The sequence below is a fragment of the Camellia sinensis genome, chromosome 4 (genome assembly GCF_055761805.1).
Source record: "Camellia sinensis isolate YWXY chromosome 4, ASM5576180v1, whole genome shotgun sequence".
In the NCBI taxonomy this organism is placed as follows: domain Eukaryota; kingdom Viridiplantae; phylum Streptophyta; class Magnoliopsida; order Ericales; family Theaceae; genus Camellia; species Camellia sinensis.
Window position 1 is genome coordinate 153114016 of NC_138964.1, and position 72089 is coordinate 153186104.

A 72089-nucleotide genomic window follows, 5' to 3' on the forward strand; every position below is an offset into this window, starting at 1 on the left:
CTGGCGGTGGATTTGAAGTGAAAAGACGAGTGTGCCCCTTAGTAATTGCTAGAGGGAGCATGTGAGAGGCACGTGATGGCTTTCTATCCATAATTTCAAACGGGCGTCAATTATTGGGCGAATTTGACACAACTCGTTAAATTCAAGAGCAAAATTGAGTAAATTGAAATGACACGGACCAAAATGACACGGAGTAAACTACAGAGACTATTTATGTAATTTGCCCATAAAATAAATAAAATAAAATAAAAACATAATATTTTTTTTATTTTTAGCAATGGCGAATCCCTTTACCTTTCAATTGCTTGAGTAACTAATCGAACTAGTCTAGTCGGTTGCTTTACTATCAATATCAAGTCTTAATAAACTATCATATATGGATATGATATTACCGTCATATTAAATTTTTATAAATTATTACTCGTAAGACCTTGATTGCATTAACATTTTCATAATTCAACCCTTTAATTTGATTAATTAATGAACATAAAGTGATTTTATAGTTAAACAAGTACTTAGAAAGTACTTTACTTTACGAGGCAAAGATCAGTGTGAGTAGATCAAAAATAATTATTAGGTGTCAACGGACTTGATCCCGAGATTACTTGATAATTTTGATTATTGAATTTGGTGTTGAAACACAAGTTTACAAGGGGATTATCTTTGTTTTAGTGTTTAACTGGGGCTTGTTTGGTGGATAATAATATACTTACTGAATACCATTACATGATCCCCAATTAGGGTTTTGAATTGAGTGGATTGATATCTTATATAAGGAATGTTAAGAATACAAAAATAAAACACATAATCAATCAATGAAAGTGTAATAATTGGCTAAGATTAGTAGGTGTTTGGAGTTGGTCTTTTTAGTAGCTTTTTCGTTGCTATTTTTTTTGTCATTTGAAAAAAAAAAAAAAAGATTACATTTTTGGATTCTACTTGACTAGGTGGGTCGAAAAATTTATAAAAAATTTTAAAAAATCAGAAATTAAGGACAAAAAAAAGTCCAAAAAGAGAAGGAAAAAAAAGAAGTCAAAAACAGATTTTTGGGGGGATTTAGTGAACTTTTTTAAAAAAGAATTGACATAATTTTTAAAAAAATCAATAAAGACAAAAAAATTGAAAAGAAATATAACCTTTTTAGCTATATGCCAAACTCACCTTTATTTTGGCACCAAGGATCCTCTAGAGTGAAATTTCCCTAAAGTTTCCTAAAGTGTTATATTGTGTGGTTGAGATTTACTGGCAAGTCACATCAGAAAAATTGATGTGACTTGCCAGTAAATCTCAACCATACACTGTAGCACTTTAGGAAACTTTAGAGAAAAATCACTCTAGAGGATCCTTGCTCTTATTTTGAATGTGGACCTCTCTATAATTGATTTAACAACACCACTACATTCACCGAATTTGTTTAGTCCGAATTCACCCAAATGAGTCTCTTTTCGAGAAAAGACTCGCACGAGGGAGTCTCTTTCCGAAAATAGACTCATTCGGACAAATTTGAGCTAAATAAATTCAGTGAATGAATCATTAATCTTGATTTAATCATAGTCTTTATTGCTTTACATGTTCTCTTCCTAATATCTCTGTATCTTACAATGACCACATGCCACTTGGGTGCAACATTTTTTCAATATGGTTGTTTTGAGAATTACTTATTTTAATTGATTTTTTTGACTTTTAAAAAAAAAAAAGAAAAAAGGGAGAAAAGTAAGAAGAGTTAACTTTTTGGTAATAATTTTTGAACTTTTGAACTATTCCTAAACTTGCCTTTTAATGAGCTTTTTTTTTAATAATAACACAGTTTCAAAATTTAAAAAAATATATATATGATAAACAATCCAACAACAAACAAAACCTATGGGCAAAACTTATGGGGATTCACCATAACTTCTCATTTGAAAAAAAGAAAAGCTATGAACAAACAAACAAAGAAAAAACTTATAATAAAATGTTTTTGATTAATTTCATGTTAAAGCATACACACTGTGTCATGAGAAAATTTTAAAATATAATAATAATAACACATGAGTGTACAAGCCACGTGACCTTTTCTGACTCCAATACATGGTTATCTGATTATAATTTGCCAAACTGAATGCATGGCCATGCACAATCTGCCTCCATACCATGAACATAACAATGAAAGGTTTTACATTAGGCTACTTACACAGGAATAAAATTATAAATAATAAATAAATAAATAAATAAATAAAAATTATATATGATAGATAAAAGAATGGATTCCACAAAGTGATCTGTGGGTAGGAATGGCAGCTGGGCGGGGCGGGGCGGGGCGGGGCCAGGGATCACACTCTCTATCCCCAATCCCCGATGGTAAAAATTTCTCCGTCTCCAGTCTTAATCCTCGATGAAAAAAATTTCCTCGTCCCCAGCCCCGATCCTCGACGGGGAACTTATCACCATCTCCGTCCCCGTCCCTGCCCCCTAACGGGGATCAGGTTTCCCCGACCCCGAAAAATTTCCGGCCCAAATCTGTTTCAACATCATCAACAAAATCATCAACAACAACAGATCAACTATCAAAAAAAAAATGGACAAATAGAGACACACACGCGTACATATATACACACACATCAACACAGATCTGAAGGCGGCAGTGCGAGGCAACAGAGGCGGTGATGCGACACGATAGAGGTGAAGCAGAGGGTAGAGACGACGGAGGTGAACGACAGTGCGAAGCGACATAGACGGTGGCACTGAGAAGGAATGGAGGTGTGAGAGAGAGAGACTCTGAGTGAGTGAGTGAGTGAGTGAGTGAGAGAAAGAGAGATCATAGACAGTGAGGAAGAGAGAGAGATGTGAGGAAGAGGCGGTGGCGCTCTGGAGAAAGAGAGGTGAGAGAGTGAGAGAGAGAGAGACTCTGAGTGAGTGAGAAGGAAAGAGAGATGAGAGATGATGAGGAAAAGAGAGAGATCAGAGATGGTGAGGAAAAGAGAGAGAGAGGGAGAGAGAGAGAGAGAGAGAGAGAGAGAGTACATAGAAAGTATATATATATATATATCACTTTGAGGACAAACAGGGTCGGGAGAGGCCGGGGCTTGGACACTTATCACCGTCCCCTGCTCGAAATTGATCGGGAATTGATTTTTGAATACCATCTCTGTCCCGTCAAAGGTATTTTTCAGAAAAAAACCCGTTCAAATCAAGATTGGGGGGATCGAATCCCTATTGAGTCGGTTTTAAATTGCCATCCCTATCTGTGGGATTCATCCCATTACCCTATTTGTGAAATTGTATGTATTTTGTTTTTGTGCAAGTGAACTTTTTAGTTTTACATCTTCTACAAGTGAGAATGCAAATATTAATGAGTAGGATAAATTTGACTAGATTCATTTTAAATACGTCCAATATTCCAATTAGATTGAATTTATATCACAAGCTTCATTTTTTGATAAATTTTTTCAAGTTATTTTTTTTTTAGGAATACCTAAGTTTTTCCAATTAAGTTATGAAGTCTACAAGGTGTCGACTAGGGGTGTACTTTTGACTCGTGGCTCGTGGGCGGCCCGAAGCTCACCTGCCGCCCAAGGTGGGCCCGGCCTGTTAAGACCCGCGTCCAAAGCCCAGCCTAATATCTTGGGCCAGGGCCTAGGCCATCGTTTTGAAGCCCAGCCCGGCCCATGGGCCAGCCAGCTTGGCCCGACCCATTGGCCTGCTCAAGGCCCGCCCAAAAGCCCGGCCCACCCGATGCCCAGTGTTTTTTTTAATGGAAAATAATAAAATTTTGGTGAAAAAAAATTAAAAAATTTGTTTAGGCTTGCCCAAGCCTGAGCCAGAGCCAAGGCCCAAGCCCATGGGCTCTGCCTGAGGCCCGATCCCTTGGCCCGCCTAAAGCCCGAATACCCCAGGACCTAGGCTATGACTTGGGCCTGGGCCTAGTTTTCTGGTGACCGACCCGATTTTTTGGTGGTAGCCCACAAGGCGCGACATGACCCCTGCCCGGCCCGGCCCAAGCCCAAATGGGCCCGACCGGGCCAAAATTACACCCCCCGTGTCGACATGGTGGCTCCCACAGTCTCACTTATTAGAATCAGTACTCAGCCAAACAGGACACTAAATAAGTCAATATCATGAAAAAAAAAGGTTGAAAACTCCAACTTTGACCTCGATGGTATGATGAAACCCTACACCTATAGTGACTGTCCAAATTTTGATCACCGGTAATCTGATTAACTCGATGGTCGGACAAGTTTGACCGGCTGGAGCCCATTTGACTTTTGAATTTTGAAGAAACTTTAATGATAGTTGTTGTGAAATAATTATTCAGTGCCCCATTAACTTGTTTAATTGCGGAATTAATTGGGAATAAGAGGTGACCGAATAATCAGGTTTGTCTCAAAAATAATTTTTCGTTTAGTATTATTATGGAATCAATCGGGAATAAGAGGTCACCGGATAATCAAGTTTGTCTCAAAAATAATTTTTCATTCGGTATTATGCGGAACTAATTGAGCATAAGAGGTGACCAGATAATCAAGTTTGTCTCAAAAGTAATTTTTCATTTGGTATTATTGCGGAACTAATTGAGAATAAGAGGTAACCGAATAATCAGACTTGCCTCAAAAATAATTTTTCGTTTCATATGGAGAACTAATTAAGAAGGGGATAAAGGATGGGAGACAGTCAATTCCCACATATATTTTTAATCTCGTGTATGATGTTTTAGATTATTTTTTATTCGAATAACTTTAATACTAGTATAGAAACTCAAAAAAAAAAAAAAAAATTAGAATAATTGTTTTAGGGAATTGTGAGTTTAGGAATTAGGCGTCTCCATCTCCCAATTATTTTCTTCTTTCATCCAATAGTTATAAAATATATATATATGTATATATCTATTTATCACATGGTATAATTTTTTTTTAATCGGCAAAGAAAATCTTTATTGATGAAAGCATACAAGTAAGATACAGAACATCAATAATTATTATATGGTATAATAATATCTCTTATAATATTAGTCATAATCCTATCAAATATTTTATTATTTATCCATTCTAATATTATGTGGTACTGGCTCTATTTGGTGTAACTTTTTACAAACTAAAACTTAATAATAAAAAATAGAAATTAAAAGCGCATCTCTATCTACTCCATAATAATCAAAATTTCAATTTATTTAAATTATTTATACATCATAAACTGTAAGAAAAAGATACACCAAGTACTTTGACTAGTTTTTAAAAATAAAATAAAATAAAATAAAGAAAGAAAAAAAAGAAAAAGAAAAAGAAAGGCTATAAGCAGTTCTATAAATTACACCAAACAACCCCATCATCCATGTAATACTCTTAAGAGTATCTGTATTAGTCTTAACAAATTTTGAGTCAAATTATAATCCATTTTTGTTATTTTAGTTAGTCACCTTTTTAGTACTCACTGCATCAAATTCTCTATTCTAACTCAATCTTATTAAAATATTAATTTCTTATTGTATTTGTTATTCTTTATTTTTTTTTATGAAATTGATGAGGTGCCATCCTAACAATTCTTAAAAAATATAAAAAAAAAAAAAAAAAAAAAATTGTCGTTGATCGGTTAGACTAATTTTTGGCATTTTTTCTTCTTCTGGTACAGGCACGTACAGGACATCCAGTGGGGTATCTGAGGGGGACATCCGGGTAGATAACCAGTTTAAAGATTTTGGCTTAGTTTTGCTCCAAAAAATATAATAAAAAATCATGTAACTAATGAACAGTGATGTGTTGTAGCAAATTTAACAAAAAATTAATTTTTAAAAAAAATATTGAGTTTGATGGAGGAACAATTTTGTGATTTACTAGTTATATTTTACCTTTTGTTATTTTGGCTATACTGATGGGATGCTCTAACCAATGGCATAGAGGAAAATTTTATAAGTGAAACAATACCACTCCTCAGTAGTTGAGCATACATTATCTAATCTTTCAAAACAGCACGTGGTTTTGTGTAGGGGTGCAACTCAGGCGGGTTCGGTCGGGTTTGGGGTCTGCCCAAGCCCGACTCGAATTGTATTTGGCAGTGCCCAAGCCCGACCATGAACCCGAGCATTGCTGCCCAAGCCCGGCCCAAGCTTTGTATTTTGAACTCGGGTTAGCCCGAATTGCCCGAGTCCAGAAACCTGTAGGTAGATCTAAGGGTAGACATAAAAGATGCTAATCTAATGGTAGAAGACTAACCAAAAAAAAATAAAAAATAAAAATTAAGACTAACTCTTTTACTTAATAGAAGACTAACCAAAAAAAAAATAAAAAATAAAAATTAAGACTAACTCTTTTACTTAATTTATATATTATATAATTTATATAATATATTAAATTCAATTCGGGTTCAGGTTGCTCGGGTTGGCCATTGGTTCTGCCCAAGCCCGGCCCGAATTGCAATTCGGACATCCAAAATCTGCCCAAGACCGTCTAGATTACAAGATATAGTTGCCCAAGCCCTAAAAAAACTCGGGTTGGGCTCGGGTTGCTCGGGTTGAGCCCGCCGAGTTGCACCCCTAGTTTTGTGCCCTATTAATGGTGTTTTATTTTTTTTTTTTTTTTTTTTTTGTATTGTTATGTTTTTGGACCATATAAATACATAAATCCTTATTATTACTAGATTTTTTACAAAATAAAATAGAAATGTGATTCAAAATGTGGACATTTTAAATTATAAATATTTTAAATGTTAGATATTTTTGATAATTTTACAATAGGTGGATAAGGCAAACCCGGTGGGGACCTAATAATTGCGGCCTAAGCGCTCGCTCTCACATGTTATTATCTATCAAAGACTAAAACGTTGAAGTTGAATTCTTCAAGTTGTTCATTTTTTAATATATAAACAGAGAGTACGAAAAATATATATAGGTATATATATTTATATATATTAATAATATATAAAATTAATTTCTTTGAGTGCAACTGGATCATTGACATTATGAACCCATTTGAGTTTGAAAATTTAATTTAAAGAGAGTCAAATACAGCAGCCCTCTTCTCTCCTTATAAGAACAACTATAGTAGAACAATTTATAGATTGTTAAGATAACAAGTTTTAGAGAGAGAGAGAGAGAGAGAGAGAGCTATGGAGGTTTCTTTGAGAACATCTGATGATGGAGTAGTTGTTGTGAAGGAAGATAAGAGAGTTGAATCTAATGGTTGTTGCGACAAAGAAATTATCCACACGGTGAAGCTTCATCTCCTTCCTTCCTTTTTTTTTTTTTTTTTTTTTTTGTGAATATATTTTATTAATATGGTTTTTGAAATTCCATGAAATTTTAAAAGTACATAGAAAACAATAACAAGATCCCATGGTTAAAAAAGCTTTGTCCTGGTTTTTTTAAATTAAATATCGATGTGTAGAACTTTTCTATCTTGATATTGATCTACATAAGTATATCTCGTGATTTCGTTGATTTTTTCTCTTTTGTCTCAATTTAATTGCATCATACGGTTTGTTTATTAGTTGATGGGTGATTTATCAAAAATTAATTTCAGCCTTTTTAACGATCCACAAAGTGAGCTAATTTATCTTCAAAATGGACCATAGGTTAATTATCCGCCAAACATAAAATATATATAGATCGATATTATTCTCTCCATCTGATTTTGTGACTGATTTATATATTAGTAATAGAATTATTAATAGAAAACAAACTAGAGTCTTGAAATGGAAAATCTCTGCAATATATTGAGAATGAACAACATCCATCGCACCTCAATATTAACTATATGCCAGTATTCCGACGGTTCAAAACTATGGTTTTAAAACTATACGTATTTGTGTGGGCAAAACGGTTATACATCAGCTAACATCAATAAATATTGTATCAACTGATATTTAAAAATCAAATAAATCTCCAAGTAATAAACTTAACTGTGTAAGAGTTTGAATTTTAATTTTTTACAAAAAAAAAAAAAAAATAGGCCTAAACACCTAGGGTGGCCCCTAGAGCTAAACCCTAAGAATCCGAGGTCCAAGAGGTTACCCTTAGGTGTTTTACATAGTAGGCCCACTCAATCATATAGCGGTAAGTTATGGATTTGCACACAGACAAGATGTAAACTCATACTCCTGACATTAGGTATGATTTGTTCAGGCTTGAAAGGTTCATTCTACTAATTATATATGTTATCACCAGAATGATTAACCCTATGAAGAGTATAACCGAAAATGTCAAAGTTTAGTTGCCGCACCCTTTTGATTTTTAATTTTTTACATCTTTATTTGATCAAGAAGAATTTGACCATAATCCAATATGGTTGACTATTATTAGAGAATGATTTTTCTGCACAAAACTGCCAATCCAACACATGATATTGACGACAGACTAAAAATTTGAATTTGAATTTGAATTTTATTTATTTCTTGTGTCCTTAAACCAAAAATGAAATCAATATTAGAAGGGAAAAAAAGAAAAGGAAAAAAACACTAGCTAGCAAGTTTTAGTAGATTTATGCTTATGTGTTTATATGTTGGAAAACAAGATGTATATGGTTTGAAAAATACATTTACCTCTATGATAGTTTTATGGAAAATTTATCCATAAATTTTATGTCGAGGACTATTGATCTATTTAGTTTTAAGAGTTTTCTTATAAATCAATTAGTCCTTTTTATTTTGAAAATTTATATTTATTTATTTTGGTGCCATTTAAATTTAAGTGAATATCCTTTTGTAATTCATTTTTTCAATTTTCTAATTTGTTTTTGGAATGGAAATAGAAATGCGAGGTGTGAAAGATTCTTTTTGGCAAGATTGGTGACTGAAGTGTTGGTTGTCAAACATGAAAAATATTTCTGTTAGTGTGGTTTTATAGTGTTACATTAAAGTATTACGTTTGAAAAAAAGTATATTAAAGAATTTTTATATGTTATATTGATTAGAGTGTTACATTTGAGAAAAATACACTAAGGAATTTTTTTTTAATGTTACGTTATGTTCGAAAAAAGTATACTAAGGAGTTTTTAGTGTGTTACATAAGAGTGTTATTTTTGAAAAAAATACAGTAAAGAGTTTTTTTAGAATGTTACGTTATTATGTTTAAGAAAAATATACTAACAAGTTTTTTAGTGTGTTACAATGAAGTGTTAACGTTTTTGGAGTATTAAGTTTGGAAAAAATATACTAAGGAATTTTTTTGAAATGTCACATTTAGTAATTTTAATATTATGAGAAAACTCACATTTGTCCCTCAACACATAACACACGAGCGTTTATACTTGATTCTTTATATAATTCACACTAAAATAAGACATTTGAGTCCATAAGAAAAAAGAAAGGAATAAACAATTTATAAAATCACTATTTAAAATTTATTGGTAGATCACCCTAGTTTTATTTCACCATTATATGTGTTTTTACATGAAGCAAGTCCTTTATATATATAAGTTCTATCATATTTTTTTTAAAAAAAAATTAATAAACTTGCAAAAAAATTACTTTAGAACCGAAAATTTTGATGAAAATTTTAGTAATATATATATATATATATTATTTCCCTTTGTTCTATCTTTTTTTTTTTTTTTTTTTGGGGTTTCTTTCTGGTCATTCTTAGAAATCAACAAAATTATTAAAAAAAAGTTGCAATAATTTCATGGTTACAGATTCTGCTTCTACACTTTTCAGCCTACATTACCCTCTCAAAAGTATTGAACAAGTAAGAATTAAAAATGTCAAACAGTAAACAACTCAATTGGGTCAATAAAATTTTCTTTGTCGATCAAAAACTAAAAAAAAATACAACCCAATTGGGATGCCGTATGCAATGCTATAGTTCCTTTCCTTAATTCTTATTATTTTGAGGTAATTCAGTTTTTCAAACTAATAACAAAAATTTGCTTATAAAAAAATATATGTTCTTTATATAGAACACTTATATTTCATCATTTCATGCTAATTTATTTTCTTGTATGTGTACGTAGGATAATCAACTTGAATCAGCCAAAGCCGAAATGGGTGAGGCGAGAGAAGAAAACCGAAGATTAAGGATGCATTTAAACCAAATCATGAAGGACTACCAGACCCTTCAAATGCAATTCCATGACATTGTTGGACGAGGAGCAACTAAGGAGTCCACAAACACGACTCGCACTAGTCACCAAGAAACCGAGGAACCAGAGTTTGTATCCCTCAGTCTTGGAAGAACTTCAAGTGATTCGAGAAAAGACATTGAAAAACCTAGCAAAGGTAAAGAGGATTTAGAAGACAAACAAGGTTTGGCTCTTGGGCTAGATTGCAAGTTTGAAGTGCCTAAGACAACACCAATTGAGACTTCATTGAAGTTAAGCCCCGAGAATAGTTCGAATGAAGTGAAGGATGAAGCCGGAGAGACTTGGCCACCGCCTAAAGGTGTGAAGACAATGAGAAGTGGAGATGATGAGGAAGTTTTGCTAGGGAACTCTGTGAAGAAAGCTAGGGTTTCTGTGAGAATTAGATGTGATACGCCAACGGTTAGTATAATTTCTTACAGTAATGCTTCGTTAATAAAGAAAATTTTCAATAATAAATGCACAGAATACAGTGTGACATTCATTTTAGGGTCCCATATCCAGTAAAATGCCTAGCAAAAATAGAAAATGCACTTTTTGGTTATTTAGTTGACATTGTTATAGATGTACATTCTGTGAACTTTCTTATAAAAAATGTATATACACTTACCGAATTACTTAGACTTATGAATATTGAAATATTACTTGAAGTATTCATAAAGATTTGTTTTTGAAATAGGATATCGATAAACATAATAAATTGAAATAACATGAATTCATCAATATATATAGATTGATTTTAATTTTCAATTAATGTACAGATGAATGATGGATGCCAATGGAGAAAATATGGACAGAAGATTGCGAAAGGAAATCCATGCCCTCGAGCTTACTATCGTTGCACTGTTGCTCCATCCTGTCCTGTAAGAAAGCAGGTATCTATAAATCTAAATTAATGTTATGCATAAATGAATCTCTCTTCAAATCTTTTTGTTAGTAAACAGAAATAAAAGTAGTGGGTTCAAATGAATAAACACAAGTGGAACCACACATTTATGTTTAGTGATAAAAAAATCTGAAAATAAATATAATAAAAAAGGTTAAAAAATGACAAAATTGATTTTTTTTTTTTTTTGGGTCTTCAATTTGTGAGCTTTTTCAAATTTCATCTGATTTTCTAGTTTAAAAAACATTGCCATTTTCTTTTAAATTCACTAAATACGAAAAGAAAAAAACCAAAAGCAATTTGCAAAAAAAAAAAAAATTTAGTGGCATATTTGCTAAAACAAGCCACTAATTAGGTATTTCTTCTTGAACTACAGGTGCAAAGATGTGCTGAGGACATGTCCATCTTGATCACAACCTATGAAGGGACCCACAACCACCCACTTGCCATTTCCGCCACCGCCATGGCTTCCACCACCTCAGCCGCAGCCTCCATGTTAAGCTCCGGCAGCTCCTCCACCACCGGATCACCATCCACTGCCATTACCGCCTCCACAACCTCTGCCCTCCGTGGACTAAACTTTTATCTCTCTGATAATCCAAAATCAAATCAATTTGTCTTCCCTTACTCTTCAATCTCATCTTCACCGTCGTACCCTACAATCACACTTGACCTCACTTCATCTTCATCCTCATCCCATTTTAGTAAAATATCATCAAGTTTTCTCTCAACTCCAAGATATTCTTCCACAAATCTCAACTTCAATTCATGGAACAATAATACTGGAGTCCTTAACTATGGGACTCAATCTCAACTCTATAACAAGAACAACCAATTTGGGTCCCTAAGCTTTTCAAGACAACAAACTCAAGAAATCTTCTATCAATCCTTCATGCAGAAAAGTAACCCTAACCCTAGTTACCCTATTAACCCTAACACTTCTCAACAACAGCCTCTACCAGCAGATAGCATTGCAGCTGCAACCAAGGCTATCACATCTGACCCAAATTTCCAATCTGCTTTAGCCGCCGCTCTAACATCAATCATTGGAGGCAGTGGCAATGGCAGTGGCAATGATAGTGGTGGTGCAAAAACCCTTGGATCTCAGGGACAAAACCTAAATTTGGGGGAGTCGTTTCCCGGGGTTTCTAACTTCCCATCAATTGTTCCAAGTGCAACAAACAAATGCTATTCAACACCTTCATTGCTATTTTCCACATCTAAGAGCAAATCTACCTCTCCTAGCAATGGAGATTAGATACCATATCATATGATTGATTTTGCAGGGTTGAATATAGGAAAAATAGGCATTTTTGCTAATAATTTTTTTGGTTTTGTATTAAAGAAAATTGTGTATCTGTGCATCTTTTTTTTTTCTTTTTTTTTTTTGGGTTGTATTTTTGAATTTTTCACTTGGTGTGATGATCAAGAAAGTTGTGGATGTAAATGGTGACTGCAAAGCATATGGAAAACTGAATAATCAAATTTCTTTCCTTTTTTTTTTTTCCTTTCTCTTTTTTGTCCGTTTATTGATAATTGAAATATTCACTTGAGGATAATTTTGAATGGTTTGACTAGTCCATAAGTTCCAAAATTGGCATACTTTATTTGATTTTATGTTTATACGACTCTCTTAAAAGAAATGAACAATTTACTTTAACATTACATAGTTGTTGTTTTTAAAGATAAATATGATTAAATCATATGATTACGATTATGAAATCAAAAAAAAAAAAAAAAAAATTGTTGAATGATATACATACATTGTAGGATAGTGATTTTGGAATATTCTTTCAATCCAAATAAGCCCTTGAAAGATTCTCTCAACTGTCACCTGAAATAGAAATAAAACTTCAGTCGATGGTACCGGAATTAGCACTCTGACGAGTAAGTTAGCTTTCATAGAAAGAATAGTGTTTTTGGTTTCTTAAGATACAAGTTTTTGCACATATCTCTTCCTTCAGTCTCCATCTTTCTTTTAGATAGTCATTCTCCTTGATATTTTTTCTGTGTAGCTTAGCCCTTCATCATCACTCTGTCAGGGTCCATCTCATTATTATACTTTTTAAAAAGGGACAGCCTGGATTCGCCTGACATGGTCTGGCCAACTTACCCAATATACTCAGCTCAGTCGTGTGGCCTAGATACCTTTTACTCAGCGTATTGCTTATCATGTTTCTATGTCTATTCGACAATGATCCAATATCCAGTGAGATAGGCCTAGATGTACTCTATTTAACCATTTTAGATATATCTTTTTTGGGCTCCCACATACACATATAATGACTTCAACTATCAAAAGCTAAAACCAATATGTTTCTGTTAAAAACGGCAAAACAGTAAGGCTAATCTTATAACTATCACTGTAGTTTGTGAAAAAAAAGTCAATATCATATTTTGCCTGATTTTATTATATTTAATACTAATTTAATGATTGTAAAGTAGGTTTGAACTTTCTATCATATTTATTGGGCTAAAAAGCCCCAAAAACTATACACCTGATTAAGCTATATATGTTGTGTTTGGAATTTGAAGTTTTGGAGAGAAAATAAATTTATTTTTATTTCTCATTTATTTTGAAACCTAAATACTATTCAAATATATTCATAATCTTTAGCCCAAGTTGCCAAATTCTTGAGTGAGAGTCAAAGCAAGTTCAATCCCTATCACACTTGTGTATTTGAAATGTGTATGAGGAACAAATTGGGATAAGAAAGAATGAAGTAAGATGCATGGATTGTTTTTGTCCCATTCCTTCTTCTTCTTCTTCTTCTTCTTCTTCTTCTTCTTCTTCTTCTTCTTCTTCTTCTTCTTCTTCTTTTTTTTTTTAAAAAAAAAAAATGTGTCCATGCATTCTCTCTGGTTGGTGTTCTAACTGGAGAGAAGGTTGGATTTGATAGGTTTGTTTTGGTGATTTGAACTGCTATTTTGTAAGTTTTGTTGAGAAAATAATTAATGTAAAAAAATCAAATTAATTAGATATTGGCAACTATCTATTTCAATTATATTTATTTTATAAAATTAAACAGCAAAAATGATTGTAACGATTGCCTGTCTATTTATTTATCTTTCAAAAATAATTATAATTTAATTATTTAACTACCAATATCTGATCATTAAAATCATTTGAAATTGACTCAAAAATTAAACCCACTAAACCTAACTGGAGAAAAGCTTTACACTTTAAATGGTAAAAAAAATTATCCTCCATTCATTTCCTCACCAATTTGAATGTTGTTCCCTCTTTTCCCATGCTAGTATCAAAATATCTGCCCATGCCTCATTGAAAGGCACTCTTGTCCTGTGTTCACATTTTCTATTATAGTAATATTATAAATTCAGACATTTTATTTAAAAAATTATTTAAAAATATTAATATAGAATTAATATTTATTTTATATATGAATCTTAAAATATACATTTTTTACTTTCACAACGCACTTTAATTGTTGACATAAATCTAAAAATACATTTTGAAATTTCTAAACATAATCTTTCTAAAATACCAGCCCATGGGCTCACAAATAACCCAATTCAATGGACAGAAAGTAACCTCTCTTTAACTACAAGGTTGTAAGTTGAGTGAGCTCGTTGACCTTTTGGCAAGTGTGTTTTTTAGTCAAAAAAATTATTAAAAAAATTAAAAAGTTAATAATTTATATGAAAGAGTCAAAAATTCTTATTTCTCTCTATTTTTTACATATCTTTTTGTAAAAAATCAAAAAGTCATCCCAAACATACTAGCTTTTTTTACATCACATTTTAGTCAAAAAGTCAAAAAGTTACTAAAAAAGCTTGTTCCCAAACGAGGCCACTGTGTGATTTGTTTAGTGGCATCCGATTTATGACATTGTTTTGTAGAATTATGAAAAAGTGATTATAAATTATAACTTAACAGATTATAACTTATAACTGTAAACATAAGTTGTTAACCTATTTGATATAAGTTGTTAACCTATTTCTTATAAGCTGTTAACCTATTTGGTGCAGTTATGAGATTATAGATTTAAGCAGCAGAGTAGTGTTTGGTTGATAAGCTGTAAAATAACTTTTTATTGTGTAATTGTCCTTTTTGCCCTTATATAATATAAAATTGATTATTTTGACATTTTTTTCAAATTTAATTTTAAACAAGTTATTTTATTAGTAAAATTTATAATTAGTGTTACAAAAAATATTATTTTCATTAATAGTATCAATTAGTATAACATTATTTCATTTTTTTCATTATAAATTAATTAGTGTCATTTAATGGCTTAATTAGCATCATTACTTTTTTTATTTAATTTATTAATTCGTTACAATTAATATCCCCGTATTTATATTAATGTTGTGATGTCATTACATATTATTTTTCTTTATATTAATTTCACTTAGTTATTAATAGAAGTTATAATATTTTTCTTTGTATTTCATTTTTTTCCTCAATTTTAATTTTTTTTAAAATTGTGATTTTGTTTTTATTAAAAAAAATTCATTACAATTAATAATATAACAATTGTTATTTTTTTTTAATTTTCATTATTTTTTTCATAGCAATTAATAATATAACAATTGTGCAATTTATTTATTTATTTACATTGTGCAATTGTGCAATTTATACCAATAATTGTGAAATAAATTGTGTAATTTATTTAATGGATATAAATTGAACAATTTATTTCAATCTTAATTGATTTCTTTTTAAAAATTAAATGGAAATTAATTGAAATAAATTTTTTTTTTCTTTTTTTTTCATAACAATTCCGCAAAACCCTAAATCTGATTTTGCCAGAGCCGCCGGCATAGAAAGCAAGATTAATGCACAATTCAAATGAAACCCATTACTTGTTGGGCAAGATTAATGGACGACGACAACAAGCATCTCCACATCCACTCATATAAGTTAGGAATTGAAAAAAAAAAAAAAAGCAATCTTCCATTAAAATCCACAAAAATTTATGCTCTGTTTGGAAGGATTTTTAAATCCTAATTCTACCCACACATTGTAATATTATGTTTAGATAGAGTTTTCTAATTAGTTTTCCACAACAAACAGAAAACTCTGTGTAAAGCACGATTTTTGAATTTTTTTTTTTTTTTTTTGAAATTTGACCTAACCGGTCGTTCGGCCGGTTGATCAGAACAGGAGAATTTTTTTTTTTTGACATATGTTAATTTTTATATATTCGGGAAAAATTTTTTATGTGCTGTAATAGAATTTTAAATTGTATGTTTGGTTATGAGTTGTAAGTTTTTATATCAAATATCATATTTCACATCAAAAATTTCTCACTTAATTCAAAACTCTTTTACTAAACAAATTTTCTACACTCAAATCATAATTCCAAAACTCACAAACTCAAAATACAACTCATACTCTCAAATCATATTTAGAAAGCTCTACCAAATGCAACCTTACATTTTGAAATCACACCCGAAAAAACAATAATCTAGAAATACAAACATATAGATATAGATACACATGATTGGAGGTAGAGGAAAGTATGGTACCCTTTGAAGCAACTTTCTTTGGATAATCTCCATTGTAACCTTCTTGCCCCTCTATGAATCCTGTGAACTTGGCTCCTACGTGTGTGTGTATATATATATATATATATAACACATACAATCCTCGTATCAAAAATTCACTGGCTATGTTCTTGTTCTTGTTTGTGAGAGAGAGAGAGAGAAAGAGAGAAAGCTCTGGAAATGGCCTCCTCACCGGAAATCTCCCGCAGAAAATTGTCTCTTCCTCTCTCTCTCTCAAGTGAACAATGTTTGAGAATATGAAGTTTATATAGTTGATTTTTTGGTAATAGTTGAGATTGACTAGGGGCATTTAAGTAATTTTGCCTCTCAATTTTTAGATTCCCGCTTAAGCTCAATCCAAAGCGTCCGGATCCTCTAGAGTGATCCTGTGAAGTGATCCTCTAGAGTGATCCTTCATGGAGCGACACGTGTCCCATTAACGAAATCAATGACTGAGATGATGTCTAGACAAAACGACGTCGTTTTAGTACCAAAAAAAAAAATCAGAATTTGCAGATTTGCAAATCGTGAGAGAGGATGAGGAAGAAGAAGCCATTGATGGAGTCATCAAGGTTTCTTGGGAAGTGACAGCATGAGAGAAAGAACACAATTACACGTGTATGCACATAAGTTCTTGTTCAAGCCAGATTCTTGTTAAAGAAAAACCCAGATTCTTGTTCAAGCCTAAGTAATAAGAGGACCCATTTAAGGTAAAAAAGATCAATAAATAATTACCCAAAAAAAAAAAAAAAACTAGGAAAACTCATATGACAAATAAACAAACAAGTTGTATGCACATAAATTCAATACAAAATCACCTACTTGTGAACAGTCTCTTTGAACTTTTCTTCATCTAGGAACTGTAAGATCAAGAACACAAGTTCTCTACTGAGAGATGTCATTGTAAGCACTCCGACTGTGAATCCAGATGAGCAAAAATCAGCTAAAATAAGCAGATCTGCAAACCCCTCTTCCCCAAAAACAAAAAAAATCTGGAATATATATATACATATAAATATATAACCAAAAAAAACCCAGGTCAGATACCAGAGGCTTTATTAATTTTATAATATAACTTATTTATTTTCCCAACAATGAATTGAAGTAAATATAAATTAAAATAGCAAGAAAAATCAAAATCTAAAAATTTGAAAACTTTACTTACCTAGTACTTAGATCATTAAAGTGATCTTCAATTTAACACACACAACTACATTTAGTTTGAGCATATACACCGACAAAACATGAAACCCAGAACCAGTTGGTAAAAAGTGAAGAAAACAAAAATAAGGGGTTTTTTTTTAAAGAGAATCAAAGACACAAAAGCAGCTTTAAAACTGAGGGAATCAGAGATGCAAAAGAAGATTAAATCAACACAAGCATCATTCAATTTCTTCAAGACAGAATCAAAGACGATGGAGATTGGCAGACATGGAGATCGGCGAAGGAGATTGTTCAGCTCGTCGACGGATCGAAGACGAAGGCAACGATAGAAACTCTTCCAGATCTCCGCGGCAGCTGTGGAGCCATCTCAGTGACGTTCAACTGGGTTTCATTTGATTCAATTGGGTTTTGGGGAAAGAAAAAGAAGAACACAGAGACAAATCTGAGTTTTTTTTTTTTTTTTTTTTTTTTCAAATTTCAATCCAAAACGACGTCGTTTTGGCGAGGAAGAATCTCAGCCCTTCGATTGTTCACTCTAGGAGATCACTTTAGAGAAGACACTCTAGAGGATCCTCACGCCAATCCAAAAGCACTTGAAGGCCACTCAGCCAAATTTTTTTGGCTTAATTTAAGCTACAAAAAGTGATTTTAAACTCTACCAAACACACCAAAGCAGCTTAAAATAATCTAAAAGCTGAAATAAGAAACTTTTGAGAAGAGTTAAAATAGTCTAATTTTTTAACTTTTTAGTTATTTAGTTTAGCTTTTTAGTATCACTTGGTTTTTATTTTTGACTTTTTTAACTTTTGTGAGAAAAAAAAATATAATGATTATAATTTGAATGTAATATTTTGTCTTATTGACTTATGTAATCAATTTTTTCTTTTATACTTTTTTAACCAAAAAGTCAAAACCAAACATTGCTTAAAATTTAAATATATTTGATTAACAGTATTATTATCTCAAGTATTAAAAAATCATATTTTAAGCTAGATATGAAATCATGCATGTTTGGCCTATTTTAACAATTGAATTAAAAGTCAAAAAAAATATTTTTTTGACTTTTTAAAGTCATGAAACCTCTTAATTATTTTACACGTTTTTTCAATAAAAATAGAAAAAATAGCAAAAATATCAATTTCAGAGAAATTGAAGTATTGAAGAGGGGGGACGGCTGGTGAGAACCAATCCAAACCACACCCTCTCTCTCTCTCTCTCTCTCTCTCTCGCTCTCTCTCTCTCTCTCTCTAATTTCCCATATATACTCTTTTTCTATATCTTCTTGCCTTTACTCATCTCTTTCTTGCTTTTGCAAGCTCTAGAAAGAAACCCATATCCTATCCACCGAAAGAGGTGGAATTGAACCCTAGCAAGTCTTCGACTTCGACATACTATCTGAAATTCAAGCTTTGGTTCGAACCATTTACAGGTAAAAAAGATTTCCAAATTGTTTTATATTTATTTTCTTTGATCTGTTAGGATAGATCTTGATGAATTGAGGGAAAAAACCTGAACTCTGTGTTTGATGCGAACAAAACCCTAAATTGTTGTTAGTTTAATCTGTGACCCATATGAGGAATTGGATTTCCCTGGACCAAGGGAACAAAACCCATTTGCCCTCCGATCAATAGAGAGAGAGGGTTTGCTTTATTTCATTGGTTTTGAGCTGATACAGAGCTGTGTATGTTATATGCTTATATTGCAATGAAAAAATTGGTGCTTCACATGTTGATGGGGACATACATGCCCTAGGAAGGGAAATTCTTGTAGGATGCTAATTGAGAATGCATTTGTTTTGTGACTTACTTTTTATTTATTTTGTTTGATCTGTTAGGATAGATCTTGATGAATAGAGAAAAGACCTGAACTTTGTGTTTGATGAGAACAAAACCCTAAATTGTTAGTTTAATCTATGCCCCATAAGTTGGATTTTCCTGCACCAGGTGAAGAAAACCCATGTACCCTCAGATCAGTAGAGGGAGAGTTTGCTTGTATTTCAGTTGTTTTGAGCTGATACAGAGCTGTATATATTATATGCCATATTGCAATGAACATATGGTGCTTCACATGCTGATGGGGATATACATGCACTACAGAGGGAATTTTTTGCGGGATGCTAATCAAGATTGGCATTTGTTTTTGCACCCAATTCTTTATTTGTTTTCTTTCATCTGTTAGGATAGATCTCGATGAATAGAGGAAATACCTGAACTTTGTGTTTGGTGAGAGCAAAATCGTAAATTGTTGTTAGTTTAATCTATACCCCATATGCGGAGTTATATTTTCCTGTACCAGGTGAACAAAACCCCTGTGCTCTCCAATCAGTAGTTTTGGCCAATCAGTAGTTTTGTTCTTTATGTGTGTTCTTTGATCTGTTAGGATAGATCTTTAGGATTAGAGAAAATACCTAAACTTTGTATTTTAATCTATGCCCCCTATGTAGGGATGACAATTTGAACCCGGCCCGACGGGGACCCGATCCCCCGTCCCTGATAAGAGCGGTTTTTTCCTGAAAAATACTCCCCACGGGCCGGGAATGGTATTTGAAATTGAATCCCCGATCAGTTTTGGGCCAGGGACGGGGATAGCTTTCATAGGCCCCCCCGGCCCTGGCCCCATTTCTCCCCCAACATAAAATTACTATAATGCCCCTCTATCTATTCATATATATATATATATATATAATAATAATATAACCCTCTCATATGTTTCTTCCTGATCTCTCTCTCTCTCTCTCTCTCACTCCGCAGTGGCGATGGCTCTCTCTCACTCTCTCTTAGATCTCTTCTCTTCTCTTCGCAGTCGGCGAAAGCTCTCTCACTCGCCCTTCTCTCTGTACTTGGTGATGGCGTCGTCTCTTCCTCCGTGGCAGTACGCATTCCCCCGTCGCCTCCTCATCCTCCGTCGCCTCCTCCTTTGCACCACTGCCGAACCTTCATACACCTCAAATCTGAGCAGATCTGTGTATGTATATCTCGATCTGAGCAGATGTGTGTGTGTCTATCTATCTTGATCTGTCTCTATTTTTTTTTTTTGTTGTTGATGTTGTTGTTGTTGATGTTGATGAAATTGATGTTATTGTTGATGATGTTGTCGTTGATGTTGTTGATGAAAATATGTTATTGTTGATGATTTATGATTGAAGGAGAAAGCTAAACAGAGAGAGAGAGAGAGCTGCGGGGATTTTCCGAGGTCGGGGAAACCCGATCCTTGCTAGGGGTCTGGGGCGGGGGCGAGGGGGATGATGGGTTCCCCGTCGGGGATCGGGGGCGGGGGCGGGGACGGGGACGGGAAATTCTGTAGCTTTGGGGATCGGGGACGGGGAGTGTGATCCCCGGCCCCAGCCTGCCCCATTGCCATTCCTACCCCTATGCGATGCTGGATTTTCCTGCACCAAGTGAACAAAACCCATGTGCCCTCCGGTCAGCTGTGTTACATGGACTTGTCGATTTAGGACAGAGTACCCGTGTCGACATGACACGACACGACACGACATGACACGGGTGTGGGTGAGATCTGTGTTGGATTCGGCATGATTTTCTCGGACACAGCTGACATGAGAGAAGAGTGAAGAAGGATTATTGAGAAACTCACAAGTTATAGTGGAGAAGGAAGCGAATCTGGTGATGGAAGCGATTGCCATCGCCATCGCATCTCGATCTCGATCTTTTATTCTCACTAGCGATCTCGATCTGTCTTTGTCTTTTTGTCGGTCTCTCAATCTTCTTCTCTCTCTCTTTCTCTCGATCTTCCTCTCGTTTGCTCTGTCTATCTATGTCTATCCATCTTCTATTTTCTCTCTCTCTCATTTTCTCTCTCTTCTTCACTTCTCTTTTTCTGACTCCACTTATCTCATTTATAACACACAAACATAATATCAATTAAAAAAAAAGTTTACATACATAAATTTAAAATATTTTTATTATATATTTTATTTCTTATTTGTATGATATATGAGACCTACAAAATATGATAATGTCAATAAAAAATAAAATATTAAGAATTTCTAGTATTACTTATATAAATAATATATATACATTCTATTTTTTAATTTTATATGGTGATTTTTTTATATTTATATACAAAATAAATAAAAAAAATTATTGTGTTTATATAGAATTTATTTATGTCCGTATCTTCTACAATAGAATTTAATGGTAATAAAGAAAAATTACTATATTTATATACAAAATTAAATACAAAAATATTTTTTTACTTGGGGTTGATTTGAGATTGTAAAAAATTAGTAAAAAATCAAAGAACTATCAATAAAGTCAAAAAATTTAAAAGGCTATTAATATTTCATATGCCGTGTACCCGTATCCATATCTCTTTTTTGGATACTTTTTAGCCGAGTCCCCGTATTTTTATTTTTACGAATAGGCAAATCTAACAGCTAGACAGATACCCATATCTGATACCTGCACCCGAGTCCGTGCAACATAGCCGATCAGTAGAGAGAGGGTTTGCTTGTATTACAGTGGTTGTGAGCCGATACGAAGCTGTATATATGCCATATTGCAATGAAAAAATGGTGCTACATACGCTGATGAGGACATACATGCACTAGGGAGCGACATTCTTGTGGGATACTAATTGAGAGAGGCATATGTTTTAAATGGGATGAACTTGGGACTTTGCGGTGAAACTGCTGAATTGTGAAACAAAACCCTAATTTTAGTCTACATCCTCTTTATCTTTGTAATTTCAAGTGCGGGTAATCTGGTAACTTGATAAAACATGGCTTTCAACTTTTTCTTTTACTTTTTGTATTGCATTTGTCGTGAATTTGATTGGATTAAGCACTTAAATGAAATTGTAACGTTCTCATGCTATTGATGGTATAATAAAAATTATTGGGTATCTTGTTTGTTAGTTACCACTGTAGATTTTGTATTTAAATTTCATGAGGGCAGAGGAGACTGTTCAATTGAGTCTGGGTTTGTGATAGTTTTGAATTACAAAGGTGGTAGCAATGTCAACACCTGCAAGGAAGAGGCTGATGAGAGATTTCAAGAGGTTGCAACAAGACCCTCCTGCAGGAATCAGTGGTGCACCCCAAGACAACAATATAACAATTTGGAATGCTGTTATTTTTGGGTAAGTCTTGGAGTTTTTTTTATTTTTTTTTATTTTTTTTAAATTTGTTATTTTGTGAAATTTTGAATCTATTTATTTACTTATTTTGTTTCCATGCGATTTTTATGTATGGCTGGATAAGCCATTTTCTGGTTTCTTTTCTGGTGTGGATTGCAGTCCTGATGACACTCCATGGGATGGAGGTGAGTGGATTACTGAAATCAAGCTTTCATACTAATTAATGTTGTATCACGTGACAGATTGGCCAATTCACATTCTTTTACTTATATTTTTGGATATGCAAATTGTTTGAAACAAATCTCTCTCTCCCTCCTTTTCTTTTTTTGGTGGTGGGGTTGAACCTTGTGGGGTGTTTATGCATATCTAGAAGCATCATAATTGGGTTTGATTCAAACCCATGGCCAAACCCTTGTGGGGTGTTTATGTATACAGCTCATTCGTTTTTGTTTGTTGTTCATGCTATGTATGGTGGATTAGATGCATTACGAAGCACTCCTTTAAAAAAATTTCTAGCATAAAGATGAGTTCCAAGCATATTGTTGGTTTTGATGTAGCCACCAACATTGTTCTTGACCTCATCATTCTTTCACCATGAGATAATAATTTAAAAAACTAAAACAAGGGGAAAATTTCAACATTATTTTGTTTGTTTTACATCTTTTTATGTTTTATAGATAAGTTTGTTTTGTATTTGCTGTTATATTTTTAATGCAATTCAAATCTACAAAAAAAAATCTGAGTGCTACAGGTACTTTCAAGTTGACACTTCAGTTTACCGAGGATTACCCAAACAAGCCACCAACAGTGCGCTTTGTTTCCCGAATGTTCCATCCCAATAGTAAGTTGAAATAGATTAATTGGATTTTCTTCATCACGTCCCAATCGTTATATTGTGATTTGAGCTATGATTGTTTATATTCAATTTTATTTTGGAATTTGGTCAGTTTATGCTGATGGGAGTATATGTCTGGATATTCTACAAAATCAGTGGAGTCCAATATATGATGTGGCGGCTATACTGACATCTATCCAGGTAAAATGGTTAATATTGCATGGATGCCATCATAGTTTGTAAGAAATAAAAAATTATATAAAAATCAACGAAGTAGCCTAATATTTGTGAAGAATTACATTTCTAATTTTGATGCTTGGGGAGTTAGTTTTACATCAACATTTGAGTTGACAACATTAGAAGGTTCACCCATACCACCAGCTAATAGCTTAAGTGGTATTTCCCATTACCCTAAAAAAAGTTTTGTGAGGTTCAAGTTCCAGTCGGGTTGAGGGTGTTTGTGTCGTACACTTAAAAACTGACATGGAAATGTTGAGCATGCTCCTGTTTTTTTTCTTCCCTTCCTATTAGTTTTGGAAATGTCTAGAGAATCTATACTGGTTCACATTAGCAGTGGAATTCTTGTGGTGATGTGTCAGTGTCAATGTCAATGTGGATATCAACTGAGTGAGAGAGTATACTATTTTTTCAAAATAAAATTCTGTTGGAAAATAAACTGCCACAAAAGGGGTGCACCTTGTACATTGAACAACGGTGTACTAATATTTGAAATAATAAACATTTCTCTTTATAGTGTTTGATTATCCATCAGTATTTTATATTAGGTTTTGATTCTCAAGGGTGGTGGTATATTCAATGTACAAAACGTTGCTTCCTCAACAACTTAAGAAATATTGAATATAATAAGGAAAATCTGCCTTTTAAAGCTAAAAATACTACCTCATCATCTCTCTCTCTCTCTTGCTCTTACTATATATATACATTTCTATCTATCTATGAATCTGTCTGAGGAAATTAATTTGTTCTAGAGATAGGCCCTCTTACTACTCTTTTCTTTCTAATTTGATCTCTCATTAGTTGCTATGAAGCCAACTGTTACCTGTGTGGTGACAGATTCTTTTGACTGTCTTGAAGAAGTGGCTCTACATTGTTGAAACAAAAATTATGGTAGTGGCTAGGAAGAACAGACACTTCTTGATATTCTTCAGACACTCCTACAAATGCGTCCGACACTTCTTTAATGTGTCTTAATCAAAAATCAAATCCATTATATCAAAAATCTGTAATTATTACATGAATAATATCTTCATGTTTAAGTTATGAAATATGTAGTTTTTTTTATTTAGGCCAAGTTTGGGATGTTCCCAAAAAGCCAAAAAGTCAAAAAGTTACTCAAAAAGTTAAAAAGTTAACACTATTCACCAAAAGTCAACAATTACGGCTGCACAACTCCCAATTCAAATTTTTCCCTACAAATCAATTTTTACAATTTTTTATTACACATTTTTCAATAAAAAGTCAAAAAGTTAACCCAAACATCCATATTTTCAACCTCAATTTTTTAGTCCAAAAAGACAAAAAGTGCACTTATTTAGTCTTCCCAAACTTGGCCTTAATTAGTGTTATGTTACATATTTTCCATTTTGACGGATCTGTGTCTGTGCTACTTAGGGGTACAAGAAATTCTTCTTAGGGGTACAAGAAATTCTTCTTAAAATTATTGATATGCTTTTTTTTTTTTCTACTGTTTCTTTGGTCGAATTTTGGGTTGTGAATGTAGTTGATTGATGAGCTTGCTAGCTTTTACAACATGCCTATGTTGAAATTCAGTTATATCTTTTCAGCACAACTAGCTAATGTTAATGCTAACTCCTATCTTATTGTAGTCACTGCTCTGTGATCCAAACCCTAATTCACCTGCAAATTCTGAAGCTGCCCGGATGTTTAGCGAGAACAAACGTGAGTACAACCGGAGAGTGAGGGAAATAGTCGAGCAGAGTTGGACTGCTGACTAATTCTGTAGCGGCGGTGCATTGTCACAGTAGCCATCTGAGTCTAATAGCCATTGGGCAAACTTTTTTGCTTTTTGATGTTAGACACACGATACTTGCTATTACAACTGGTGGTGCTATATATTTTTATAATTAAGACTCGTTGCATTCAGTAGCCACCAGGTTACGATGAACCAAGGATTCTGTGTATTAATTTGCATTGAAATATAACTTCTTGCTTTCCATATAATTTTTTTTTTTTTAAATTCCTTTTCCTCCAATTCTTCCAACATTCTGGTTATGCGACTGCCATAAAAAGGTTTTTGATTTCTAGGTGAACGTATATCGACGTGGTTTGGTGCGACTTATTTAAACTACTTAAAACTCTTTTATTTTGAGAGTTTGTCTCAAATTGTTGCGCACGGTTTTTGCTTATAGTTTATTAGGTAAAAATAATTTAAATAAGTTGAAAAAAATTTAATTTCTAAAAGTTAAGTAAAGAGTAATTATCAACTTTTAATTTACAATAAGCAATACCAAACAGCACTATTGTGCAGTTTGGTGCACTTGCATTGTTTCTACGATCCAATATGTTTGGATTTTGGGCTTAGAAGTAATTGATAGAGAGAATAAAGAATATGTAAAAAAAAAATTTATTTATGTTTTATTCACATTTGTCGGTTTAAAGGTCAAATTTTTCGTATTTCTCAATAAACGAAGCACATAATGCCTACTTGGGAACACGAGACATGATTTGAGAAATCATTGTGAATTTGCAAAATTCATAATTCAAAATTTAAAATCTTAGGCCGGTTTGATTCTCTTTTGAAATTGTGATTTTGATAAAAATAAAATTCAAAACTCATAACTAAACATAGTAAAAACATATTAAACTCAATTCAAAACTCAAAACTACTCTTTTCAAAACTCTATTTAAAAAAAATCAAAAAAATATTTTTTTATTTTATTTTTTAAAATTATTTTTAGAATCATGATTTGAATAGAAAGTTATATTTTGAGTTTTGACTTGCATTTTGAAAAGAGAAAATTTGTTTGGTTACATTTTGAAAAGAGTTTTGAATTGTATTTTGAAATTTTTTGAATTTATTTTTTTTAAATAGTTAAAAATTTTCTTCATTTTATTTTTTTAGGGTAAATAATATTCTATATTTTAAATATTTATTTATTTATTTTAATGTGCACTTTATTTTATACATTTGTGTGTTGTATTTTTTAAAAATATTTTATTTTATTTTATAAATATATTTTTAAATATTTTAATTTTTAAGTTATGCATTTATTTACAATTTGAGTGTAAAGTTCTAAAAACAATGTAGAGGTTTGAGTTAAGTATATTTTTGAATTAAATTTTGAATTATATGTTTAATTATGATTTGAGTGTATAATTGTATTTTGAGTTTAAAATATTAAAAAAATTAAAATATTTACAAAATAAAATAAAACATTTAAATAAAAATTATATATTTAAAATAAAAAAATAAAATTTTCTTAAACATTTTTAAATATTTTAAAAAAATTTCAAAATACAACTCAAAATTCAAAAGCTTAAAACTCAAAACTCTTTTCAAAATTTAAAATTCAAAAACTCTTCTCAAAATTCATAACCAAACAAATTTTCTCTTTTCAAAACTCAATTCACAAATCCATATTTAAATCATAACTCAACACTAACGTATATTCTTACCCAGCATAGAATCAACCTTTGGGGGCATTAGTTTCCAATTCATTCATATCTGAAACAGGGATATCTTAAACGCATGAAACAGGGATAATTAAGGAACCAAAAATATTAGAGACAGTCAATACAAAATTAGAAGAATAGGACACATACATTACATATTAATCATGAGCTTAACTTGGGATAAATCATCAACCAAGCACAGAATTTTAACAGGTATTATAAAGGGCACCGAAAAATTTTCATTCCAAAGAAGAATGGTATCATAATTCAATTTATTTGAAGCATCCTAATTTGTATAAAATCAATATTAATATGTCATATGGACAAATATGAAGCCTGCAAGAATTACCAAATCAGGCAAAGAACAATGAAGTTTAATGATTCAATACAATCTGAGATCACAAACATAATTGTATTATAGTAGGCACATATGGTAAAGAAAAACTCTGAAAAAACTGAATTCATCACCACACTTGAGCACTTCCACACAAACCCTATCTATACACCGCCAAAAAAAAAAAAAATGAACCACGCTAAAAAAAATTAAAGACGAAAACCCAACAAAAATTAACAGAATTGTATAGTTCAGCATGCTTGGTGCAGGACTCTGTCTAAGCTTCAATCAAACTGATCTCTTCCATCTGAGGAGCATCCTACAACAATTAAAGAATGAAATAAGTATTCATCATCAACGACTACACATGCTGTTTGTAAAATTTGGTTCTAATCAATTAACACAATGCTTATGCTTATCAGATAAATATTTCAAAAATCTTTCTTTACCATGTTTTCTTTGTTTTCTTGGAGTGTTTCGTCTGTAGGTGACGGGTTGGCTGAACCTATAAAAACAAACAAGTCAATTTACAAAATGGCACATGTATTACACTAAGCACAATATATATTAGCTGGTGGATTACCTTGCTCACAAGCAGCTTTCTTTCCCACCCTCCTGATCTTATCCTTATCTTTATTCGATTCTTGCTTGCTTGGAATCTGAGATTTCTTTGATATGCTACTCCCAGCAGTTTTCGAAGCGGGTCTTGTGTTTGCAGAATTCTTATTCCAAGATCCTCTGGTCCTCGTTCCAGGATTATCCTTTTGAGTAGTATCCTTCTTGGCTGATTCTGTGCCTGCAGAAGCTTGAACAGTATTTTCAGTATTCAAGGACTTCGGTTTCAGTTTCCTAGCTCCCGTAACAGATGAAGAGCTGTGTACATCATCATCAGATGATCGAGTTCCCTCTTCAGGCACTTGGGAACAGGTTTCAGAGACTTGCAACTGCTCAAAGTTTTCCAAAATGTTGTAGCTTTCAAACAATTCTTTCACAAATTCCCCAAGTTCAGCCAAGTTATGTCGCCGTGCATAGGATTTCAGCTCATCCCTCATTCTTTGAAGAGGCTGAATGGATACATAATATATATTAAAGGGAAAATAAATAAAATGATAAAGAAGAAAGTGGGTTAAAACAAAAACAAAAACAAAAAAAAGAGTCAATATTAACAATCTAATGGCAGGATAAATAAAAATTCATAGGCAATCACAAATTGAAGTGTGGACACATGCAACTATAGAACAGCAAAAATCATTTTGATCTAAATGCACACGCACACTATAAGAAGGATTAATGTCCCAGCAAATATAGATAAAAAAGATGCGAGTTAATTTTGTTAGTAGTCACTTTGTTTCTTTTTGTCCAAGCTGGTTTTCTTTTTGTCCAAGTCACTTTTTTCTTTGAATTTTGGGGATATCCAACAGACCAAGTAGGTCAAAACAAACGGTTTGTCAAGAAGACAATGACTGTGATTGTACATGAACAATAAATAGGAAGGTTACAAACACTAGCTCTGCATCTTTAATAGTTTAAACATGTTCAAAACAACACTCGCAAGACAACAGCAAGGTTACAAACACTAGCTCTGCATCTTTTATAGTTAAACCATATTCAAAACAAACAACACTCACAAGACAACAAACACTACTAGTTCAACAGGTAGATTGCTTTCTAACAATTGACTTGATATACACCTTAAGCATCCCTCTATTTCAGAAACACCAGTAAAATTGGTTCAACTATAATACTATACGCACACGTTAGTCAAACAGATATACAAAGCAAAAAGATATGATCACACACGATAGACAGCAAGCATACACCATGGCTGTATGTTTTATTCTATGAATTCATGAAGGGGGAATATGATCTTCCATACCTCACATCCAGCCTCTATAGCAAGTTTGAAGAAACCAAGTGAGATTTTGTGCTTAGCAGCAGATTCGGAGAGCTTAATCTGTGATAGCCAATAGGATGCTGATAACAGAACACTGAACTTCCTTCTGCTTGATGATTTGGAAACATCAGAAGCTGGCGTGTCATTTTTTTCTTGACTTTTAACCAACCTTTTTGCCCTAACCTCAGAAATTGGAGAAACATTGCCAACTGATTTCGGAACATGGCTGATAGTTGTCTTGGCAGGGATAGAGAGCCTTCTGGGAGGCTTGCCCGACTTGTCCTTGGCAGAAAGATCAAGAACACCCACACTCTTACTTACAATTGATGCAGGTCTTCCTCTGAAAAAATACATCCCATGAAGAAATCAGAAATCTGCAAATTTAGCAAGAACAATTTGTCTTGGCCCCAATGACAAAATGTATAGATAACAATTAAAATTTTAGGTATCTGTCATGCTTCCCATGAAAGGTTCCATATGGGGAGTTTATTGTAAAGACGTAAACTTGTATTGTATCAACTTTGTGTGGCCAACCCTGAACGGAGATTCCAAAACATGCTACACTCTTACATACGCACATACGCAATAGATTCTGACTGACCATGTTTTAAAAACTGCAACATTTTCATTCTCAAGATGAGATTTCATGTTGAATTCCATCTGTATACATCACATATTGTGTAATTTATTTGTTTATTTATTTCAATCTCAAACCTACCTCTCTTCTTTACCCCTTAATTGCTTCCTCATCAATTACCGCAAGTCATCACAATCAAATACAGATACCATCTTGATCAAATGTGTCAAGGCACTACTCAAATGATTTGGGGAAAACGTCCAAATAATCCCTACTTTTTCAATGACACATAAATAAACCCTCTCAACATTGTCCTAACAAGATTCTGATGGAAATTTTATTGTTGAACCTAAATGATATTCTCCCAATATCCCCCCCCCCCTCCTCCTTTAAGAAGATTTCTAATCTAATCTAATATAACCGGAGATCTTTGACCATAACAACCTAAAATTGCCAATTTTTTACACACTAGTTGTACTACAGTACTCAAACCACAGAAATTGCAAAAACTGCAAAACAGGAGATTTAGACCTCTTAGAAGCAGAAGTGTTGGGCAATTCGGTCGCGGCCGCGGCCGCAGGCTTTTCCTCCTTGGATTTAGTCGCCGATCGGAGCGGATACCGGAGTTTGGAACCTGATTTCCCTGCGTTCGCTGCAAAATCAAGGTCAGAAACATTAGAAATACACACATATATCAATATAGATAGAGAGAGAGAGATTAGGGCATAGGTTTTGGTACCAGTGGCTGAAGATTGTTCTTTGACAGAGTCCTCCATGAGAGAGAGAGAGAGAGAGAGAGAGAATGGATTTGAGAGTCGAGAGGAAATTGAAGAAGAAATGTGTTTAGGAGAGAGAGAACGAGACAGAAAGAGAATATATATACCAAGGCAGTTACTGTGTGGACATGGACACATAGGGCTTTGCTGTGTGCATTTGGGCGGGAAATTTGAGAAAACTTAAAAATTATCTTTACAGAGGTACACGCGCTGCTACTACCAATTATCTTTACAGAGGACACATAGTCCTTTAATTTTTAGATGAGCAAATTACATAAATAGACTTTATAGTTTGGGATTTATATCATTTTGGTTCTTAATTTTTCAATTGTAATAAATTTGATAATGAATTTTAAATCTTGTTCCAAATAAGGACAATTGAAGATATTATTAGAATTTTTAAAGATAAAATTATCAATTTGATAAAATATAAACTAATTTGATAAAAATAAATGTCAAACAAATATTTTTGAATTTTTAAAAATTGTTTTTACCCACTAAAAATAAAATTATATAAAATTGATAATTCTTTTAGACATTTATTTTTTTTTTCTAAATTAATTTTGATTATGTGTTTGGATGATTATCATGCAAAATTAATTTTAAAAAATTAATCATGTAATTTTTATTAATTTTACATAATTTTATCATTGGTGAAAAAAAATAATTTTTAAAAAATTAAAAATATTTTTTTGACATTTATTTTTGTCAAATTAGTTTATATTTGATCAAATTGACGATTTTACTCTTGAAAAATCTAATGATATTTTCAATTGTCCTTATTTGAAACAAGATTCAAAATTCAAGATCAAATGTGTCACAATTGAAAAGTTAATGACCAAAGTGATACAACTCCCAAACTATAGGGACTATTAGTATAGCTAACACTTTTTAGATTATAATCTGTATCTATGTTAATTTATTATAATTTTTTTTCTAAAAAATGAATGGTTTAATTTTTAAATAATATTTATTGCTTTTTTTCATATAAATAAATGTTAAGAACTAATGTGGTTAGGGTTATCAAATCAATCTAATTTTTTTTAAAAATGATTTAGATCATATATGTGGATTTAAAAAATGAATGATTGAGATTATTTAGCCTCCGTTTGGGAAGTGGGTTGACTTTTTGATTTTTTTGATTATTTGAGTCTGGGCTCAAAAACTTAGTTTGGGAAGAGCTTTTTGGCTTTTTGATTTTTTAACTTTTTTTTGTGAGACAGGAATGCAATGATTATGGGTTGGATGTGATGTTTTGTCTGTTGTGACTCAAATAGCCTATTCTGTCTTTTGTGGCTCAAAGAGCTAAAAGAATCCAAATGAACTCTTCCCAAACGACACCTAAGACGGAACCACATAAACTCTACATGTCCAAGCAATGATTTAGGTATAGTGATTTTTCTTAGAATGATATGGTTAGATTTTGATAATTAAAAGGTGAAACAATAATTATACTCTCAACTTTGATATAAGTTGCCGTTTATCAATAGACTTTTTTAGTTAGTTTTTTTGGCTATTTTAATTTAGGACCAAAAATTTGTTTAGTTTGACTTTTTTAATTTTTGTGAGAAAAAAAATAAAATAATTATTGTTTAGATGTAATATTTTGTCTTTTGTATTTTTTTTAGCCAAAAATTTGATTGCCAAACAAAGTATAAATCTCAATAATTCAAAAAATTATTCTAAAATAATTCTAAGAAAAATCACTTTAAAGAATTCTCATTTCCAAAGAACACAATCAATTAGAGACAAATTATTCTCTTGTTGGAATTAAGTGATCCCTATTTTGGAAAGTAGGTTAAAAGCTGATTTCTTGACTTTTTAAATTTTTTTAAAAAAAAATATATAAAAAAATAGAGAAGTAATATAACCAAAAAAAATCAAAAAACTAATAAACTGACTTTTAACCTTATTTCGAAAATAACTCTGAATGTTATATTTTGTGTTAAAATCTCTACTTGCTTCTTCTTATATTACGTGTCGGCAGGTGTGGGATTTGAACATTGTTAGACCCCTTAGATGAAAGAAATAAAAATTTTACCACTTGAATGAATGATGTATAATATATAATATATATTTTAATTTTATTTTATTTGTTCAAATTATTAAACATGTAAAATAAAAAGAGAGGAGTGAGCACAAGTGTAGTTAAACACACTCGCGGCCTCGAGCGTTGAGTGGTTGATCTGATCTGATCGTCTCGTCAAAGGGAAATATATGGGAATGAGAATATTGAAAACGGCTCCTACTCCATGGGCCCCACAATCCGGCCCAACAACGCTCAAAATTCGAATTTCAAATTTTCAAAAAATTTATTTTATTTTTTAACCGTTACACAGCTTTCAGCTGTTCGTTTGCTTTGCGGTTACACGACACCCCCCACTATTCGGGTTTCGTCCTTATCCAGTTTTTGTTTGGTGGCGGTGGATAGATAGCACAATGCATTGGGCCTTGAGACCAAACAGCATTTAACATTGGTTATTGTTTGGACCATAAGATAGCACAAAAGGTAACCGACGATGTTTATAAGAAACTTGAGAGAGAAGACTGACCAATTTGTATATTTATAAGTGATTTTTTTAATTAAAAAGTTAAAAAATATTAAAAAATTTAAAAATTTAGGTCTAGTTTGAAAAGACTAAATAAGTGTACTTTTTGACTTTTTTTGTATTATGTGTAAAAAAAGTAGAGAGGAGATGTTGATTGATGTGACCCAAAAAAGATAAAAAGATGAAATAAGTGCATTTTTTCCTTTGTAACCAAACTTGACCTTAATAATTTATATTAAAAAGTTAAAGAATTTTTTTTTCTAATTTTTACATATTTTTTTGTAAAAAATCAAAAAATTATTCTAAATATATTAATTTTTTTAATATCATATTTTAGTTTAAAAAACTAAAAAAATTCCTAAACGGGACCTTAGGACCAAACATATCACCTATACTTCGGCAACTTTAGAACATTTTCATTAATATTTGTTGTAATAGCATTGTTATTATTATTTGTCAAATTATAATAATAGTGCTCTAATAGTTATATATTATTTTGACAAATTTCAATTAATTTTTTCTCTAATTTTGTAGGTGTTGTTTAGATGTAGATTTTTTAGTAATTTTTTTTTGTTTATTTTTTGTCTTTTGTGAAAAAATTGAAAAATATGCATGTATTTTTTCATATATGAAAAAAAAAATTATAGTAAAAATTGAAAAAAATTATACTAAAAAAATTAATTGAAAAATATGTATGTATTTTTTCATATATTGCCTTCATTTCAATAATATATGTATTTTTTCATAATAACATTAAAAAAATAAAATTATACTAAAAAATAGTTAACATTACATTGCAAAAGATAAAATTAAATGGACTACTACATTTCATTGCAAAATAAAAATTACAAAGCAAATAAATAATAAAAATTACGTTGAAAAATAAATGACATTGTAAAATGAAAAAGTAAATTCTTCCGTAATTATTCATCAGAAGGTAGAGAAAAATAGTAATTTGGATTGCTCACATGTGTGAACCACTTTGCGAAAATCTCATTTTTGCATATTATGTAATAAGCTTTCATCTGAAGGTCCAAATGAGAAATGTCTGTCATCATTATCAAATTTTTTTATTTTTTATCTCATGTTCTTTCATCTCTTTCAATGCTTGAGCCCTTTTTTCTCCTCTTTTAATTTTTTTTTTCATTTCCTTCTAAGTAAAGTGTTGGTTAAATGTCTCAAATAAATTGTTAAATTTGCGGATTTTAGCTTCACTGACTTGACTTTTCTGAAATAATTATTTTGCAGATCTCCTACCTGTAGGCCTTTTTACTCCTTACAGAGACACTGCCCTCATCGATTGGATTATTACCAACACTTGGACTGTTGTCGTCTTCAAGAGAAATGCAATTATCCATAAGGGATTCGGGGGCTGAATTAGGAAAAAACGATGTATGTATCCTTGACTTCAATGTGTTCGTAGGAATTACATATTACCACCTGATATTGTTTTGCAATACTAGCTAACAATGTTCAAAAACAAAATACTTGTTTTTATCTTGCTAGTATAAAAGTTTTGCTTGAAACATCCGTATTAATAAAATATTAAATTAATTAATTAAGAGATAAAATAAAATAAAAACTACATAATAAATGAAAATGAAATCTTACTTGTACGAGCACAGAAATAATCTTCTCATATAATCATGTTGATTAAGTTTGCACTCCTCCAAACGTCGTCGCGTTTCTAGCTGAAAACACAAACATGGGCTAGCCGGCGGGTGTGTGCCGGAAACTTCTTCGATGCCTAAGTCAACAAATAGACGATAGACACAAAAGCTCTGTGTATTCCAGAGTAAGAATTGTGATACCTGTACATAGGTCCTGTCATGAGCTTTTGTAGATTCTGCCTAGCACCATCCTAGTAGGACTCCAACTCTTTTTATAATAGTCCTCATAGAAATCATACTCCGAAGGATAATGCCCATCCTGATAACTCCTTACTCACTGCTAACCAAGTGAGATAGTTGTAACTCTTACCTTGGCTGGCACAAGACTTAACCGTGCTCACACAGATCGGTGCTACTTTAGGCAACACTAACTTGGAGATGACGCTCTGTAGAGTTATCCTTTAACTCAGCCCTCCTTCCACTGATACCTTGGTCTAGGATAACCAGGTCATGCTATTGGTAGCCCATCTCTGACCGGCTTGACGAAGATGATCTAGGATCGTGCTACATAAGTAATTACTTCAGCCCGTAGTTTGGCCCAAATCTGAAACATGAAATGTCTTCTTGGCCTTATAGCACGGCCCATCCTCCAAAGAAGACTCGTCCTAGCTCGGCCTAATTTGTTCACAAATTACTCTCTCAATTGTCCTTTAATTCTATCTGCGTAGCATGATTAGGATTACTGTTTCAAAGTTGAGCTAAATGTCTAAAATTCAACCAAGCTCAATATTGCCTGGTTTTACAATTTGTTCAATCCAGAAATGTCTTGTCAGTTGCTCTGCACGTCGCTCTACTACTCTAGCACGTCTGAAACATCATTTATTCCTTTGGATACGTGGCATGCCCTCATTGGTCAAGTACCCCTATTACAGCCGTCTCGTACTATCTGAAATTTGAACAATCCCGTCTATTTTGCTTTAGACTATAAAGCCTCACCTTTTCGAAAGGCCACTACTGTTCATCTTCCCTCCTTTGCCTTCTGAGTTCCACACCTATAACTCCTATGCTACAGTCCCAACTCAAGTAACTACATTACCTACTTCGCTCGCCTCTTTGCTGGTGCTCTTATTTGATTAGATTTCGTCTTCACGCTCTAAATTCGTAAGTCCCTCACGCCTCTTTCTTATTTTTGTTGATGTTCTTTGTTCATTTACCTCTAAAGACCAGCACTTCAACACCATATATGCTTGTTAGATTTACTAGTTTGAACAAATATCATAAACCCAAAACCACATGCTCAAACCCAAAAACATATTGGCTGCATTTTAAACCAGTCTAGAACATGATTTTAGATCCAAAATCGTTCTATGACCGAAATAGGAACCTATTTGTGACCTTTAGGCTTGCGCCTGACCGAACTAAAAATAACAATCGAGCTATAATCCTTGAGTTGGTCCTATTCTTGGGCCGGACTAGAAATAGCTTGTGACCCACCTGTAACCGAGCTAGGCTTATTTTGCATTGACTATTTACTTAGCCTGGTCCATTAGTTGGGGATAACACTTTTTATTTTCACTTTGCAAACTTTGACTAGGTTGGCAAGGCACACTCTTGCACTTCACCCCCCGGGCGATTTTTGCTCAACCGAGCCAACCAAGGTCACATCAGCGTCGAGCGAGGCCGTCATGTACAATTTTAACTTAGCAAGCTTTTAAGTTTAATGGGTAAATACTGATTTTTGGTGGACTCCCCTGGAGCCATGGCTGAATTTTGAAGAGACTACCACATTCCAGATGACATCCACCTTTCCTTAGCCAAGCTGGACATCACACCATGGTGCAAATCAGGCTTTGTTCCCTTCACCGTAGTGTCTATTATAGAGGGGGCACTTTAGTTCCCTGTCCAACCCTTGATCTGTGAATTTCTTAGGCAGACTAGGCTATACCCCACTCAATTATCAACCAACACCTATAGGATTATCAACGGGATTGCTGAGCTAAATCGTCGCCTAGGTCTCAACCTCGGTTTGGCCTAGCTGTTCCATCAATACTCGCTCGGCCAGAATGACGACGACTGGGTTTATTACCTTAAAGTCAGAAGAGGCCGAGAGAAAATTGTCAAGAGAACACCAGACAAAGACTTGAACGACAATGACTCTCTGGGTGTCACGCAATTTTGAAGACTAAGAAGCCCAAATGCCGGGTTGTAACATAAAATGGAATAAAGGAACAACTGGTAAGAACAAACTGGTTTAATTTCCTTTGTTATTTCAATAACCACCATGTTAACCCTTGTGATTGTCCTCTGTGCAGATTTGAACCAACTTAAATCCAACTACACCTACACCAATCAGGCCGTACTTCGAGCCGCACTTCGATACCGCCACAGAGATTGGATCGTGCTCCTAAACTTCGAGTTGACCTACTGGTATAGTGGTAAGAGAAAAACAAAGGTTACTGACTTCTTTCTTGAATCATCACTCGAACCAGACCCTAACTTGCCCCAGATCAACCTTATCCCACTTACCGAAGAACAAGAGATGGCCAAGAGGAGAACCGTCCGCACTTCGATCACCGAACAGACATCCAACTCAAACGTTGAGGTCCAGATTGAGCAAACTACAACCTGTCAGACCATGGAAACCATTGTTGCTTTGCCCTCCTCCCGGGCTACTTCATCTCGACCCAACAAAAGGCTGCGCACCTCGGCCTCTCAACCGCAGCGGCTGTTGGACGAAGAAGATGTTGAGCCACCAGAGACTGAGCCACTTGTAAGCCAACCGCGGCAAGGGGGAGGCCCCCTCGGTCGTGCTAGTTCTTATTCGGCATAGGCGCTGGCTGTAACTTTCAAAGACTGTGCAATGACCACGGCCGACTCCGTTACCTTCGAAAAAAATCACCTGCTGGCGTTTGGTTTATCCAAAAGTTTGTGCTTTCCGGCCGATATAGAAAAGCATGAGAACCCGACCAAGCTGAAGGCGATTCGGTCCGCCACAAAGTCGATGGTTTTGGTAACCTTTGAACTTCTCAACAAAACTACTACTTTTCGCAATCTCTTGGTGCGGTTTAAACTTATCTTTTCGGACACTGTGTAGGCCATCCAGAAAAATCACACGACCCACCAGCATGTGATCGAATTGCGAAAAACGGCCAAGGTGGCCATCGCCAAGGTCAAGACAAAAGAAGCCGAGCTAAAAGTCTTAAAGGCTTATCTAGCCGAGCTGAATGCCGTGAATGAAAACTCATCGAGCAAATTAGTGCGACTGAGGCTGATAAGCAAAAAGCCTTAGCCAAGAAAAAAGATAGGTATTTGCGTGAACTCGCCAAGCTGGAGAAGAAGAAGGACGCCAAAATAAAGGAGCTGCAGAAGAAAATGGAGGATGCGGAGAACCGTGGTTTCAAAGAGGGTGAAGAAACCTATGTCTAGCAATGCGAAGCTACAAAAGACATATTCTTCAAGTGCGGCTGGAAGGCAGCAATAGAAAAGCTTGGTTAGTCGCACGACTCTGAGGTGTTCCTGAATCCTTATGCACACTTCATTCCGATCTATATGAAGGACTACACACATGCCATCCAGAAAAAATTCCTTTAGGTGGAAGCTAAGGAGGAGGAAGAGGTCCTAGATCCAGCCGACGTTCCCCTGCCAACACTGACCTCAGTCGCCAACCTTTATTACTAGCTCGGTCGGAAGTACCCAACCACGCTGTGCTGAATCTTGATGAAGCGACCGAGATCGATCAAACGCAAGAAGGCAAAATTAGAGAAGTCCGAGTTGATTTGGTTGCCGAATTGGATGACCTCTTTGCCTGATTTCTTTTTCTTTTTAGTTTTTTTCCTCAATAAAAATGTAACCGGGCTACAAGCCCCTTCTCTTGTACTTAATTTCTAATGAATGAAAGTATCTTTAGTTTTCTTTTCTGCCATCTTTTTGTTCGGTCACGGTACTTCTCTGTTTAGTGTATCATCTTTCTTACAAGCCTAGCTCACCTAGTTAGCTCAGCCTTCTCTTATCTTGCCCACCTTTTTACGGCCGAGATACTTATCTTGGCTAAAAAATAACTTTGGGATACTGCAAAACCTTTGCAATCGAGATTTTTGCCTGGATCCTTATCTCGGCTAAAAGGTGTTCATCAAACCTGCCAACTTACTTGAGCCTAGATTTTTATCTCGGCTGAAGAAGAATAGTGATGGTCAAAATTGCCAACTTACTTAAGCCTAGATCCTTATCTCGGCTGAAGAAGAATAGTGTTGGTCAAACCTGTCAACTTACTTGAGCCTAGATCCTTATCTCGGCTGAAGAAGAATAATGTTGGTCAAACCTACCAACTTTCTTAAGTCTAGATCCTTATCTCGGCTGAAGAAGAAAAGTGTTGGTCAAACCTGCCAATTTTCTTGAGCCTAGATCTTTATCTCGGCTGAAGAAGAATAGTGTTGGTCAAACCTGCCAATTTTCTTGAGCCTAGATCTTTATCTCGGCTGAAGAAGAATAGTGTTGGTCAAACCTGCCAACTTACTTGAGCCTAGATCCTTATCTCGGCTGAAGAAGAATAGTGTTGGTCAAACCTGCCAACTTTCTTGAGCCTAAATCCTTATCTTGACTGAAGAAGAAAAGTGTTGGTCAAACTTGCCAACTTACTTGAGCCTAGATCCTTATCTCGGCTGAAGAAGAAAAGTGTTAGTCAAACCTGCCAACTTTCTTGATTGCCCCCAGTTAATAATAAATATGAACAACTTTTACAAACAGAGAAAAGAATTTTACCAGGAAAAAAAAAGCCTGCTTGTTTTATTGAAAAAGAGAAAAAATTACAAGTGTTTTAAGAAAAAGCTAAAAATAAAATACTTTGAGATTGATCGTATTCCATGACCTCGGAATAGCATTGTTGTCCATATCTTTTAAGTGCTATACCCATTTTCCCACTAAACTAATCACTTTGTATGGTCCTTCCCGGTTAGGTCCTAATTTGCCATCTCCAGGTACTAAAGTGTTGCCCATTACTTTGCGCAGTACTCAATCTCCAATCTTGAATTGCCTTGGGTGCACTGTTTTGTTGTATTTCCTGGACAACTCTTGTTGATATGAGGCAATGTGTACCAATGCCCTTTCTCTTATTTCTTCTGCAAGGTCAAGTTTAAGAGCTATGGCCTCACCATTTAAGTTTGGATCAAAATTTTCACTTCTAATAGTGGAGAGGCCCACTTCCAGTGGGATTACTGCCTCTATGCCATAGGCCAATGAAAAAGGTGTTTTGCTAGTTTACCGTCGAGATGTGGTACGGTAGGCCCATAAAACATGGGGAAGCTCCTCTGTAATAACCCTGATCCATAGTTGTCACAGCCCAAATCCGCCCCTATGGGTTTAGCACCGTAACCGGCCAGTAATCCGAGATTACTGAAGGCCTGCTTAACAGTAATACAGTAATACAGTAATACAGAGTACAGGGGCTAGCGGAAGCCAATACAGTAAATAAACAATGTCCAATGAGCTGTGACAGTCTATATGCAAAAAGACTTTTCATTCAAATATATACGGTCAGACAAAACAGTATGTACATATATACAATCATTCGGTCAGGGACCTAATCCCTATTAAACAGTACAGTACAGTAAACAAACAGTTACAGAGACAGAAGGGGGAACTAAAACACCCCTAAGCCATAATTTGACAGGCTTGGAACCTCGCAGTGAGGCACATAGGTTGGCTCGACAAAACGGGAGTTTACCTCGGCCCTCCTAGCTGCGGTCTGGTGCCTTTACACCTATATATATATATATATATATGAACAGTGAGCTAAAGCCCAGTGAATAGCACAATGCGTAAAGGGGTTAAGAATGAATGTCCTTACAGTAATGAAAACAGTTCATTAAATCAGTATTTCAATCGTTCAGTCAGTGCAGTCATATGTGGTACATCCATTAGCATAACAGTACAGTAAACAGTAGGTCTTAAAAGACCGAGCAGTAAATGATGGCCATCAGTTAGTAACAGTAGTGGTTCCAACGATGGAACCGACAGAGATCTCTGTAACAGTATCAGTAAACAGTAGGTGCTAAGGATGCCACAATACAGTTTAGAATATAGGACATACATTCATTTAGTTAACAGTAATCAGTTCAGAAAGCAGTACAGTTCAATTGTTCAGAAGATAATCATTTTGAACATATCTTTACACAGTTGTTACTCACAGAGTTCTGGGCTATGGTAAAGCTAGAGCGCGTCCCCAGTCGCCAACCCTACACAGTTACAGATTGAACACACACTAAGCTACACAGTTGGAAAAATAATAACTTAATCCCTAATTTGCCTCGGTGTGGTTCTACATCTATATCCTCATTAAGATGCCTTAAACTAGGCCTAAGAATGCCTAGGATGAGATAAGGATGCAAAGATGCACTTTTTAAAGCATTTTCAGACTTTTCAGAAAACAGGGGTCACGCTCGAGCGTAGGTTAAACCGCTCGAGCGGACATGCAGACAAAGGTTTCCGCTCAAGCGTAGACTTACCCGCTCGAGCGTTCTGCAAAACAGTCAAAAGTGCTGGATAGGTGAAAATCACGCTCGATTGGGCGCTCGACACCCGCTCGAGCATGAGACACAATGTCCCGCTCGAGCGTCAATTATTCTGCTCGAACGGAATTCAAAACAGAACAAAATGCTGGGAGCATGATTTCCACGCTCGAGCGCCAGTCACCCCGTTCGAGCGTAAGTCCAAATTCTGGAAATTCCAGATTTGAACCTCAAACTCAAAACCAAGTTTTAAACCATAAATTCTGATCCTCTTAGGCCAATTTTCCAGAAAACACATCAAAACTCATATTTTAACATGATTCAAAGCTCAATTTGTAAAATCAAGGCCCAAGGGTGTTTCAAATAAATCCAATTCAAACCAATTTCCATGAATATGAGAAACATACAAATATGCATGAATCTAACCAATTCAAAGCTTTAAATGCAAGCTCAAATGAGCTAAATCTTACAAAAACATGATGAAAACATGGACTTAACATAACCATGAGCATGCATGAGACAATTCTCCATGGAATCAACTCAAATTCAACAATTTAAACATGCATGCATGGAATGAGCTCCAATTCAACATTTTTGAACCAAATCATGACTTAGTCCTACAATGAAGTATGAATCATGCAAGAACTAGCTCAATGACAACAATAAGAAGATGAGTTTCCTACCTTAGTCTAGTAGTTCAAGATGTACAAGCTCAATTTTGCAAAGAACTCCTCAATTTACTTCAATCCTCTTAATTTCCAAGCAAGACCAAGCAAAATGAGATGAAATCCAACTCTCTCTCCCTCTCTCTAGTTGGCAAAGGCAAGGAATGAGCTGAGCAAAAGTGTGCCTAGGTGTATACTAAGGCTCAAATGTTGATCATGTAGTGGGCCACTCATGTGGCAAAATGGTAAATAAGGCCAACTATGTAATTCAACTCATTTTAATCTAATTTAATCATACCTAATCAGTTTTCAGGTAATTACACCATAAAATCACACAAATCACGATGATCCTAAAATACTAATCGGTTTCCGATTCGGCCGTCGATAAGGCCTTCAATTCGCAATTTAACCATAAAAACACGAACAAATAATCAAATAACCAAACAGATAGAATTACAATTAAACAGGTATACTCAGTCAATTTAGTTTCAATTTCAGTCAGTCAGTTCAGTATTTTAATCAGTTCAATTACCATTCATAATCAGTCTCAGTTTAACGGTAATCGGTGGTTATTCGGTAAACAGTGGCGAGGGTTGTTACAATCTCCCCTCCTTAAAAAGAGTTTAGTTCTCTAAACTCGAATTACCTTCATTTTGGAAGAAAACAGGATTCAGTGGAAACAGTTCAGGATATCTTTTAGCCATGTCATCTTCCCTCTCCCAAGTTGCATACACGCTACCATGGTTTTGCCAGTCAACTTTTACTAACGGGATCTCTTTGTTTCTCAATTTCTTGATCCGTCTGTTTACAATCTGAATAGGCCGTTCCTCGTAAGTGTAGTTATCGCTCAACACTACACGAATAGGCTCTATCACATGGAAAGGATCCCGGAGGTAGTCCCTCAACATAGAAATATGGAAGACGTTGTGCATATGCTCCATTTCAGGAGGAAGCGCGACTTGATACGCCACTGGATTGATTTTCTCAATAATTTCATATGGTCCGACGTATCTCAGCGCTAACTTGCCTCTGACTCCAAAACGAGTCTGGCCTTTCATCGGTGTCACTTTCACAAACACGTGATCACCTACTTCATATTCTCTATCTCGTCTTCTAACATCAGCATAACTTTTCTGTCTGCTCTGTGCGGTTTTCAGTCTCTGTTGTATCAGTTTCACTTTCTCAGTTGTTTCGTATACAATTTCGGGTCCAAGCAAAGGCCCATCTCCAACTTCTGCCTAGTAAATCGGAGATCTACATTTTCTGCCATACAATGCCTCGAAAGGCGCCATACTAATACTTGAATGATAGCTGTTGTTGTAGGCGAATTCAGCCAATGGCAAATGGCTTTCCCAGTTTCCCTGAAAATCAAGGACACACATTCTCAGTAAATCCTCCAAAGTCTGGATGGTCCTTGCTGATTGACCATCTGTTTGAGGATGATAGGCACTACTTAGTCTCAATTCAGTACCCAATGCAGTCTGTAAGCTTTGCCAAAATCTCGACGTAAACTTTGAATCCCTGTCAGAAACAATGGACACAAGCACTCTATGCAGTCTAACAATTTCATCAATATAGAGTATAGCCAATTTGTCCGCATTATAAATTGTCTTAACAGGTAAGAAGTGAGCAGATTTAGTCAGTCTATCAACAATAACCCAAATTGAGTCCATACCTTTACTAGAGTGAGGTAATCTAACGATAAAATCCATGGTAATATGTTCTCATTTCCACTCCGATATTGGTAAGGGCTGCAATAAGCCTGCGGCTCGTTGATGTTCGGCTTTGACTTATTAGCAATGAAGACATTTTGATACAAAATCGGCAATTTCTTTCTTCATTCCCGGCCACCAGAAATTCAATTTCAAATCTTGATACATTTTCGTATTCCTTAGATGGATAGAAAATTTTGAATTGTAGCCCTCTTGCAGAACTCTTCTTTTCAATTCAGAATCATTTGGTACACACAGTCTTTCTTGAAATTTCAGTACATTACTTTCAAATTTGAAACCCAATCTTGGTCTAGTTTCCCTTTCTTCGATGATCTTCTTCAAGAAGTCATCCAGTTGCTATTTCTCTTTAATCTCTTCAATTAGTGCCGGTTGAGCAGAAATAGCAGCTAAGGTTCTACCTTGTTCTCGTACAACAATTTCAATTTCAGATTTTTCAAGGTCACAAAGCAACTCTTTCTATCCGGTAAGCAAACATGCTAAGTTTCCAGTCGATTTCTGACTCAGTGCATCGGCAACGGTGTTAGCTTTTCCAGGATGGTACAAAATCTGTAGGTCATAGTCTTTAATCAGTTCTAGCCATCTCCGTTGTCTCATGTTCAGTTCTTTCTGTGTGAAGAAATATTTCAAACTCTTGTGGTCGATATATACTTCACATGTTGCCCCATAAAGGTAGTGACGCCAGATTTTTAGTGCAAATACTACTGCAGCAAGTTCCAGATCATGGGTCGGGTAGTTCTTTTCATGCGGTCTCAGTTCTCGGGAAGCATAGGCAATTACTCTCCCATTCTGCATTAAAACACACCCCAAACCCTTATGAGAAGCATCACTAAGGCCTCGTTTGGGAACAGGCTAATTTAGTAACTTTTTAGCTATTTGGCTAAAAAGGTAGGTAAAAAAAACTTGTATGTTTGGGATGACTTTTTGGCTAATTACGAAAAGATGTGCAAAAAGTAGAGAGAAAAGAGAATCTTTGACTTTTTGGTATGGGTTGTTGGCTTTTTGGCTAATTTAGTAACTTTTTGGCTAATTGGCTAAAATAGCCTCTTGCCAAACGAGGCCTAAATATAGTATAACCATCCGTACCTGAAGGTAAGGTAAGAACTGGTGCAGTCACGAGTTGAGTCTTCAACTCTTGGAAAGCTGATTCCCTTTGGTCAGTCCAGTCAAATGACATCCCCTTCTGTGTCAGTTGAGTTAATGGTAAGGCAATTTTAGAGAAGTCTTTGACAAATCTTCTGTAATACCCGGCTAGTCCCAAAAAGCTTCGAACTTCTGTCACATTTGTTGGTCTAGGCCAGTTCACTACAACTTCAATTTTCTGTGGATCAACAGAAATTCCATCTTTGCTAACAACATGCCCCAAAAACATAACACGATCAAGCCAAAATTCGCATTTAGACAGTTTAGCATAAAGTTTCTGTTCTCTTAGGGTCTGTAGGGCAAGTCTAGTCTTAGAATAAATCAGGACGTCATCAATGAATACAATAATAAAGTCATCGATGAATGGTTTAAAGATTCTGTTCATGAGGTCCATAAATGCAACAGGTGCATTGGTAACTCCAAAAGGCATAACTAAAAATTCATAATGTCCATACCTCGTTCGAAAAGAAGTTTTGTCTATGTCTTCTGGTTTAACTTTCAACTAATGGTATCCGGATCTGAGATTGATCTTAGAAAACACTTGAGCACCCTGTAACTGATCAAACAGGTCATCAATACGTGGCAATGGGTATTTATTTTTCACAGTTACCTTGTTTAGTTCATGGTAGTCAATACACAGTCTCAGTGAGCCGTCTTTCTTCTTCACAAATAAAATAGGAGCACCCCATGGCGAAATGCTAGGCCTGATGAACTTCTTATCTAACAGTTCCTGTAATTGCACTTTCAATTCCTTCAGTTCAGTTGGAGCCATTCGGTAAGGAGCTTTAGATACCGGCTGCGTTCCCGGAATCACATCAACGGTAAATTCAATCTCTCTATCAGCCAAATCCCCTGGCAGATTATCTGGGAAAACATCTGGGAATTCTCTGACTATAGGAATACTGTTCACGTTAGCACTATCATCAGTAGATACAGTCAATACAGAACACAAATATCCTTTACATCCCTTTCTAATCAATTTAACAGCTTTCACGGATGAAATCAAATACGGAGGAGGTACTACTCCAACCCCATTAAACACAAATTCAGGCAGACCAGGTGGACGGAAAACTACTTGTTTCGTTACACAGTCTATGGTGGCATGATATTTCGTTAACCAGTCCATCCCCAATATTACATCAAAATGATCAATGTTCAGTGGCAGTAGATCAATAAATAGATGTGCATCTCCAACAATAATTTCACAAGCAGGATACATATATGCACAGGTCATAGATCCCCCAACGGGTGAAGATACAGTTAATAGATAGTTCATAGGTTCTAAGGGTCTATTCAATTTTCGCGAAAAAGCATGCAACACATATGAATGCGTGGACCCCGAATCAATCAGTACATATGCATTTTGAGTACAAATAGAGAGGATACCTGACACAACGGTCCCCGTATTTTGTACATCTCCTGGTACTAGGGCGAACACTCGGCCCTACCTCATAGGCTCTTTCCCGGTAGCTTTGGGGTTCGATTTTGGTGCAACAGTTGAGGCTGCCACGCTTGGTGTAGCTTTACTACTGGCCTGTGGAGCAGAGGGGTAGTCTTTAACCATGTGGCCCACCTTGCCACGCCTGTAACAAGCTCCAGATATTTTGTAACAAACTCCCTTATGGTTCCTACCACATTCAGAATAGGGTGGTATTGAACGGTTCCCTTGACTAGAAATAGTCGTTGACCCTGTGTTTTGCTTTTTGTTCAACGGGTTGTTCTTGCCTTTCTTGAATTTAAAACCTTGCCTTTTACCACGCCATTCAGACACTGGTGTTTCAGTTTTCAGTGCCTCGATGTTCGACTCAGCCATCAAGGCTCGGTCAAGAACATTTACATAATTCGGTAGCTTCCAAACATTTATTCTGTCAAGAATTGCAACATTAAGGCCGCCTTCGAACTTTCTGGCCTTCTTGTAATCAGTGTCCACCATATGCGGTGCATATCTCGCAAGCTCGGTGAACTTTGTTTCATATTCAGCAACGGACATTGTGCCCTGTTTTAGCTGTTCAAATTCAGTTACTTTTCTATCCCTGACACACTGAGGGAAGTACTTCTCGAAGAAGGCTTCCTTGAATTGAGCCCAAGTCATAACAATATTTTCATTACGGATAAGCATCCACCACCTTCTAGCTTCTTCCTGGAGAGTAAAGGTGGCCAATAGCACTTTATGTGCTTCAGAGCACAGAAAAACCTCAAACAATTTTTCAGTCTCAAGAACCCATGCTTCAGCTTTTAACGGTTCAAGGCCTCCCTAAAAGGATGGCGGTTTCATTTTGCTGAACTTGTGGGTGAGAGCAATTATGTCCCCATCATTAACATTAGCATTCTGTTCCGGTACAGCCAGAGGAGGAGGTGGGGGTTGTTGATTCTGTTGCTGGTCTAATCTTTCAGTTATCAGTTCCATCATCCGTTCCAGTTTGGCCATTCTGGCCTCAGAGGATGAGAATTCAGTTTCATTTGCAGTTCTTGCATTATCCATTTCACTATAAGCAGTTATGACAGTTATCAACATGGGCAGTCATTTGTTTAAACAGATTAACATATTAGCATATATTCAATCATGTCATAAGCACACACTTTAACATGTTCATGTAATACCCTAATCGCTTTTCTAGGACACCCTATAGCTCATTTGGACACGTGTGTGCGGTATAACTCGTGGTAAGTATCGCTCTGATACCACTCTGTCACAGCCCAAACCCGTCCCTATGGGTTTAGCACCGTAACCGGCCAGTAATCCGAGATTACCAAAGGCCTGCTTAACAGTAATACAGTAATACAGAGTACAGGGGCTGGTGGAAGCCAATACAGTAAATAAACAATGTCCAATGAGCTGTGACAGTCTGTATGCAAAAAGACTTTTCATTCAAATATATACGGTCAGACAAAACAGTATACACATGAGAGGGTAATTTTTGGGAAAAATTGGGCCGAGCTGCGAGTTGGGCATTGAGGCCCAAAACGCGAAGGACTAAGTAAGAAGGCCGCAATAGATACTCCGGCCCAGAAGGGCAAAGTTACTCCGGCCTTGGGAAGACAAGGTTACTTCGGCCCAAGGAGGTGAAATTACTTCGGCTCACGAAGGGTAGAGTTACTTCGGTTAGAAGATTGTAAATGAACTTTGGTTTGGGAGCAACTTGAAGTTATACCGGCCTTAGAGGCATACCGGTTTGAGAGTTATACCGGTCGAGTCGTTGGTTCGGTCCGAACACACCACGGTTCGTGTATGAGAGAACCGATATATGGTGTAGCATGAAGAAGAACCGAACAACTGTTAGTACGGCCTACTTTGTGGCTCGGCATGGCCATTTTTACTTCGGTCAAATGGAAGTTCGGCCATAAAGAGAACCATCCCACTTGGTTTAAGCAGTGGGGGAGGGTGTGAAAGGATAAGCATTATCCTTAAGAGTATGAATCCTAGGAGGACTCTGCATGGAGAAATACAAGTCCTACTAGGATTGAGCCATATGAAACTTATAAAAGCTCACAAGCATCACCTTGGAGGAGGTAATTGAACACAATCTTTCTGAGAATTTAGAGCTTTGTCTATTTGTCAAGTTTTCTGACTTAGGCATCGGAGAGGTTTCCGGCACACACCCGCCGGCTAGCTCACGTTTGTGTTTTCAGGTGACAAAGCGACGTCGTACGGAGGAGCGTGGACTTGGTCAACAGGATTATACGAGGAGAATTATTTCCTCCCCGTACAACACATATATACAATCATTCGGTCAGGGACCTAATCCCTATTAAACAGTACAGTACAGTAAACAAACAGTTACAAAGACAAAAGGGGGAACTAAAACACCCCTAAACCATAACTTGACAGGCTCGGAACCTCGCAGTGAGGCACAAAGGTTGGCTCGACAAAACGGGAGTTTACCCCGGCGCTCTTAGCTGCAGTCTGGTGCCTTTACACCTATATATATATATATATATATATGAACAGTGAGCTAAAGCCCAGTGAATAACACAATGCGTAAAGGGGTTAAGAATGAATGTCCTTACAGTAATGAAAACAGTTCATTAAATCAGTATTTCAATCGTTCAGTCAGTGCAGTCATATGTGGTACATCTATTAGCATAACAGTACAGTAAACAGTAGGTCTTAAAAGACCGAGCAGTAAATGATGGCCATCAGTCAGTAACAGTAGTGGTTCCAACGAGGGAACCGACAGAGATCTCTGTAACAGTATTAGTAAACAGTAGGTGCTAAGGATGCCACAATACAGTTCAGAATATAGGACATACATTCATTCAGTTAACAGTAATCAGTTCAGAAAGCAGTACAGTTCAATTGTTCAGAAGATAATCATTTTGAACATATCTTTACACAGTTGTTACTCACAGAGTTCTGGGCTATGGTAAAGCTAGAGCGCGTCCCCAGTCGCCAACCCTACACAGTTACAGATTGAACACACACTAAGCTACACAGTTGGAAAAATAATAACTTAATCCCTAATTTGCCTCGGTGTGGTTCTACATCTATATCCTCATTAAGATGCCTTAAACTAGGCCTAAGAATGCCTAGGATGAGATAAGGATGCAAAGATGCACTTTTTAAAGCATTTTCAGACTTTTCAGAAAACAGGGGTCACGCTCGAGCGTAGGTTAAACCGCTCGAGCGGACATGCAAACAAAGGTTTCCGCTCGAGCGTAGACTTACCCGCTCGAGCGTTCTGCAAAACAGTCAAAAGTGCTGGATAGGTGAAAATCACGCTCGATTGGGCGCTCGACACCCGCTCGAGTATGAGACACAATGTCCCGCTTGAGCGTCAATTATTTTGCTCGAGCGGAATTCAAAATAGAACAAAATGCTGGGAGCACGATTTCCACGCTCGAGCGCTAGTCACCCCGCTCGAGCGTGAGTCCAAATTCTGGAAATTCCAGATTTGAACCTCAAGCTCAAAACCAAGTTTTAAACCATAAATTCCGATCCTCTTGGGCCAATTTTCCAAAAAACACATCAAAACTCATATTTTAACATGATTCAAAGCTCAATTTGTAAAATCAAGGCCCAAGGGTGTTTCAAATAAATCCAATTCAAACCAATTTCCATGAATATGAGGAACATACAAATATGCATGAATCTAACCAATTCAAAGCTTTAAATGCAAGCTCAAATGAGCTAACTCTTACAAAAACATGATGAAAACATGGACTTAACATAACCATGAGCATGCATGAGACAATTCTCTATGGAATCAACTCAAATTCAACAATTCAAACATGCATGCATGGAATGAGCTCCAATTCAACATTTTTGAACCAAATCATGACTTAGTCCTATAATGAAGTATGAATCATGCAAGAACTAGCTCAATGACAACAATAAGAAGATGAGTTTCCTACCTTAGTCTAGTAGTTCAAGATGTACAAGCTCAATTTTGCAAAGAACTCCTCAATTTACTTCAATCCTCTTAATTTTGAAGCAAGACCAAGCAAAATGAGATGAAATCCAACTCTCTCTCCCTCTCTCTAGTCGGCAAAGGCAAGGAATGAGCTGAGCAAAAGTGTGCCTAGGTGTATGCTAAGGCTCAAATGTTGATCATGTAGTGGGCCACTTATGTGGCAAAATGGTAAATAAGGCCAACTATGCAATTCAACTCATTTTAATCTAATTTAATCATACCTAATCAGTTTTCAGGTAATTACACCATAAAATCACACAAATCACGATGATCCTAAAACACTAATCGGTTTCTGATTCGACCGCCGATAAGGCCTTCAATTCGCAATTTAACCATAAAAACACGAACAGATAATCAAATAACCAAACAAATAGAATTACAATTAAACAGGTATACTCAGTCAATTCAGTTTCAATTTCAGTCAGTCAGTTCAGTATTTTAATCAGTTCAATTACCATTCATAATTAGTCTCAGTTTAACGGTAATCGGTGGTTATTCGGTAAACAGTGATGAGGGTTGTTACAATAGTTAACGTTAATCCATGTTTAATTGTATCTAAAAAGAAATTAAAGTGAAATTTTGCATCATACATTGCATTAGATGTGTTTATATCTGTTTAACGCAGAAAGATATGTTCATGTTTCCGTTTTGGATTACGAATTGAAGGCCTTATTGGCATCCAATTCAAAAATTGACTTGATTTATGTGTTAATTAGAATTTTTAGAATTTTAAAGTAGGTTTAATTGAAATTTGATTCGAAACAATTAAATTAAAATAATTTAATGTCTACTTGATTAACTTGATCAGTAAATAATTACACTTATGCCCAAGCCTATATAAGGCCATTCCTACCTCTTCCTACACATTTTTGACACCCTCATTCCCTTATCTTTGAACTCAACATGGGAGAGAGTGAGAGACTAAAGAACTTGGGACCAAACTTGAAGTAGAGAAGGCCATTGCTAGGAGATTTGGAGAATTACTCAAGATTTTGATTAAGTGAAGCTCAATTGAGTAGCCTAGGTAAGAGCTCAACCTTACAACCTTGGGATTGAGTCATTTAGTACATGAATACAAATGAAATAGGTGAATTCATATGGGAATTGAACTAGAATTGAAGAAAGCTAAGTCATTCCATACATGCATGCATGTTTCATAGCATTTTAAAGTTGTTGCCAAAGCTTTTCTCACACGCATGTTGTAATTCTAGCATGGTTTGAAAAATTCATAACATTTCTCACTATTAGACCTCATTTGATCATGTTTTGGAAACTAAGAACTCAAGTCAATATATGCATGACAAGTTCATATCATGTCCTTGAAGTTTCAAGTTGAATTTTGGGTAATTTACTTATTTTTGGGCCTTGATTTTGCAAAATAATCCTTAATTCTTCATGTTTTGTAAGTTTGTAAGTGTTTTCTCAAGTTTTGAGGCCAAGAGCTGTGTTTTGATTAGGTTGAATTTGAGTTTGAACCAAGGAGAACAATATGGAAATCCCAAATTTTGCCTCTCCGCTCAAGCGGCGGATTCTATGCTCGAGCGGCGACTCTGTGATCTTACACTTCCGCTCGAGCGACCAGAAGTCCGTTCTAGCGTGAAATGCATGCTCCTAGAAGTTCCTATGTTTTACAGATCGCTCGAGTGACAAAAGTCATGCTCGAGCGAAGGTCTGAGTCTCACGCTTGAGTGGGGATCGAGCGTCCGTCGAGCGTGAAAATCAAGCAACCAGTACTTTTGTCAAAGTTTGCAGACCGCTCGAGCGAAGGAAGTTACGCTCAAGCGGACCCTCATATTTTGCATGTCCGTTCGAGCGAGGAAAGCCACACTCGAGCGTGGACCCTGTTTTCAACAAGTTTTGAAAAATGTTTTCAAGTACATTTTTTTTGCATCCTCATTCCATCCTAGGCATTCCTAGGCCAAGATTAAAACACTATAATGAAGATAAAGGCTAGAAACATACTAAGGGCAAATGAAATAAGTTATGTACAATTCGAGCGTGTGCTTCAATGTATGTATCTGTCATGTTATGTAGGTCACACGCCTCAAGTTAAGTGAATTACTTACCCTACTCATCTATTTGGAGCCACCGGTTATCTGTGGGTAACAACTCTGTAAAGTTATGTTTGATTTTAATTATTTTTTGATGATATGAAATGATCAATTTTTTGAAATGCTATGTTTTGTATGAATAAATGATTGTCCAAGTTTTTTGAAAAGTAATTGTGGTATCCTTAGCAGAAGCCCTCGCCCAGGGGACATAATAATGTGGCTTATGGTCACGAGGCCCTCACCCGGGGGAGATAATATTGTGGCACAGGCCCTCGCCCGAGAGAAACAATACCGAGGCTTATGTATGAGATATGTTACCCGGTATCGGAGGTTCCTTTTGGGACTTGATATGCTTGACCAAAGAAACATGTTTATGCTAATAGATGTACCACACATGATTTGAATATGAATAAGATTATGACTCTGTTTCTGCTATATACCTGATTATGATTCTGATTTGCTATGAGATTTGAAATCTGTTCTGGGCATCATTCATTAAAATCTTTACTCTGTTATTATTAACTGGCTTTCGCTCACTATTTATATTATGTATGTAGGTGAACAGGCGCGTGACCAGACCCAAAGTTGAGGATCTGGCACCTCTGTTTTGTGAGCCAACTGTTGTGTCTCTGAAGAGGTTTCTTGGTGTGATCAAGTCAAGTCTAAGTGGCAATAGTAAAGACTTTATATTTTGTTTGTAATACGAACAAGTCTTTTGTTTTGTGTATAAAAACTATTTTCCTTTTTGGGCTACAACTATATCAAATGTGATGAAGACCAATGCATCATGATGTCACATTGTAGACACCCCATTTTTGACCGCCCTTAAGACTTGGGCGCTACTGATGGTTACTTGGTGATGAAAAATGTGCAGGGCAAAGGTTCGATTTCTTCGGCAAGAGGAGAGTCAAATCCCAACTTCATACCCTTTTTGGACCAAAACTATCTTGATCAAAAGATTTTGAGATCTTAAAACCCTCTCTTTCAAAACTTTTTTGAAAGAAAGTTTCTACGATGTTCCGATGCTCGCATTTTGTTAAATGTCGCGCTTTTCGGTAAACCAAGTCAGGACAAAGTGGAAATGAATGAAACAGAGATGAACTCTTTTGAAAAATATTTCAAAAACACCTTGTTTAGGGGTTTGGAGTTGAAAAAAAGAGGAGATGAGAGAAGAAAACTAGTTTGGGAGAAGTTTGGCATGAATTCGGGAAAGATTGAAACTGAGCGGCTTCACCAAAACAGACATAACTTTTTGCACAGTTGTAATTTTGATACAAGGCTGTCACTATTGGAAAGCTTACTTCCGGGGCTTCAATTTGGACACAAGAATGACCTAAAAAGGAGTTCAGATGAAGGAGATATGCCCGTTTGAAGTTGGACCTACAGAGCAGATTTTCTCTGCCGGCCACTGATGAAGGGTGCCAGCCATGGATGATGCGGTGCCAGCCACCAGTGATGGCCGGCCGGCCGACAATGTCAAAATAAAATATTTTGCAGATCTTTTACCTCTAGCTGTTATGCACAAGCCCCCAGCTCAGATATTTCGACCAAACTCTCTTTTGGCTATATAATGAAGCCATATAGCTCATATTGAAGAGTTGGAAGTTCTTGAACAAGTTTGAGAGCTTCTCTCACTGAAAACTCCTCTCTCTCTACAATTTCTGACCAAAATCTCTGCCTCTCTCTCTAGTTGGCTCTCTCTCTTGCCCTCTTGTGCATAGAAGTAGAGAAACATGCCTAGTTTGCCTATGTATCCTTGATCAAAGTGGCCTATCTTTGAGAGGAGGCTGCTTGAAGCTTACTTGGGACTTTGTTGGAGCTCCAAAAGGTGTTTTGGCTCAAATTTTGGGCTGGTTTTGCAGCTGTACATCAAGGGGTAAGATCTCTCTCCCTTTAAGCTTGTTTTGTATACTAGCCTTGCCATAGCTTTCAACTACATTGGGGCTGTTTTTTGGGGTGGTGTTGAACTAAAAAAACCTCTGTTTTTCCTCTGTTTTTTCAGTCCTAAAATTCTTGGTTTGTGCCTTGGTTGGCTAGGGGGTTTTCCTCCCTTTTGCTCATTGGCTTGTAAGGCCATGTGAGCTAACTTTCAAACTTTTCAAACAAATTCTTTTTGGCCTTAGAACCACTAAAATCCAGAGGATTTTCAGTGGTAAAAACCCTATTTTGAGGGCCAAAATAGGTGGGGGGTTGTCCCCCCTCCTCTTCTCTTGTTTGCATGTCTTATTGGCCTATCAAATGAGCATGTGTTTCTACCATTTTGAGGCTTAGTTCAGGCACTATTTTGTGACTTTTAGGACCTGCCTTAACTCTGTCTGTGGCTGGTTTGGTCACCTTATGCATGCTTTATACACTTGAAGTGTAATTCTTGCAAACTAGCCTTATATGCCTCATGAAGTAGCATGTTTGTTAAGCATCTATGGGCTCCATTTCAGCATGTTTTTGGTCATTATTTAGCATGTCATGACTCTGTCTAACATTGGTTTGATGGCCTCTTGCTTGCTCCATGCACTTGTAGTGCATTTCCATTCACTAGCCTAATGTGTATCATGCTTTTGACCATCATTCTAGCATGCTTTTGGCTCGACTCTAAGAAGGTTTTGTTCATGTTTTACCATGTTTAAGGTCTGATTCATGTTGTTTTGGCCATGTATGCATTGCTTTGTATAGCCATGGTTCAATCTTGCTCACTAGCTTTGTGTATTATGTCCATTAACATGCATTGCTTGGACTATTTCCATGATTTGGCATCATTTGAAATGTTATTTCAGTCCATATAATGTGGTCTTGCACTCACATTTGTCACCTTTTTCCATGCATTGGGAGGTTTGTGTTTTAAACCTTGAACATGAGCCATTATACATGTCTTATTCCTTAAGCTTTTGGGATGCCATCTCAGTGGGTGTTTGGTCTTATTTTGACATGCCATAACTCTGATTTTTATTGGTTAAGTCATGCCATGTTTGGTTTTGATAGATGTAGTGCAATCCCCTTTGTTAGCCTTACTTGCATCATGCCTTATGCCTTTCATGTTGACTTGTCTTGGCTTTGGTCCATGCATGTTTTCTACTCACTTTGGTGTGCTTTATGACTTTTTTGGTTTGCTTGGGCCATTTGCTTCATGTTTTGCATAGCCTTAGTGCAAGTCCCTTCGCTAACCTTGGGTTTTGAGCCTCTTAACATGCTATACTTGTTTTGTTTGGTTGATTTGGCATCATTCCATGCATGATTTCAGAGCTTATAGTGTGGTCATACACTTGCTTTTGTCACTCCTTAAGCACTCTTGAGAGTTATGCTCTTATGCCTAGGTGATGGGCCTTTGCTTGTGCATGTTTTGCTTTGCATCGCATGTCATCATTTCAGCATTTTGGCCACTGATTTGGGCATGATTGAGGTCTGTCCATTTTAGTTTAAGTCCATTTTTGCATGTTGTTGCTTGCTTGGTATATAGCATGTTGTTGCATGCTTGTTCCATTGTGTTGTTGTTGCATGCTTATCGCATTGCATGTTATCGCATGCTTGTCGCATTGCATGATTCTTGCATGTTGTTTACATGTTTATGTTGCATTGCATTGTGTTCAACCCGGTGTTGTGTTTGAACACAAGGTGGATTAGCTCATTTCATACTTGACGTGATGAAATGAGCCAATCTTCCTTTGGTCTCCATTGCCTTTGATCACTCATGATAAGGCTGTGGTCTTAGTGTCTTGTTTGTCATGCATTTATTGAGTTTGTACAAATTGGATCTTTGGCTATCACGCATTGTGATGCTCGATTGATGGTGTTGGATCCAATTATGCCTTTCCATTGATGTTTCGAGATGATATGGAGGGGCATAGTACGTACATACCCTTGGGAGACCCTCCATTTTCTCTATTTTGTGCTCTGTTGCAGCTTGGTGTCCTAGCACACCAGTGGCCAGCACCTTCTTATTGTTGGCCGGCAAATCTTCATTTGTGGCCGGCAGTGTGCACTCTTGGTCGGCAGGATGGTCGGCAGCAGATCCTCATGGTCGGCAGGCCACTGGTGCATTCCTCAACTCTGTTTTGGTGAGATCCACCAGCTAGTTCTCAAGGACACCCCGCAGACAAAGCCTCTAAAGAGCATCCGGAGAACTTTCGGGACGAGAACCGAGCATGCGTTTCCGCTTCTTCGATTAGAGTTGGAGCAGCTTAGTTTAATGCTTACTTGTTAGTTAGCATCAATTTGTAATTTAATTAATTCATTTGTTAATTAGTTAAAGTTCTGTAATAATTAGTTGTAGCTAGTTATTCAATTTGGTTGTGTAATAATTAGTCTAATTAGCTTAATTAGATTAGTTGATTAGGTTAGCGTATTCATTCGGACCCATCGTCGAGAGAGCACATTTTGTAATAAGTGTGCGTGAGTGTATGAATACCTTCCAACCCCACGTCTTTCTTCCTTTTACTTAACCGCTTATGATGGTTAGTTCTAGGTCATATTTTGATTAGAATCCTTATGCTCGCATGTTTGCATCCATTCATTTGTATTGCATGCACCGGGCTCGCCGCATCATACTAACTGCATCGTATTTCAATATTGATTTGAATACATGATTATCAAGTGTTGCATTTCACATGACATCTTAGAATAGCCGAGCCTATTTCTAGTTGCATTTTGCATGTGTTGCATTAGCCATCTTAACATAGCTAGGATCATGCATTAATTACTAACTAGCTATTATTTTGGCTCGGAGTACTAGGTAAGCTTTTATGCTTTAACATCTTGCATGAGTGTGAGTGTTGCCATGATAGCATGCTTGCCATAAGGCTAACTGCTTAATTGATATAACTGCATGAATGCCTGTGGGTGAAGGTTGGATTCCTTGAATTGGAACAATTCATCGAAATACGAGTTTTAAGCCCACTTGAGGTGGCAAAATCATGTTTTCTAAGCCCACTCAAGGGTGGCAAATCCACGTCTTAGCCTACTTGTGAGTAGCACCTTCAAACCATTTTCAAACAAACAAACATGAGATATTTTGTTCCAATTTAGGCGATCTAGTATATACTTATGTGTTGTGCGCATCACATAGTAATTATAGGCTAATAACTGGAATAAGAACGCATGTGTTTTCAAAAACAAGATATCATGTTAGTAAAGGCCGATCTTTGATCAGGCAAGTGGGGGTGCTCATTGCATGACCTTCCTCTCTCGTACCCAAGTTCCCGAGCCGATGCAACTTTGGTGATGACAGACACGTGGCCTTAGGCAACGAGTCAGTGTTTCCTAAATTTTTCCAAAAATAAAACATTTAGGTGGCGACTCTGTATCTGGAAAAATAGTCCATGTTTGACACTTCTTTATAAAAATTTGTTTTCCAAAACGATTTGTCGGATTTGGACTCTTTGGTGATTTATCGGTCTTGCATTGCACTTTGTGAGATTAGATTCAAAACCGTGACATTTGAGTCCGAACTGTAGTAGCCTAATGAAAAAAATAGATTTCAGGCCCCCTTCGCGCGTGGAGTTCGGAGAGTTCTCGGGCACGTCTACAGTTTCTGGCGACTCGGCTGGAGATTTAGAGAACTTGACTCAAATTCATGATATCTTGTTTTGACTACACTTATGTGTCTCTTTGCATTGCATGTGCATGGGTGCGCCTAGGGCACCGTGTTTGTCGTATGCTATTCCTGAACGGTTTGCCGGAGGCTCGCTTCGAGAAACGTGCCATAAGGCTGACCGGTTGCGGGCTCTGCCACGATGGCAACACAAACCTCGATTTTTACCGAGGCACCCCTTTTGACCATTCGACCTAGTACATATTGGAATCCATAGTGACCATTCCAAGCTAGGACAGGTTGCTCACCCGATTGTAGGTTTTTTGAAACCACTGTGTGCGTAGTGAAACCCTAACTCCTAACAATAGGACAGGGAAACCTTACCCCTCCATAGGGGTGTTTTTGGCTCTTACTTGCTTGATTATGTGCTTTTAGAGTATATCTCTATAGGAATGCATGTATCAGTTTGCAAGTCTGGGTATCAGGCCTGCGGGTATCAGTATTTGGGGAATCAGTTTTACCTAAGGGTACCAGTTTACGGACAGAATTTTGGGGCAAAACTCAGTAGAGAGCACAGTCATTCAAGCTATGCTCATATCTGTTTTAGTGAAATTAGGTTGAGGTGCTATCTGTTTTCTTCTTTTGCAAGGTAGCCTTGGAACCATAGCTTTAAAGGGCTCTAATATCCCCCGGGTGCATTGGACTTGTGCTGATAGACTTTGTCAGGTCAGAAATTCAGTTCAAGGGCAATCAGTGTTTCCTTCACCAGTGGTAAGGCAAGAAAAGGTCGGTCAGGCACAAATCACCAGTTCAACAGTCTCCAGATCAGCGGTCATTATCCACCTCACCTGTGCGTAGTTGGGCTGAGATATCTGCTTCCACCTCAGAGAGGGAATACACACATGTTCAGTTAGATCCGTAGTTTTCAGTTAATATGGAGGACATGATGCGTCAACTCCAAGAGACCATGTAGGCCATGCAGCAGGATGCTGCGCGTCAGGCAGAGTTTATCGCCCTCCAGGCAGAGGTTGTGGCTCAACAAGCAGACTTAATCGCCAGGCTTCAGCAGTAACAACAACCCCAACAAGACGGAGCGTCTGCTTCGCATCCACCCCCACCTCCACCCCTACCCCCACCTCCACCCCTACCCCCACCTCCACCTATGGTTCCAATACCCGGGAAGACGGCTCACGTCCAGGAAAATACGGACGTTCCGACAGGGCCAGTCCCACTGCCAATCCCACCTCAGCTGTCCAAAGCACCAGCTAATCCAGTGGACACGCCGTTTGAATTTGAGGTTGATCTGACCGCCCTGAAGGTCAGCAAGCTTGAACAGCTATTCAAAATATAGAGGATGGTTATACCGACTCAATGGTGACATTACTGGATCGGTTCAAGATGCCACATATCGATCGCTTCGATGGCTCTGAAGATCCAATGGTGCACCTCCACCTGTTTTCTAATATCCTGAGGCCAATGGGTTTGACCACAGCTCAGAAATTGTCACTATTCAGCCAAACCATGTCTGGAATAGTCGCAATCTGGTATGCGAAATTGGAGAACTCTGTGAAATAGGACTGGAAAGAAATGGCTGAGGCCTTCATTGCTCAATACTCCTATAACACACAGATTGAGGTCACAACTCGTGATCTTGAAGTCACTCGCCAAGAGCCAAATGAGGGTTTTTCAGAGTTTGTGACGAGATGGAGAGCAAAGGCCTCGATGGTGACTACAAGGCCTTCCAACAAAGACCAGATAAGGATGGTTGTACGCAACCTCCAACCCAGGCTGATGCAAAAAATGATAGTCTTATCCCTTCCCTCCTTTGCGGACCTACATGAGATTGGGGTACAAATTGAAGACGCAATGAAACAAGGTCTAATTGACCACGAAAGGGAGTCACCCAAGAAGGGTTATACATGCAGTTCGAATGCGACCACCAATGGTGATGCAGCTGCAAGATCTTCTGACGTTGGAATGGTGACCACCACTTCGAAAACAGCCACCCCCTTTGTTGGTACTTCCAATCCAAACCCCCGAACTTCGGACTATCTACCCCGAGGCAAGAGGGTTTTCACTCCACTTTATATGCCTTTGTCTAAAGCTCTAGGGGTCTTACTTAGGAAAGGACATCTGAAACCGTTAGAACAACAGCCTCTACCCAATCATTTCCCTTCAAAGCATGACCCGGCTAAGTACTGTGTTTTCCATCAACAAACCGGTCATGACACCGACATTTGCGTCCGTCTTCACCACGAGACACAAAATTTGATTGACAACAAGGTCATCGCCGCACCAGTCTCGCAAAGTCTATCGGCACTGGATCAGTGAACTTGGGGGATAATGTGATGTGATCGGCGGATGAACCACCTGCGGGCGACACTCAGTTTACTCCAGATGTGGCGTACGACACGCACTATTTTGAGCATTTGCAAATGCTAGCTTTTGTACTTTTTGACTTGGGTATTGAGTCAATTCTGTAGTGTTGTATAGAGTCAGTCTTTTTGTGCTGAGTCAGTCGGGTCTGTCTTGTTGTATCGAGTCAGTCCTATTTTGTTAGAGTCAGGTGATTTCGGGGGTGTTCCCTCGGACATCACTATCTTGTTTTGTGTTTGTCTTTTACACTCTTTTGAGTCTGTTTTTGCCTTGGAGCCAGTTGTGCCAACAGATTTTGAATGGAACAGCAGTGATCTTCACACTCTTGTGTTTGCTTCTGCCTTGTGCCAGTTGTGCTAGAAGTTCTGATAAGATGGCAGTATTTGACTAAAAAATGTGCCTTTTCTGTGCCTTGAAATCATTGTATTGGCCTAAGTTTTTCAAAACTTTTTGAACAATGTATTAAAAACAAAGAGGGAGGAATTCCTCGGGTTTTGTAAAATTTGATCAATTGAGAGAAAGAGAGGTGTGCTAAGCCCTTAATGAATGAAATCATGTTTGTTAATATGAGTACTGAGAAGGATCCTGGCTTGATCCAGATTGGTTCTACATTGTTTTCGACGCGAGTGATTAGTCGCTTTCTTAAAAGATTTCAAAAAATATTTTGCGTAATCCTGCGAAGACCTATGTGGAATTGATCTTGAGATTGTGCAGCATAAGATCGCTCTCAGCCTTGAGACTCAACCCCTTTTGCTTTCAAACCTTGAACTTGGATTCAGAATGGTCAACAGTAAACCACAATGTGAGGCTTGTATGGCCAGATTTGAAACAGCCCATGAACTAGGGGCGATAAGGTCGTATGATATCAAAGGAGGCCCGCCAGGCCAGCGTTGAAGCAACCCTCAAACTAGGGGCAAGAAGGTTAGATCAAGAAGATCAGATGTTATCAAAGAAAGCTTGCAAAGATGGATGAGAAGCAGCCCTTGAACTAGGGACGAAAAATGTCAAATGTGCTCGAAGAGTCAAAAATTGGGACATTTCTCAAGCTAACGAAGATCTGCAAGAATGCCAAATCCCAGAAGGGAGGAAAGAAGAAAGTATTGCTGAAGGACAATTGAGTTCCTATCCACAACACTGGGGGCAAATTCAGCCCCCCCATTGGATGGACTTCTACATCATCAACAAACAGTAGCCATTTTCCTAGATTCAGATGGCTTCGAGATCCTACGACCTGTCAACATGGACAAAGCTACACTTTTACCTTTGAGAGGGTCACTGGGTCGAAAACCCGGAAGGGTGACCCTGGCAAAAGTTAGAGCAAGAAAAAGAAAAGAAAAAGAAAAAATGCAAAGAAATGAAGGAAAAGAAATGAAAAATTCTGAAAAAAAAATGAACAAAGAAAAGAAGAAATGAAAAGAATTGAAAAGAAAAGAAGACCAAAGCTCACAAGGTTGAAAACCCAGAAAGGGCGACCTTGGCAAAAGTTAGAGCGCAAAAGGAGAGGTTAATACCCAAGTGTACATTAACCTGAACTGCGTAAGGATTGATTCCCATGTTTGGGATACGTAGGCAACTTCATTCTGAAGTCCAGCCGTAAACACTTCAAATTCAACTGTCCTGTCCATGAGATTGAACAGGTCATCTTTGTCATTTATGTATCCAAGAGTTCGGTTGTGATCTTCACTATGGGAACTGGTTACAGTGTGCTGCGGTACTATTCAAACAAAGGACAACTTTCCGTTGCCATACGGTGTGCCGCGGTGCTATTCAGACAATGGGCAACTTTCCGTTGCCATGTAGTGTCCTTCATACAAGGGGCAATTTTTCATTGTTTTGGATCTGAGGTTATGCATCTCAAGAGTAAATTCTTTGTTGGTCGAGCAGTGGCCATTTCCAAAATTAGTTTTTGAAAATTTTTAGTAAAGTTGATTAATTTTCCCAAAAATTTATTCCATTTTTCCAAAACTAGACCATTTTTTGGACCCAAAAAAGGAAAATTTTCAGTGCTCATGGCTTGACTTGCATGATTTTGAATCAGAAAATCGAACAAGTGTGTTAATCTAACTCTCATGTTGGTCAAAATTGTTTTAGTAGGAGCTCAAAAACAAAAAATGGTCAAAATGATGAACTAGGGGCACAGTTGAGTCAGGTGTTCTGTCTTTTCCCCCGTTGTCAGCATACTCGCCAGAAAAGGTACCATACTTGCCGAAAAGGGCACCGTATTTACCAGAAAGGGCACAACTGAAGCTAACAACAAAGGGCTGAAAGCTCTCTTATCCTTCAAGCAACGAGGTATCAAGCCAAGTGCGAAGCACGAACCGGAAATAGAGCAGGATATTCCACTCCTTTATCTGGACAGATCTGATCACGTCCAAACTCCCCAGCAGAGCATCGTCAACCGATGTCAGCTACAGATTTGCTACACACCTAGTTATAGCGCAACCCCACTGTGAGAAAGTTCACTGTTGTGAGCAGAAGAAAGAGAATCTAGTAGAATGCTAGGGGCATGAGCCCGCAACTTCCTGTTCATCTATCAACCACCTATGGAAGGGATAAAAAATAAGAGATTGAAGAATAGAAAGATGTGCAAAGAGAGAAAAAGTGAGAAAAGGGCTTTTTTCAGAAAAATAGAGATTGAGTGCCAGAGTGATGTGAGAATCACAAATGAGAAATGGTGGAAAACAATACCCAGAGAAACAGGCTCCATGTGCACATCTGAGTGTTGTGTGCATGCTTTGTTTGTCTCGATTCTTGTTTTGAGTCGTTTCAAGTGTTTCTCGATGTGTTTAGGTTGTTTTACCTTGTTTTCTTTTGTTGAGTCGTGGTGACTGTGGTCAGTTGTAGGCTTAATACCCGGTTAAGAACTCATTTCTTATTTAAAAAATGAATCATTTTGTGCTCAGAGTGCTGTGTCATTCTCCACATTTGTGCAAAACAGGATTTGTTCTTTCATAAAACTGCAAGGTTCAACCTAGGTCGTGTCAGAACAGTAGAACCAGGACCTATCTGAAGCTACATAGGTTCCAGACTGCAAAACAAAAGAAAAGAGGGAAAATGTTAGGCATCTGAGTTTGTTTCAACTTCTGCAAGCTCCGTCATTGCATCCCGTATGTTCAGAATGAGCTGTATGTTCAGAGTGAGCAGTGTGCTGCTTGAGCTGTGTGTTCAAAGTGAACAGAATACTGTGTTATGAGCTGTGTGTTCAGAGTGAGCAGTGTGCCGTATGAGCTGTGTGTTCAGAATGAGCAGTGTGCTGTTTGAGCTGTGTGTTCAAAGTGAACTGAATACTGTGTTGACTGTTTCAAAGCCAAAATGGCAATCAGAAGTGCTCTCCCTGAGTACCATTCCCCGCCAGAGGCATCTTGGCAGTGTTTGCAATGAGTTTCTAGGAGACCAACTGCGATGGTGGAAACTAGAGTTCGAATGGCTGATGCCTAGAACACAAAGGTTTGGAATTTTCGAGACTAAAGTCTGGTTTAAATACCCAGTGGTGTATCCTCGGCTTGAAATCTGTATGGAAGCCCCATAGGTTGAGGTAGCATGTATGCGCCTTGGTTCTGGATACTGAACCAACCTAGTCTGCCACCCCGTTGGAGAATAGGGAAAGTTATGAGTATGATCAGAAAGAAAAACGACATTTGTGGTTTCTGCGTGCAGAAGTTACCTCTTGTCAGCATTTCGGAACCTTTATGCTGTGAGTTGAAGGTAAGTGTTCGAAGAGCAAAATGGAGGGGAGATCCCCATCAGAGTAGAGCGGTTTACAGCCATTCACTCCATGAGGTGCTTTCTAAAGTGCCACTTTGTTTGTTTATTGCATTCCCTAAACATCATGCTCTACATTGCTTGTAACATGTATCGTATCATCGCACTTATTACATTTATTTGCATCTTGTGTTATCTTGTATCGTTTATCCTTTTACGCTGAGCAGCGTTTAGGATCGTTGCCCTCCGGGGCTTTCTCAGGTTACGTTGTGCGCGCACCTGGACGGTTGTTTTCGGGCCTCTTCTCGCTATTTCACCGTGGTTAGAGTGTTCATTTCCTCTCGCGATTTCAGCGCGCTTGGAATTCATCTTAGCTTGTATTGTCATGCACCCTTCCACCTGTATTGTTATGCACTCTTTACTTGCGTTGTTACACACATTCCACTCACATTGTTATGCACCCTTTCAATTGCATTATTTTGCACGCTCCTTTGTTTGGAAACACCAGGATACGTCCTTATGTTTCTCCCTCTTCTGGTTAAGAGCATTTGGAACATGTTCCAATGCTTGAGCCATTCCAAAACACTGGGATATGTCCCTATGTTTCTCCTTCTTATTCCGAAACGCCGGGATATGTCCCTATGTTTCTCCTTCTTATTCTGAAACACTGGGATATGTCCCTATGTTTCTCCCTCCCATTCCGAAACACCGGGATATGTCCCTATGTTTCTCCTTCTTATTTCGAAACACCAAGATATGTCTCTATGTTTCTCCTTCTTATTTCGAAATGTCGGGATACGTCCCTATGTTTCTCCCTCTCTGGTTAAGAGCATTTGGAACATATTCCAATGCTTGAGCCATTCCGAAACACCAGGATACGTCCCTATGTTTCTCCTTCTTATTCCGAAATGCCGGGATATATCCCTATGTTTCTCCTTCTTATTCCGAAATGCCGGGATATGTCCCTATGTTTCTCCTTCTTATTCTGAAACGCCGGGATATGTCCCTATGTTTCTCCTTCTTATTCCGAAACACTGGGATACGTCCCTATGTTTCTCCTTTTTCGGTTAAGAGCATTTAGAACATGTTCCAATGCTTGAACCATTCCGAAACACTGGGATACGTCCCTATGTTTCTCCCTCTTCGGTTAAGAGCATTTGGAACATGTTCCAATGCTTGAGCCATTCCGAAACACCGGGACATGTCCCTATGTTTCTCCCTTCTTTGGTTAAGAGCATTTGGAACGTGTTCCAATGCTTGTACCCCTCTTTTTCCTTTCGCGTGCAACGCGTTGGCATCTAGCCTGAGACTTTGGGTGCTCCCGACAGTTGCTTTTAGTCTTTCCTGCGTGGTACGTGGTTAAGATTGCATTATTTTCTTACATCCTTTCTATATGAGGTGTAGTTTGGCTCGTATTGCTTTGCATAACATTTGCTTAAAATGTTGCATTTATTTTGCATAATTGCTTCATCACAACTCTCTTTGCATAATCATAAGTTATGTTTGGCATTGTGCATGTCATTTGTATCTTGCCCCTGCCAGCGGGCGCATCTCTTTGTTATCTTGCCTATTTGTCCAAGTCTTCGGCCTTATCAAAAATGGGTCGTCTCTGGGCTTTGACATTCACTCACGTCACTTTATGACTTTCGAGTTCTGTCAAAAAGGGGTAACTGTAGACACCCCATTTTTTACCGCCCTTAAGACTTGGGCACTACTGATGGTTTACTTGGTGATGAAAGATGTGCAGGGCAAATGTTCGATTTCTTCGGCAAGAGGAGAGTCAAATCCCAACTTCATACCCATTTTGGACCAAAACTATCTTGATCAAAATATTTTGAGATCTTAAAACCCTCTCTTTCAAAACTTTTTTGAAAAAAAGTTTCTACGATGTTCTGACGCTCGCATTTTGTTAAATGTCGCGCTTTTCGGTAAACCGAGCCAGGACAAAGTGGAAATGAATGAAAGGGAGATGAAATCTTTTGAAAAATATTTCAAAAACACCTTGTTTAGGGGTTTGGATTTGAAAAAAAGAAGATATGAGAGAAGAAAACTAGTTTGGGAGAAGTTCGGCATGAATCTGGGAAGGATCGAAACTGAGCGGCTTCACCAAAACAGACATAAATTTTTTCACAGTTGGAATTTTGATGTAAGACTACCACCATTGGAAAGCTTACTTCCGGGGCTTCAATTTGGACACAAGAATGACCTAAAAAGGAGTCAATGTGAAGGAGATATACCCGTTTGAAATTGGACTTACAGAGCAGATTTTCTCTGCCAGCCACTGATGAAGGGTGCCGGCCATGGATGATGCAGTGCCGGCCACCAGTGATGGCCGGCCGGCCAACAATGTCAAAAATCAGATTTTTTGCAGATCTTTTACCTCCAACTGTTATGCACAAGCCCCCAGCTCAGATATTTCGACCAAGCTCTCTTTTGGCTATATAATGAAGCCATATATCTCATATTGAAGAGTTGGAACTTCTTGAACAAGTTTGAGAGCTTCTCTCACTAAAAATTCCTCTCTCTCCACAATTTTCAGACCAAAATCTCTACCTCTCTCTCTAGTTGGCTCTCTCTCTTGCCCTCTTGTGCATAGAAGTAGAGAAACATGCCTACTTTGCCTATGCATCCTTGATCAAAGTTGCCTATCTTTGGGAGGAGGTTGCTTGAAGCTTACTTGGAACTTTGTTGGAGCTCCAAAAGGTGTTTTGGCTTAGATTTTGGGCTGGTTTTGCAGCTGTACATCAAGGGGTAAGATCTCTCTCCCTTTAAGCTTGTTTTGCATACTAGCTTTGCCATAGTTTTCAACTACTTTGGGGCTATTTTTTGGGGTGGTGTTGAACTACAAAAAACTCTGTTTTTTCTCTATTTTTTCAGTCCTAAAAGTCTTGGTTTGTGCCTTGGTTGGCTAGGGGGTTGGCTAGGGGGTTGTCCTCTCTTTTGCTCTTTAGCTCGTAAGGCCATGTGAGCTAACTTTCAAACTTTTCAAACAACTTATTTTTGGCCTTATAACCACTAAAATCTAGAGGATTTCTAGTGGTAAAAACCCTGTTTTGAGGGCCAAAATAGGCGGGGGTTGTCCCTCCTCTTTTTCTCTTGTTTGCATGTCTTATTGGCCTATCAAATGAGCATGTGTTTCTAGCATTTTGAGGCTTAGTTCAGGCACTATTTTGTGACTTTTAGGACCTGCCTTAACTCTGTCCGTGGCTGGTTTGGTCACCTTGTGCATGCTTTATACACTTGTAGTGTAATTCTTGCAAACTAGCCTTATATGCCTCATGAAGTAGCATGTTTGTTAAGCATCTATGGGCTCCATTTCAGCATGTTTTTGGTCATTATTTAGCATGTCATGACTCTATCTAACGTTGGTTTGATGGCCTCTTGCTTGCTCCATGCCCTTGTAGTGCATTTTCATTCACTAGCCTAATGTGTATCATGCTTTTGATCATCATTCTAGCATGCTTTTGGCTCGACTCTGAGAAGGTTTTGTTCATGTTTTACCATGTTTAAGGTTTGATTCATGTTGTTTTGGCCATGCATGCATTGCTTTGTATAACCATGGTTCAATCTTGCTCACTAGCTTTGTGTATTAAGTCCATTAACATGCATTGCTTGGACTATTTCCATGATTTGGCATCATTTGAAATGTTATTTCAGTCCATATAGTGTGGTCTTGCGCTCACATTTGTCACCTTTTTCCATGCATTGGGAGGTTTGTGTTTTAAACCTTGAACATGAGCCATTATACATGTCTTATTCCTTAAGCTTTTGGGATGCCATCTCAGTGGGTGTTTGGTCTTATTTTGACATGCCATAACTCTGATTTTTATTGGTTAAGTCATGCCATGTTTGGTTTTGATAGGTGTAGTGCAATCCCCTTTGTTAGCCTTGCTTGCATCATGCCTTATGCCTTTCATGTTGACTTGTCTTGGCTTTGGTCCATGCATATTTTATACTCACTTTGGTATGCTTCAGGACTTTTTTGGTTTTCTTGGGCCATTTGCTTCATGTTTTGCATAGCCTTAGTGCAAGTCCCTTCGCTAACCTTGGGTTTTGAGCCTCTTAACATGCTATACTTGTTTTGTTTGGTTGATTTGGCATCATTCCATGCATGATTTTAGAGCTTATAGTGTGGTCATACACTTGCTTTTGTCACTCCTTGAGCACTCTTGAGAGTTGTGCTCTTATGCCTAGGTGATAGGCCTTTGCCTGTGCATGTTTTGCTTTGCATTGCATGTCATCATTTCAACATTTTGGCCACTGATTTGGGCATGATTGAGGTCTGTCCATTTTAGTTTAAGTCCATTTTTGCATGTTGTTGCATGCTTGGTATATAGCATGTTGTTACATGCTTGTTCCATTGTGTTGTTGTTGCATGCTTGTCGCATTGCATGTTGTCGCATGCTTGTCGCATTGCATGATTCTTGCATGTTGTTTACATGTTTATGTTGCATTGCATTGTGTTCAACCCGGTGTTGTGTTTGAACACAAGGTGGATTAGCTCATTTCATACTTGACGTAATGAAATGAGCCAATCTTCCTTTGGTCTCCATTGCCTTTGATCACTCATGATAAGGCTGTGGTCTTAGTGTCTTGTTTGTCATGCATTTATTGAGTTTGTACAAATTGGATCTTTGGTTATCACGCATTGCGATGCTCGATTGATGGTCTTGGATCCAATTATGCTTTTCCATTGATGTTTCGAGATGATATGGAGGGGCATAGTACGTACATACCCTTGGGAACCCTCTATTTTCTCTATTTTGTGCTCTGTTGCAGCTTGGTGTCCCAGCACAACAGTGGCCGGCACCTTTTTATTGTTGGCCGGCAGATCTTCATTTGTGGCCGGCAGTGTGCACTCTTGGTCGGCAGCAAATCCTCATGGCCGGCAGGCCACTGGTGCATTCCTCAGCTCCTGTTTTGGTGAGATCCACTAGCTAGTTCTCAAGGACACCCTGCAGACAGAGCCTCTAAAGAGCATCCGGAGAGCTTTCGGGACGAGAACCGAGCTTGCGTCTTCCGCTTCTTCGATTAGAGCTGGAGCAGCTTAGTTTAATGCTAGTTAGCATCAATTTGTAATTTAATTAATTCATTTGTTAATTAGTTAAAGTTCTGTAATAATTAGTTGTAGCTAGTTATTCAATTTGGTTGTATAATAATTAGTCTAATTAGCTTAATTAGATTAGTTGATTAGGTTAGCGTATTCATTCGGACCCTCTGTCGAGAGGGCACATTTTGTAATAAGTGTGCGTGAGTGTGTGAATGCCTTCCAACCTCACGTCTTTCTCCCTTTTACTTAACCGCTTATGATGGTTAGTTCTAGGTCATATTTTGATTAGCATCCTTATGCTCGCATGTTTGCATCCATTCATTTGTATTGCATGCACCGGGCTCAGCGCATCATACTAACTGCATCATATTTCAATACCGATTTGAATACATGATTATCAAGTGTTGCATTTCACATGACATCTTAGAATAGTCGAGCCTATTTCTAGTTACATTTTGCATGTGTTGCATTAGCCATCTTAACATAGCTAGGATCATGCATTGATTACTAACTAGCTATTGTTTTGGCTCGGAGTACTAGGTAACCTTTTATGCTTTAGCATCTTGCATGAGTGTGAGTGTTGCCATGATAGCATGCTTGTCATAAGGCTAACTGCTTAATTGATATAACTGCATGAATGCCTGTGGGTGAAGGTTGGATTCCTTGAATTGGAACAATTCATCGAAATACGAGTTTTAAGCCCACTTGAGGTGGCAAAATCATGTTTTCTAAGCCCACTCAAGGGTGGCAAATCCACGTTTTAGCCTACTTGCAAGTAGCACCTTCAAACCATTTTCAAACAAACAAACATGAGATGTTTTGGTCCAATTTAGGCGATCTAGTATATATTTGTGTGTTATGCGCATCACATAGTAATTATAGGCTAATAACCGGAATAAGAACGCATGTGTTTTCAAAAACAAGATATCATGTTAGTAAAGGCCGATCTTTGATCGGGCGAGTGGGGGTGCTCATTGCATGACCTTTCCCTCTCGTACCCAAGTTCCCGAGCCGAGGCAACTTTGATGATGACGGACACGTGGCCTTAGGCAACGAGTCAAGGTTTCCTAAATTTCTCCAAGAATAAAACATTTAGGTGGCGACTCTGTATCTGGAAAAGCAGTCCATGTTTGGCACTTCTTTATAAAAATCAGTTTTCCAAAACGATTTGCCAAATTTAGACTCTTTGGTGATTTATCGGTCTTGCATTGCACTTTGCGAGATTAGATTCAGAACCGTGACATTTGAGTCCAAACTGTAGTAGCCTAATGAACAAAATGGATTTTGCGCCCCCTTCGCGTGCGGAGCTCGGAGAGTTCTCGGGCACTTCTACACACATATATGAATATATATTATATAAGGTTTCAAATTTCTATCCCATGTATACTTGCACAGCTTTATAGACTATTCATATTTGGTATATTTGCTTCCGCAGTCCCCAATTAAATCTTATTCTGTTAAGAGGCCTTCGGTAATCCAAGAATTACTGGCCAGTTACGACGCTAAACCTATAGGGGCGGGGTTGGGTCGTGATATCCTCAGCCCACTTGCCTTTTACTCTTTCCAGCCTCTTCTTCAAATCGTCTAAGACTACTTTGTTGGAAGTCTCAGCCTAGCCATTAGCTTGGGGGTATGCTGGTGTAGAGTTGTGGAATTCTATCTTGCATTTTTTGCAAAAGCCCCTAAAGATTTTGCCATCAAATTGAGTGCCATTGTCGAATGTTAATACCTTGGGTATGCCAAACCGAGTTATGATGTTCTACCAGAATAACTTCTTAATGTCTTTTTCTTTTATGGATGCGAGTGCTTCTGCTTCCACCCACTTTGTGAAGTAGTCCGTTGCAGCGAGAAAGAACTTCCTATTGCCTGGTGCGGTTGGAAGTGATCCCACTATATCCAGGCCCCACATTGCAAAGAACCACAGGCTGGTCAAAGGTAGGAGCTCTTTGGTTGGTTGATATATTTGATGTGCGAACTTCTGACATTTCTCCCACTTCTTGACATATTTCTCTACATCTGCTTGCATGCATAGCCACCAGTACCCTTGTGAAATTGGCCAGTAGGCCAGCGATCTTCCCCTTGGTGGCTTCCACAAACGCCTTCGTGTATTTCGAACAAAAATGCCTCGATCTTGCTGGGATAGACACACTTCAAGTAAGGTCCTGTGAAGGATTTTTTGTATAATGCTAGTGATGAGGAGAGCCAAAATCGCTGTGACTTGCTCCAATTTTGTTGGCTTCTTTCTTTTTTTCAAATAAGATGTTATCTTTTAAAAACACTATGATGGGATCCATCCAAGAAGGGCCTAGATTGACGCAACATGCTTCGGTTATTTCCAGCTCTTTGATACTTAGTCTGGGTAGGAAGTCAATTAACAATAGGTGTGGGATAGATGTATTCACCATCGACGCGAAACCGACTAGCTTATCTACTTTACTATTTTCCTCTCGACCGATTTGCTCTATCCGAACCACTTCAAATTTCATGATCTTCCTTCTAACCAATTCTTGGTACTTGACCATTTTATCATCCTTTGCTTTGTAGTCGCTTGAAATTTGATTGACTACCAATTGGGAGTCACTGTATATCATCAGCTCAGTTGCCTTCATGCGAAATGCCGACTTCAAACCCACTAATAATGCTTCATACTCAACTTCGTTGTTGGATGCTGAAAAGCCAAGGTTGATTGTCTATTCAATGGTCAAGCCTTCCGATGAGATGAGAACTATGCTGAGTCCTGCACTGTGTTCGTTGGAGGCTACATCAACGAAGGGCTTCCACATCTCTCCTACAAATAACTTCCAGCAAATTGAGGGATCTGATGACACCTTAGGAGTAGGGGCTTTGCCGCCGACATTATTTTCTTCAAAGTTGATGGTCGTCGTTATGACTTGGTGCTCACTGTTTAGGACTGGACTTTCAGCTGGGTGTTTGCTTGTCGTACTGCGGGTTGCTCCTTCTTCCCATTCTGAAAGGCTAAATAGTTTGTTATGTAGTTGAGTGCCCT

General features: G+C 37.0%; 3 protein-coding genes across 9 annotated transcripts; 2 read left to right on the forward strand and 1 right to left on the reverse strand.

Moving 5' to 3' along the window:
* The first annotated feature begins 6924 nt into the window (after window positions 1–6924).
* LOC114256331 (WRKY transcription factor 72A) lies at window positions 6925–12431 on the forward strand. Of its 2 annotated transcripts, none has more exons than XM_028195959.2 (4): window positions 6925–7179; window positions 9918–10445; window positions 10805–10918; window positions 11306–12431. In XM_028195959.2, the coding sequence occupies exons 1-4, from the start codon at window positions 7078–7080 to the stop codon at window positions 12185–12187; spliced, it is 1626 nt and encodes a 541-aa protein (XP_028051760.2). In that variant the 5' UTR covers window positions 6925–7077; the 3' UTR covers window positions 12188–12431. The 2 variants fall into 2 exon arrangements, with proteins under 2 accessions (XP_028051760.2, XP_082722707.1); XM_082866581.1 differs by having other exon boundaries at window positions 6939–7179; window positions 10805–10906.
* Window positions 12432–18611: 6180 nt separating this feature from the next.
* Window positions 18612–25738, forward strand: LOC114256330 (ubiquitin-conjugating enzyme E2 2). 6 transcript variants are annotated; one of them, XR_014327690.1, is made up of 7 exons: window positions 18699–19033; window positions 22556–22704; window positions 22861–22886; window positions 23453–23542; window positions 23649–23737; window positions 24611–24839; window positions 25110–25236. XR_014327690.1 is itself a non-coding variant. In XM_028195956.2 (6 exons), the coding sequence occupies exons 2-6, from the start codon at window positions 22580–22582 to the stop codon at window positions 25510–25512; spliced, it is 459 nt and encodes a 152-aa protein (XP_028051757.2). In that variant the 5' UTR covers window positions 18612–19033; window positions 22571–22579; the 3' UTR covers window positions 25513–25738. The 6 variants fall into 6 exon arrangements, 4 of the variants coding, with proteins under 4 accessions (XP_028051757.2, XP_028051756.2, XP_028051759.2 ...); XR_014327691.1 differs by having other exon boundaries at window positions 18728–19033; window positions 22571–22704; XM_028195956.2 differs by lacking the exons at window positions 24611–24839; window positions 25110–25236 and adding an exon at window positions 25384–25738 and having other exon boundaries at window positions 18612–19033; window positions 22571–22704.
* Window positions 25739–27543: 1805 nt separating this feature from the next.
* LOC114256329 (uncharacterized) lies at window positions 27544–30894 on the reverse strand. The gene is made up of 6 exons (XM_028195954.2): window positions 30735–30894; window positions 30527–30647; window positions 29401–29758; window positions 28108–28588; window positions 27974–28029; window positions 27544–27843 (listed from the first exon to the last, which is right to left on the reverse strand). The coding sequence occupies exons 1-6, from the start codon at window positions 30769–30771 to the stop codon at window positions 27802–27804; spliced, it is 1095 nt and encodes a 364-aa protein (XP_028051755.2). The 5' UTR covers window positions 30772–30894; the 3' UTR covers window positions 27544–27801.
* Between the last annotated feature and the right edge of the window lie 41195 nt (window positions 30895–72089).

Coding starts and splice junctions, on each gene's coding strand:
- LOC114256331 (XM_028195959.2), top strand. CDS start 7,078: ATGGAGGTTTCTTTGAGAACATCTGATGATGGAGTAGTTGTTGTGAAG. Junction 10,446..10,804: donor TTAGATGTGATACGCCAACG/GTTAGTATAATT, acceptor ATTAATGTACAG/ATGAATGATGGATGCCAATG. Junction 10,919..11,305: donor CCTGTCCTGTAAGAAAGCAG/GTATCTATAAAT, acceptor CTTGAACTACAG/GTGCAAAGATGTGCTGAGGA.
- LOC114256330 (XM_028195956.2), top strand. CDS start 22,580: ATGTCAACACCTGCAAGGAAGAGGCTGATGAGAGATTTCAAGAGGTTG. Junction 22,887..23,452: donor TGACACTCCATGGGATGGAG/GTGAGTGGATTA, acceptor TGAGTGCTACAG/GTACTTTCAAGTTGACACTT. Junction 23,738..25,383: donor CTATACTGACATCTATCCAG/GTAAAATGGTTA, acceptor ATCTTATTGTAG/TCACTGCTCTGTGATCCAAA.
- LOC114256329 (XM_028195954.2), bottom strand. CDS start 30,771: ATGGAGGACTCTGTCAAAGAACAATCTTCAGCCACTG. Junction 30,648..30,734: donor AGAACAATCTTCAGCCACTG/GTACCAAAACCT, acceptor TTGATTTTGCAG/CGAACGCAGGGAAATCAGGT. Junction 28,030..28,107: donor GAAAGCTGCTTGTGAGCAAG/GTAATCCACCAG, acceptor TTGTTTTTATAG/GTTCAGCCAACCCGTCACCT.